Source organism: Aquarana catesbeiana, linkage group LG04, assembly GCF_042186555.1.
Source record: "Aquarana catesbeiana isolate 2022-GZ linkage group LG04, ASM4218655v1, whole genome shotgun sequence".
In the NCBI taxonomy this organism is placed as follows: domain Eukaryota; kingdom Metazoa; phylum Chordata; class Amphibia; order Anura; family Ranidae; genus Aquarana; species Aquarana catesbeiana.
In genome coordinates, this window is record NC_133327.1 from 195,364,396 (window position 1) to 195,430,850 (window position 66,455).

General features: G+C 46.7%; 1 protein-coding gene across 1 annotated transcript; it reads left to right on the forward strand.

Annotated features, from left to right (window-relative positions):
• The first annotated feature begins 16,472 nt into the window (after positions 1 to 16,472).
• On the forward strand, positions 16,473 to 44,153 carry LOC141141214 (Golgi reassembly-stacking protein 2-like). Its single transcript, XM_073628900.1, has 5 exons — positions 16,473 to 16,819; positions 27,324 to 27,398; positions 28,741 to 28,929; positions 43,940 to 44,063; positions 44,122 to 44,153. The coding sequence occupies exons 1-5, from the start codon at positions 16,754 to 16,756 to the stop codon at positions 44,151 to 44,153; spliced, it is 486 nt and encodes a 161-aa protein (XP_073485001.1). The 5' UTR covers positions 16,473 to 16,753.
• Positions 44,154 to 66,455: the final 22,302 nt, after the last annotated feature.

The following is a 66,455-nucleotide window of genomic DNA, read 5'->3' on the forward strand; positions in this document are numbered from 1 at the left end:
AGTTCAATCAGGGTGAAGCGACTCCTTTTCAGTGGTGAATGTCTGGAGTGTTCACCTGAGAGGTGGTAGTTCAATCAGGGTGAAGCAACTCCTTTTCATTGGTAAACGTCTAGAGTGTTCACCTGAGAGATGGTAGTTCACTCAGGGTGAAGCGACTCCTTTTCAGGGGTAAATGTCTGGAGTGTTCACCTGAGAGGTGATAATTCAATCAGCGTGAAGCGACTCCTTTTCAGTGGTGAATGTCTGGAGTGTTCACCTGAGAGGTGGTAGCTCAATCAGGGTGAAGCGACTCCTTTTCAGTGGAGAATGACTGGAGTGTTCATCTGAGAGGTGGTAGTTCAATCGAGATGAAGCAACTCCTTTTCAGTGTTAATAGCCTGAAGTATATTTTTTTTCTTGGCATTATCTACTATACATTACCCCATGTTTTTTTCAGGGGATCTGAAAGATAATACTATGCATTCTGGATATCCAGGATGGGGGCTCCATTTTCATCAAGCCCCAGGACAAGAATAATGCATGCATTACCTTCATACCATAAACAAAAACTATATGGAATAAATGTCCGGCACAAGGGACAAGTCGCATTTTGTTGTACCCATCTGTGGATACAATCAGAATGGTATGTGTGAGTACATTGTAATTCAGTAGAGTTCTCTGCACTATACTCACTGAGGCAAATGGAACAGGTAGGCTGCTCCATTGCCGGTGGTCTCGGAGGCACTGGGTGCTGATCCCTGTTGTGGTCTCCAGGAGGATGGCGCAAGTTGTTGGCTCCGTCCTCTTGTCTCCTCCGAAGCTGTCCTCGCGTCCGGTGGGCAATTGGAGACGCTCCTCCCTCCTGGCGGGATCGCCTTCCACGGGTCTGGTGCCGTGGCATCTTAATGCCGGTGTAACTGAAAAAAAAAACCTACAAATATTTAATATCAATAATAATATAGTAATATATACAATAATAATATGATAATAGCAAAAATTGTAAATAAAAACGCTAACAATCACAGGAAACACAATCTGACAATGTGAAAATTAAAAATTTAAAAATTAAATTAACCTTGCTCTATGATAAATTAAGAATTAGTGATTAATAAGAGCTTCTCCCCTCAAAGTGTAGACAATGCTAACTTGAGTAATATTTAACAGTGATAGGGGGGCATTATTAATAAATTGCTAATAACTGATTGTCACGGAACGTCCCTCACTTCGCTTGAGTGCTTCCGTCAGTATACCGCTTCCTAAGTTCTGGAACACAAGTCCAATGGATCTGGCTATAGGAACCCCCAAGAACTAGACAACACCAGTCTTGGAGTACATCAGGACTAACTCTTTATTTGAGATCTCACACAAATTTATACAGCAGGATGACTCAAAGCTAACCTAATTAACATGAGCTAATTTACTACAAAATTTACGCAGACCAGATGACTCAGAGACATGACCTGTAGGACAGACTTGTGGGCATCGAGCTTCACACAGTAGTATAAACACAATAGCAGGAGCTAATTACAATTAACAATACAAACAACAATCTCCCCCCTCCTCAGCCTAGACTGTTTGTCTCCTAGCCAGTGCTGGTGGCTAATGTGATCAGCTCATTTAATTAACACACATTACCATAAACATCAACACAGGGTTAATCAGAACAAACAACAATGAGTTGAATACCCTTAGAACCTAGACTAAACTCATTTACATTAAACACATTATAGCTGACATCAGACAGGTGAGTGGAGTTGATGACATTAGCATCTTCTCACAGTTTGAGTCCCAACAGTATGACTCAGTCACTATTGCTACTATGGCAAATACAGGGTCCCCAGAGTCTGTGTGTTTCGGGGGGACATGGAGCTGAATCCAAAGTAACACCAACCCCAGGGTCCCCAGGCATACAGCTCACAGAGAGCACCATTCCCCCAAATGCCAGGGCCCATAATCTGTTGGCAAGAGGCTAGCGTTCAGTCCCCTCCAATAGCCTCTGTCTCGGGTGAGTCTGTCACACTGATCATACCAACTGACACTTTTCAGGCCTGGAAACTTAGACTGGGAATACCTCGGTCATGTAACACTGTAGCCAAATAAATGTTATATCATTTTATAGATTTTATATATAATTAAACTGTACCCGGAAGATTTTACCCCCTTAATGACAGAGCATTTTTTGCGATTTGGCACTGTTGCTTTAACTGACAATTGCACGGTCATGCGACCTTGTACCCAAACAAAATTAACGTCCTTTTTTCCCACAATTATAGCTTTCTTTTGGTGGTATTTGATCACTTCTGCGTTTTTTATTTTTTGTGCTATAAACAAAAAAGACAGACAATTTTGAAAAAAAGTAATATTTTTTACTTTTTGCTATAATAAATATCCTCAAAAAATCATATTAAAAAACTAAAAGTTCTTTCTAAGTTTAGGCCGATATGTATCTACATATTTTTGGTAAAAAAAAAATTGCAATAAGTGTATATTGAGTGGTTTGCGCAAAAGTTATAGGGTCTACAAAATAGGGGATTTATGGCATTTTTATTATTACATTTTTTTTTTTTTTATTAGTAATGGCGGTGATCTGCGATTTTTATCAGGAGTGCAACAATGAGGCGGACAGATCAGCCAATTTTGGGAGCACTGACATTTATACAGAGCTAAAAATAGCCAAATGATTATTGTGCAAATGTCAGTGGCAGGGAAAGGGTTGACACTAGGGGGCGATCAAGGGGTTAAATGTGTTCCCTCACCGTGTTCTAACCGTAGGGAGGATGGGCTACCTAGGACATGAAATCACTGCTCCCGATGACAGGGAGCAGTGGATCCCTGTCATGTCACTAGGCAGAATAGGGAAATGTCTTGTTTACACAGGCATTTCCCCATTCTGCCTCTCCTTGTCACGATCGTGGGCCACCGGCGGACATCAAGTCTGCAGGACTCACAGGCACGCGCCGCCGGCCCTTGATTATGAAGGGATGTATGGTTACGACCTTTTGCGCACCTGTGCCATTCTGCCGACGTACATCGGCAGAATGGCAGAATATCTGTTCTTATTCTGTATGTATGGACCCTGCACAGTACCACTTTTCTTGTCCCGTATGCCGAGTGTAATTTTCGGTATCGGTTCTTATTTTGTATGTATGGAAGCTGCCAAGTGCCACTTCTCTTGTCCTGTATGCTGTGTATAATTCTCAGTATCTGTTATTATTTTGCATGTATGGACCCTGCACAGTACCACTTCTCTTGTCTCATATGCTGGGTGTAATTCTTAGTAAACTTATTATTGTATGTGACTTTATACTGCGTCACTGAATGATCCTGAGCAGGGCCGTCATCAGGGTTGTTCCACGGTTCTCCTATAGGGGGCCCAGACAGCAGACAGATTGGAGAACAATGCCCTGTGCTGCTCTCTGCAGCAACTTAAAGCCAGTTTCTTCCTCTCTCCCTCTCGCCAGTTTTCAGCTGCTGGATGGAGAGACACAGACAAGGCGGATCCAGGGGGGTGCTAATTTCCACCCATATTTCAGTTGTGCCCCCTCCCCAGCCCTTCCTTCGATGTGATGCCTGAGTGGCTGCTGATCTCCCCCCACTATCGCCCGCACTCAGAGCCAGGAAAGGGGAATGGCATCCTGGAGCAGTGAGAGAAGTGGCAGAGTGGGGAGATGGCATCGGACTGTACACACGCACACAGTTTGATTACCGCCCCCCCATCTCCTCCAAGGGCTGCTCATCTCCCAGCAGTAAGAAATGTGGATAGGGGCGGTAATCAAACTGTGTGTGTGTGCAGTCCAATGCCATCCAAGAGCGATCCTCTCTCATGTGCTGGAGGAGTGCTGTAGTGACAGGAGAGGGTGAAGAGGGGAAGGTTACAGGGAAATTGTACACATTGAGGGGGGGGAATAATAGTTTGTGCGTTTGTGGAGAAGGGGGGATGGGAAGCTATCTGTGCTGAGAAGTGTAATCAGAATTGGGGGGGGGATATTTGCTAGAAGGAGGAATGGGGGGATATATGCTAGGAGAAGAGTTTGGGGGAATTGGGGGGAAATGTGTGTGCTAGGAGGGGGTGGGAATTTCTGCTAAGAGGGGGGAATTTGTGCGGGGGGGGAGAATTTGTACTAGAAGAAGGGGAATTTGGGGGGGAGGGGATTTGTGCTATAAAGAGGGATGGGGGAGATGTGTGCTAGGAGGAGGGATGGGGTGGATTTGTGCTAGGAGGAGGGATGGGGGGTGGATTTGTGCTAGGAGGAGGGATGGGGGGTGGATTTGTGCTAGGAGGAGGGATGGGGGGGGGATTTGTGCTAGGAGGAGGGATGGGGGGGAGATTTGTGCTAGGAGGAGGGATGGGGGGGATTTGTGCTAGGAGGAGGGATGGGGTGGATTTGTGCTAGGAGGAGGGATGGGGTGGATTTGTGCTAGGAGGAGGGATGGGGTGGATTTGTGCTAGGAGGAGGGATGGGGGGTGGATTTGTGCTAGGAGGAGGGATGGGGGGGAGATTTGTGCTAGGAGGAGGGATGGGGGGGACTTGTGCTATGAAGAGGGATGGGGGGATTGGTGCTTGGAGGGATTGGTGGGGGTCTGTGCTAGAGGGAGGGATTGGTGGGGGGATTTGTGCTAGAGGGAGGGATTGGTGGGGGGATTTGTGCTAGGGGGAGGGATTGGGGGGGATTTGTGCTGGGGGGAGATTGGGGGGATTTGTGCTAAAGGGAGAGATTGGGGGGGGTTGTGCTAGAGGGAAAGATTGGGGGGGTTTGTGCTAGAGGGAGGGATTGGTGGGGGGATTTGTGCTAGGGGGAGGGATTGGGGGGGATTTGTGCTGGGGGGAGATTGGGGGGATTTGTGCTAAAGGGAGAGATTGGGGGGGGGGTTGTGCTAGAGGGAAAGATTGGGGGGATTTGTGCTAGAGGGAAAGATTGGGGGGATTTGTGCTAGAGGGAGGGATTAGGGGGGATTTGTGATAGAGGGAGAGATTTGTGCTAGAGGGAGGGATTGGGGGGGATTTGTGCTAGGAGCTAGGATGGGAGGGAGGAATTTGTGCTAGGAGGAGGGATAGGGGGAGGAAATTGTGCTTGGAGGAGGGATGGGGGGATTTGGGCTTAAAGAATTGATGGGGGATTTGGGCTAGGAGAAGGGATTGGGAGGATTTTTATTAGGAGGAGGGATTTGTGCTAGGAGGAGGGATTAGGGGGATTTGTGCTAGGAGGAGGGATTGGGGGGATTTGTGCTAAGAGGAGGGATTGGGGGTGGGGGGATTTGTGCTGTGAGGAGGGATTGAGGCAATTTGTGCTGGGAGGAGGGATTGGGAGGGGATCTGTGCTAGAAGAAGTGACTGGGGGGATTTGTGCTAAGAGGAGGGATTGGGGTAATTTGTGCTGGGAGGAGGGAATGGGGGGGGGGATTTGTGCTAGGGGGAGGGAGATGGGAGGGAGATTGGGGGGGATTTGTGCTGGGGGGGGATTGGGGAGATCTATGCTGGAAGTGATTGGGGGGGGGATTTGTGCTAGGGGGAGGGATGGGAGGGAGGAATTCGTGCTAGGATGAGGGATGGGGGGGATTTGTGCTGGGAGGAGGGAGTGAGGCAATTTGTGCTGGAAGGAGGGATTGGGGCAATTTGTGCTGGGAGGAGGGACTGGGGGGGAATCTGTGCTAGAAGAAGTGATTGTGGGGGATTTGTGCTGGGAGGAGGGATTGGGACAATTTGTGCTGGGAGGAGGGATTTGGGGGGACGTGTGCTAGGGGAGGGGGATTGGGGAGATCTATGTTAGAAGAAGTGATTGGAGGGATTTGTGCTAAGAGGGGGGATTGGGGGGGGGTTTGTGATGGGAGGAGGTTTTTTGGGGGGGGGGCTTGAGCTAAGAGGAGGGATTGGGGGTGGGGTTGTGCACACCATGTGTGATGTGCATCCCTGTTACCTGCCCCCCCCCATGTATCCATCTATAGACTATACACAGTGACAGACCTCAGATTATTGCTGTACAATGTCCCATCCCCCCTCCTCCTGTGTGCGTCTCAGTTTCAAACTAGAAAAATAAAAGTAAAATTAACAATAATAAAAAAAGTTTACAGCGCCCCTGTCCCCATGTGCTCGCATGCAGAAGCGAACGCATACGCAAGTCGCGCCCACATATGTAAACACGTATGAGGTATAGCCATGAATGATAGTGTGAGAGCAATAATTCTAGCCCTAGATCTAGTAAAAAAAAATTAAAGCGTCGCTCATAGGGATTTTTAAGTACCAAAGTTTGGCGCCATTCCATGAGCATGTGCAATTTTGAAGCATGACATTTTGGGTATCCATTTACTCGGCATAACATTATCTTTCACATTATGCAAAAAAATTGGGCTAACTTTACGTTTTTTTTTTAAACCTTGAAACAGTTTTTCTTTTCCAAAAAAGCCTTTTAAAAATTGCTGCGTAAATACCGTGCGAGATAAAAAGTTGCGACGACCGCCATTTTTTTCTCTAGGGTCTCTGCTAAAAAAAAAAAAAAAAAAAAAAAAAAAAAACATATATAATGTTTGGTGGTTCTGTGTAATTTTCTAGCAAAAAAATGATTTTTAGAGAGAAGTGTCAGAATTGGTCTGGTAGGCAAGTGGTTAAGCGGTTAAATTGGGGTACTGGGTGTGGGGGGGGGGAGAGAAGATAAACCCCCCCCCAGTGCTATGGCTGCATCAGGAAATGTGCAGACTTCGCTTATTCTATATAAAAACAAAATTAATTAGAATGCCCAGACAGAGTGCCTATGTACACGGCTACAAAATATTCTGCACTCAGGTCTGTAATTTGTACATTTTATATGGATCTAAATGCAGCTGTGTGTTATTCTATGGAGCACACAGCTGAGCTCGGCTTTCTCATCTGCATTTATAAAAAAAATAATAATCAGTACCCTCGGTCTTCCATATGATTTATATTTATTAATGATGTACACTTGTAAACATTTGTACTTACATTTACATACATACAGTACTGAATGTACTGAATCTCCTGTGGAGTCCCTCAGGGCTTCCCCTTATCGCCAGTGCTATTCAACATTTACATCCGCCCTCTCCTTAATATCATCAGAAAATCAGATCTCTGTTTCCACTCATACGCAGACGATACCCAAATCTACTTTCGGATCACCGGACAAAAAGACCACCATCAGCAACTAGAGAAATGCCTCACTTCAATAGATACCGTATTTATCGGCGTATAACACGCACTTTTTTCCCCTTAAAACCAGGGGAAAATCGCAGGTGCGTGTTATACGCCGATCCCCTGCGATCCCGACCTGTCACATTTTCAAAATCGCCGACCGCGATTTGAAAATGGCGCCGCCGGCGCCGAAATACACAGAGCCGGTCCTCGGCTCTTTCCGGCGGCTGTCGTTCATTTTCGGCTCCACTCGTAGTCCCGAGCGGAGCTATCCGAACCTACTCGGCTAGGTTCGGATAGCTCCGCTCGGGACTACGAGTGGAGCCGAAAGTGAACGACAGCCGCCGGAAAGAGCCGAGGACTGGCTCTGTGTATTTCGGCGCCGGCGGCGCCATTTTCAAATCGTGATCGGCGATTTTGAAGCCCAGAATGGCTGGGATCACTGGGGAAGGCTGCACTGGGGAAGGCTGCACTGGGGAAGGCTGCACTGGGGAAAGCTGCACTGGGGAAAGCTGCACTGACAAGGCTGCACTGGGGAAGTCTGCACTGGGGAAGTCTGCACTGACAAGGCTGCACTGGGGAAGTCTGCACTGGGGAAGTCTGCACTGACAAGGCTGCACTGGGGAAGTCTGCACTGACAAGGCTGCACTGGGGAAGGCTGCACTGGGGAAGGCTGCACTGACATGGCTGCACTGACAAGGCTGCACTGACAAGGCTGCACTGGGGAAGTCTGCACTGACAAGGCTGCACTGGGGAAGGCTGCACTGACATGGCTACACTGACAAGGCTGCACTGACAAGGCTGCACTGACATGGCTGCACTGAGAAGGCTGCAATGATGGGCGTTTAAATGTAAGTTTTTTTTCCCTTCAACTTCCCTCCTAAAAGTTTTTTTTTCCTTAAAATTCCCTCCTAAATTGGGGTGCGTGTTATACGCAGATAAATACGGTAACTGGATGACCACTAGTTCCCTCAAACTCAACGGGTCAAAAACAGAACTTCTCTACCTGCACGCTAACCAAAATACCAAAACCAAGACTCCATGGACACCCCCCGCCATCTTCGGACAGACCATTTCACCGAGCACCAAGGCTAAAAGTCTTGGAATTATCTTGGACCCAGAAATGACAATGGATGCGCAAATAGGATCAGTAGTTAGTTGATCGCACCATCTCCTCCGCAAGTTACGCAGACTCATCCCCTTCATCCCAGAAGATGACAAAGCAGCAGTAGTTGGAACATTCATTAATTCCCGACTCAATTACACAAACTCACTCTACCTAGGATTACCCCAATATCAGCTTACGCGCCTACAGGCCATTCAAAACGCGGCGGCAAGACTAATAACAGGAAAAAACCCTGGGAGTCCATCTCCCCATCCCTGAGGAGCCTACACTGGCTAACAGTGAAGAATCAGATCACTTTCAAGACGCTCTGCCTCACCCACAAATGCATACATGGAAACGCCCCTCAATACCTCCGAGAGAAAATAAAACATTACACACCAAATCGCAATCTGCGATCATCTAGCCAAAACCTCCTCCTCGTTCCCAAATACCACTACAAAGCAAGGGGAGAAGGAAGATTTGCAGTCCAGGGACCTCGGCTATGGAACTCTCTTCCGATTCACATCCGCATGGAAGAAAACCATCTGGCTTTCAGGAAAAAACTCAAGACCTACCTCTTCTAGCGAAGCTTGACAACACAACGCATCAGCGCCTTGAGGCGATTCAGTTCGCATTTGCAGCGCTTTATAAATCATTCATTCATTCAATGTAAATATACGCTATCAGCCCTGAATGGCCGCCTAGCATTTTCACTTGCGAGTGGCCTGAATGGAAGTTTGTGTCCTAGCTTGTATAAATGCTGTGCGGCGTGGGGCTACCTGCGTCCTAACAGGCTAGGTGGCTTCCTAGCAAATCGGGTACATTTGCACTTCATGCATGTAATATTATTATAGACGTTGCATGCTAACAGATGTTACATAGGGTATTACTGCCAGCAAGATTATTATATATACACACACACACAGATAGTATCTCACAAAAGTGAGTACACCCCTCACATTTTTGTAAATATATTATTATATGTTTTCATGTGACAACACTGAAGAAATGACACTTTGCTACAATGTAAAGTAGTGAGTGTACAGCTTGTATAACAGTGTAAATTTGCTGTCCCCTGAAAATAACTCAACACCCATCTATTAATGTCTAAACCACTGGCAAGAAAAGTGAGTACACCCCTAAGTGAAAATGTCCAAATTGGGCCCAAAGTGTCAATATTTTGTGTGGCCACCATTATTCTCCAGCACTGCTTTAACCCTCTTGGGCACAGGTGTCAAACACAAAGCCCGCGGGTCAAATCTGGCCCTCCAGGCCATTTCATGTGGCCCTCGCACCTCTCCTGCAGCTGAGCTCCTGACCCTCCTCCAGACCCCTACTTTCTGCTTTCAAGCAATGCATCCAGCTTCTTCCCAGCAGCAGCATAAGGAAAGGGGGGTGCACTGTGATGTAAGGGAGAGTGGGGGACTCTACTTCTGATGGTGGGGTGGCTCTTGACATCTAATGTAAGGGGAGGGGATGCGCTGGGCATCTAATCTTACAGATACAACTGGCCCTTTTGAGAACAATCATAGTACTGATGAGGTCCACGATGAAATTGAGTTTGACACCCCTGCTCTTGGGCATGGAGTTCACCAGAGCTTCACAGATTGCCACTGGAGTCCTCTTCCACTCCTCCATGATGACATCACAGAGCTGGTGGAAGTTAGAGACCTTGAGCTCCTCCACCTTCCGTTTGAGGATGCCCCACAGATGCTTAATAGGGTTTAGGTCTGGAGACATGCTTGGCCAGTCCATCACCTTTACCCTCAGCTTCTTTAGAAAGGCAGTGCCCGTCTTGGAGGTATGTTTGGGGTCGTTATGTTGGAATACTGCCCTGCGGCCCAGTCTCTGAAGGGAGGGGATCATGCTCTGCTTCAGTATGTCACAGTACATGTTGGCATTCATGGTTCCCTCAATGAACTGTAGCCCCCCCCCCCAGTGCCGGCGGCACTCATGCAGCCCCAGACCATGACACTTCCACCACCATGCTTGACTGTAGGCAAGACACACTTGTCTTTGTACTCCTCACCTGGTTGCTGCCACACACGCTTGACACCATCTGAACCAAATAAGTTTATCTTGGTCTCATCAGACCACAGAACATGGTTCCATTAATCCATGTCCTTAGCCTGCTTCTCTTCAGCAAATTGTTTGCGGGCTTACTTGTGCATCATCTTTAGAAGAGGCTTCCTTCTGAAATGACAGCCATGCAGACCAATTTGATGCGGTGTATGGTCTGAGCACTGACAGGCTGACCCCCCCCCCCCCCCCCCACTTCAACCTCTGCAGCAATGCTGGCAGCACTCATACGTCTATTTCCCAAAGACAACCTCTGGATATGACGCTGAGCAAGTGCACTCAACTTCTTTAGTCGACCATAGTGAGGCCTGTTCTGAGTGGAACCTGTCCTGTTAAACCGCTGTATGGTCTTGGCCACCGTGCTGCAGCTCAGTTTCAGGGTCTGGGCAATCTTCTTATAGCCTAGGCCATCTTTATGTAGAGCAACAATTCTTTTTTTTTTTTAGTTCCTCAGAAAGTTCTTTACCATGAGATACCATGTTAAACTTCCAATGACCAGTATGAGAGAGTGAGAGCGATAACACCAAATTTAACACACCTGCTCCCCATTCCCACCTGAGACCTTGTAATACTAATGAGTCAAATGACACCGGGGAGGGAAAAAGGCAAATTGGGCCCAATTTGGACATTTTCATTTAGGGGTGTACTCACTTTTGTTGCTAGCAGTTTAGACATTAATGGCTGTGTGTTGAGTTATTTTGAGGGGACAGCAAATTTACGCTGTTATACAAGCTGTACACTCACTACTTTAAATTGTAGCAAAGTGTCATTTCTTCACATGAAGTGTTGTCACATGAAAAGATATAATAAAATATTTACAAAAATGTGAGGGGTGTACTCACTTTTGTGAGATACTGTATGTGCATGAGCCCAGAGTTAGACTTGCTAAGCATTTCCTTGTTCCCATATGCTTGTTATGCCATTCTGGTTTGTGAGGTGTAATGAGGAGTCCTAGCAGTGCTGAGAACCTACACCCGGGGGGAATGTATTCCTTACCTCTTGCTGCTCATCTTATACACAAGATTTAGTATTTGTGGTGTGGAAGAGGAAGGGGCATCCATGAGATATCTGGGACACTCTTTCCCAAAGGAAACCGTGAACCTGAATCTGCCTGCAGCACCACCTTCAAGAGAATGGAGTGAAGTATATTCTTGTGCTGTGTACTTGTGTGTGGAACTGGTTGGCTCTATACACTGTTTCACCCCTGGTATTTGTTGGGTGACCGGGTCAGTGGGACTTCAGCTTTACCTCCTGAATGCATTCTTGAAGCAATAATTGTGCTCTACTGCTTTGTTTCACAATGCAAGTATGGGAGTATGTGGGGTATAATTTTATCTCAGAAGTTAAAGCAAAGTAATATCACAGAGCCACTGAGGGCTCCCCCTAGTGTCTAAACTGCAAAATGCTCCGCCCCCTCTCTCTCTTCAAGTAACGTTGTAGCCAAATAAATAGTATATCCTTTTATAGCTTTTACATATAATTAACCACTTATCTACCGGGCATTTTCACCCCCTTCCTGCCAGGCCATTTTTCAGCTTTCAGTGCGGTCTCACTTTGAATGACAATTGCATGGTCATGCTACACTGTAACCATGTGAAATTTTTATAATTTTCTTCACACAAATAGAGCTTTCTTTTGGTGTATTTATTCACTGCTGGGATTTTTATGTTCTTCCTAAAAAATGTAAATAAGACCGAAAATGTTGAAAAAAAAGTTTTTCTTTCTGTTAGTAAATGGGTGCTGATGAGGCAGCACTGATGAGGCGGCACTAATATTCTGCACTTATGGGCAATGATAGCTGGCACTGATGAGCACTGATAGGCAGCATTGATAGGTGGCACTGGTGGGCATTGATAGACGGCACTGGTGGGCACTGATAGCCGGCATGGGACGGCACAGTGGTGTAGTGGGTAGCACTCTCGCCTAGCAGTAAGAAGGGTCACTGGTTCGAATCCCAGCCACGACACTACCTGCCTGGAGTTTGCATGTTCTCCCTGTGCCTGCGTGGGCTTCCTCCGGGTACTCCGGTTTCCTCCCACACTCCAAAGACATGCTGGTAGGTTAATTGGATCTTGTCTAAATTGTCCCTAGTATGTATGAATGTGAGTTAGGGACCTTAGATTGTAAGCTCCTTGAGGGTAGGGACTGATGCAAATGTACAATGTATATGTAAAGCGCTGCGTAAATTGACGGCGCTATAAAAGTACCCAAAATAAATAATAAGCGGTACTAATGGTCATTAATGGGTGGCGTTGATGGGCATCACTGATAGGCAGCACTGAAGGCCAGCACTGACTGGCATCACTAATGGGCACTGATTTCTGGCTGCAGTGGGCATTGATTGTTGGCACTGGTGGGCATTGATTGCCAGCACTGGTTAGCATGGGTTGCTGGCATGGGTGGCACTGTAATGTAATCTCTCACTGTCCCCTGCGAGGAAATGCTGCTGATCGGCTCTCCTCGTAACACACTCTGTCAGTAAGAAGAGCAGATTACCGGCACTTCCTTGTTTACATGTGACCGGTTGTGATTGGACACAGCCGATCACATGATTAAAGATCAGCTTGGCGGCGCAGGAGCGGCCGTTCAGGTGTGCCATCATATGACGTCCACCCAGAATGAGAGCCGCACTGTCCTGCCATCATTTGACAGTGGGCAGGTAACTGCTTGCTTACTGGGCACTTAAACCCAGACCAATTTTCAGCTTTCAGCACTGATGCACTTTGAATGACAATTGCGCGGTCATACAACACTTTTCATTTTTTCACACAAATGGAGATTTCTTTTGGTGGTATTTAATCACAGCTGGGATTTTTTATCTTTTGCTAAACAAACAAAAAAAATGGAAAATTTTGAAAAAAAAAAAAAAACATGTTTCATAGTTTGTTATAACATTTTGCAAACAAGTAATTTTTCTCCTTCATTGATATGCGCTGATGAGGCAACACTGGTGGGCACTGATAGGCTGCACTGGTGGGCACCGATAGGCACAGATAAGGCGGCACTGGTAGGTGACACTGATGGGCACTGATAGGTGGCACTAATGTGCAGCACTGTTGAGGCACTGATAGGTGGCACTGTGGGCACTGATAGGTGGCACCGATGGGTGGCACTGGTAGGCGGCACTGTTGTCTAATGCTAGGTGGCACTGGCGAGCTGGCGGCAGCTCTCCGTGATTGTCCCTCTCACAGCCGCCGGTGATCAGCTTTTTTTTTTCTCCTCACGCTGTCAGCACGAGGGGAAAAAGTAGCCGATTACCGGCTCTGTTTACATCACATGATCAGCTGTCATTGGCTGACAGCTGATCACGTGGTAAGGGTCGGGATCGACCCCTTACTCCAATCTGTGATCCAGCGAGTCTCGTTGGCGCGCTGATCACAGAGCATGCCGCGCGCACCCTGCAGGAGGCGTGCAGGCTGCTCGGGCACAGGAGGACATCAATAGACACCCTCCTGGCAAATCAGGTCCGCGCTGTAGCCGTCATTCAGCTATAGCGCGGATATGAAGAAGTTAATCTATACTATTGTCATTTTAATGGCTGGGCATAATTCTCAGTATCTGTTATTATTGAACCCCCAAACATTAGATATTGTTTTTTTCTAACACCCTAGAGAATAAAATGGCGGTCATTACAATACTTTTTTTCACACCGTATTTGCACAGCGGTCTTACAAGCGAACTTTTTTTGGAAAAAAATCACTTTTTTTGAATAAAAAAATAAGACAACATTAAAGTTAGCCCAATTTTTTTTTATATTGTAAAATATAATGTTACGCCGAGTAAATTGATACCCAACATGTCACGCTTCAAAATTGCGCCCGCTCGTGGAATGGCGTCAAACTTTTACCCTCAAAAATCTCCATAGACAATGTTTAAAAAATTCTACAGGTTGCATGTTTTGCGTTACAGAGGAGGTCTAGGGCTAGAATTATTGCTCTCGCTCTAAGGATCGCGGTGATAACTCACATGTGTGGTTTGACCACTGTTTTCATATGCGGGCGCTACTCACGTATGCGTTAGCTTCTCGAGCTCGTCGGGACGGGGCGTTTTAAAAATAATTTTTTTTTTTAATTTATTTTATTTGATTTTATTTATTTTTACACTGTTTTTTTTTTTTTTAAATATTTGGGTCACTTTTATTCCTATTACAAGGAATGTATACATAAGATAAGATAACATAAGAAAAAAAACATGACAGGTCCTCTTAAATATGAGATCTGGGGTCAAAAAGTCCTCAGATCTCATATTTGGACTTAAATGCAATAAAAAAAAAAAAATAAAAAAAAATGTCATTTGAAAAAAATTACATTGAAAAAAAGTGGCTTTAAGAGGTATGGGTGGAAAGTTTGACGTTTTGACGTTGCTTCCGCCCCGCAAGGTCATCCAGGTGCGGCGCACACCCAGTGCTCTTCAGAACAGCTGATCAAAAATTGGGGTTAAAAGCCAATCACAGAAGCTCTTTACTATGTGATCAGCTGAGTTCAATCATCGCTGATCACAATGTAAACTTGCCAGTTATCGACATTCCTTTCCTCATGCTGTCACAGCCTGAAAAGAGGAGAGAGCCAGTAAACGGCTAGTGTAAAAGGGGACATCTACACTGATAACCAGGACACTGATCGTCCATGTCCTGATGATCAGTGCAGCCCCAACAGTGCTCATCAGTGCTGTGTATTAGTGCCAACCAGTGCCGCATATCAATGTAGCTTCATCACTGCCTCCTTATCAGTGCCAACCAGTGCCGCATATCAGTGTAGCTTCATCACTGCCTCCTTATCAGTGCCAACCAGTGCCGCATATCAGTGTAGCTTCATCACTGCCTCCTTATCAGTGCCAACCAGTGCCGCATATCAGTGTAGCTTCATCACTGCCTCCTTATCAGTGCCAACCAGTGCCGCATATCAGTGTAGCTTCATCACTGCCTCCTTATCAGTGCCAACCAGTGCCGCATATCAGTGTAGCTTCATCACTGCCTCCTTATCAGTGCCAACCAGTGCCAACCAGTGCCGCATATCAGTGTAGCTTCATCACTGCCTTCTTATCAGTGCCGCATATCAGTGTAGCTTCATCACTGCCTTCTTATCAGTGCCGCATATCAGTGTAGCTTCATCACTGCCTTCTTATCAGTGCCGCATATCAGTGTAGCTTCATCACTGCCTCCTTATCAGTGCCAACCAGTGCCGCATATCCGTGCCAACCAGTGCTGTCACATCCTCTGCCCTCATGTCTCGGGGTCTGATAAGGAAGCTGCAGCTGATCGCTGTGAATATCTGTGTCTTCCCCATCAGACCCGGAGACAATAACAATATACTGCGCCTGAGGGGGGGACACATTTAGAGGGGGGGGGCGCTCAATTTTATTTTGCCTAGGGGAGCACAAAAATGGCACGGACACTGCAGCATACAGGGGGTTAATGAACCTGACACTGGTCCCTAATGCATCAGTGGCAGTACATTAACCCCCTCAATGCTGCATATTACTAATAGCATTACAAATTAACGACCCCTCCCCCTGTTGCACGGGACCTCATTGGCTCCTCGCAGGTCTCACTCTCCTCGGCCTTCTCATCCCGCATCCCGTCCTCTACATGACATGACACGGGGCGGGACTAGAAAGCTCCTGTGGGGTGGAGATCACTCGGCCTCACACAAGTGACTGCTGTGACCTTTGTGTACATATAACATATCACTATGTGCTCCGCTCACATAGAACACACGGGGTTCAGCGGCCGGCGGGTGTCTCTCCTGTCCGTAGTAGTGCGGAGCGAGCAACGGACTTTTTCACGAGGCATCAGAGGCCGCCCCGCCCCCCAGTCCGCCCCTCCCCGCCCTCTCCTGACGGGTTCACCAATGGCCGGCAGCCCCGCCTCCACCCCTACAACTCACAGCAGGCAGCGATGTATACAAAAAGACACTTTACCAGTCCGGCCCGCTCACTCCGCCAGCTTGGGGACATTCTCACCCAAACATCCATCAGGCAAATTAGAGAGCCGCCTCTGGCTGCCCCCCTGATGCCGGCCTTACAGATAAGATTACATGAAAGTAATGACACTTACTATCTCTCGCCGATGAAAGATCTGTGGTGTAGTGTCAGATGATTCCGCTATAGGGCGCTGTTCTGTCACAGGAGCTCTGAGAAGACACGCCTCCTTCCTGGTCGCTAGCGAAGTGAAAATGGCGCTGGCTCAGCCTTCGGGCGGTTAATATGACGCATCTCTCAGCCCCCTCCGCCAATCAGAGGCGGCGCGCGCGTCAACACGCGCTGGCTTTAGTTTCCAATGTACGCTGACTGGAGTAGCGGCAGCCGAAGAGAGATTCGGATTTCTCCTCCCTCCAGCCTGCAGGTGGCAAAAGAGAGCGCCGCTGTGCAGTGAGGGCAGGCTGGCCTGTGTGTGTGCGTCATGTAAAAAGCTGCAGTGCTTTGTGTTATCGCCTGAGGGGGGCGCGACATGAGGGTGACACAGAGTGTGGTGGAGATCCCGGAGGAGGAACAGAGAAGGTACCGTGTCTTACAGGTAGGTGCAATGTGGAGGCCGGGGAGTGTCTGTCCGGGGAAGGGGCTGTGTGTGTACGGACAGTGTTCTGTATTTGAGAGATATTCCCCCCCCCCTTCCTGTATGTGTCATCTCTGACCCCCCCCCCCACTTCTGTGTGTGTCATCTCTGATCCCCCCCCCACTTCTGTGTGTGTCATCTCTGACCCCCCCCCCCCCCCCACTTCTGTGTATGTCATCTCTGCCCCCCCCACTTCTGTGTGTGTCATCTCTGATCCCCCCCCCACTTCTGTGTGTGTCATCTCTGATCCCCCCCACTTCTGTGTGTGTCATCTCTGACCCCCCCCCTCCTGTGCGTGTCATCTCTGATTCCCCCCCCCCACTTCTGTGTGTGTCATCTCTGACCCCCCCCCACTTCTGTGTGTGTCATCTCTGACCCCCCCCCCACTTCTGTGTGTGTCATCTCTGATCCCCCCCCCCACTTCTGTGTGTGTCATCTCTGATCCCCCCCCCCACTTCTGTGTGTGTCATCTCTGATCCCCCCCCCCCACTTCTGTGTGTGTCATCTCTGATCCCCCCCACTTCTGTGTGTGTCATCTCTGACCCCCCCCCCCCACTCCTGTGTGTGTCATCTCTGACCCCCCCCCCACTCCTGTGTGTGTCATCTCTGACCCCCCCACACTCCTGTGTGTGTCATCTCTGACCCCCCCCCCACACTCCTGTGTGTGTCATCTCTGACCCCCCCCCCACACTCCTGTGTGTGTCATCTCTGACCCCCCCCCACTCCTGTGTGTGTCATCTCTGACCCCCCCCCCACTCCTGTGTGTGTCATCTCTGACCCCCCCCCCACTCCTGTGTGTGTCATCTCTGACCCCCCCCCACTCCTGTGTGTGTCATCTCTGACCCCCCCCCACTCCTGTGTGTGTCATCTCTGACCCCCCCCCCTTCTGTGTGTGTCATCTCTGACACCCCCCCCTTCTGTGTGTGTCATCTCTGACACCCCCCCCTTCTGTGTGTGTCATCTCTGACCCCCCCCTTCTGTGTGTGTCATCTCTGACCCCCCCCCCTTCTGTGTGTGTCATCTCTGACCCCCCCCCCACTCCTGTGTGTGTCATCTCTGACCCCCCCCCCACTCCTGTGTGTGTCATCTCTGACCCCCCCCCCACTCCTGTGTGTGTCATCTCTGACCCCCCCCCACTCCTGTGTGTGTCATCTCTGACCCCCCCCCCCCCCACTTCTGTGTGTGTCATCTCTGACCCCCCCCCCCACTTCTGTGTGTGTCATCTCTGACCCCCCCCCCACTTCTGTGTGTGTCATCTCTGACCCCCCCCCCACTTCTGTGTGTGTCATCTCTGACCCCCCCCCACTTCTGTGTGTGTCATCTCTGACCCCCCCACTCCTGTGTGTGTCATCTCTGACCCCCCCACTCCTGTGTGTGTCATCTCTGATCCCCCCCCCCACTCCTGTGTGCCATCTCTGATCCCCCCCCCCACTCCTGTGTGTGTCATCTCTGATTCCTCCCCTCTCCTGTGTGTGTCATCTCTGATTCCCCCCCACTTCTGTGTGTGTCATCTCTGATTTCCCCCCCACTTCTGTGTGTGTCATCTCTGATTCCCCCCCACTTCTGTGTGTGTCATCTCTGACCCCCCCCCCCACTCCTGTGTGTGTCATCTCTGACCCCTCCACTCCTGTGTGTGTCATCTCTGACCCCTCCACTCCTGTGTGTGTCATCTCTGACCCCCCCACTCCTGTGTGTGTCATCTCTGACCCCCCCACTCCTGTGTGTGTCATCTCTGACCCCCCCACTCCTGTGTGTGTCATCTCTGATTCCCCCCCCCCACTTCTGTGTGTGTCATCTCTGATTCCCCCCCCCCCACTTCTGTGTGTGTCATCTCTGATTCCCCCCCCCCCACTTCTGTGTGTGTCATCTCTGATTCCCCCCCCCCACTTCTGTGTGTGTCATCTCTGATTCCCCCCCACTTCTGTGTGTGTCATCTCTGATTTTCCCCCCCCCACTCCTGTGTGTGTCATCTCTGACCCCCCCCCCCCACTTCTGTGTGTGTCATCTCTGACCCCCCCCCCACTTCTGTGTGTGTCATCTCTGACCCCCCCCCCCCACTTCTGTGTGTGTCATCTCTGACCCCCCCACTCCTGTGTGTGTCATCTCTGATTCCCCCCCCCCCACTCCTGTGTGTGCCATCTCTGATCCCCCCCCCCACTCCTGTGTGTGCCATCTCTGATCCCCCCCCCCCCACTCCTGTGTGTGTCATCTCTGATTCCCCCCCTCTCCTGTGTGTGTCATCTCTGATTCTCCCCCTCTCCTGTGTGTGTCATCTCTGATTCCCCCCCCCCACTTCTGTGTGTGTCATCTCTGATTCCCCCCCACTTCTGTGTGTGTCATCTCTGATTCCCCCCCACTTCTGTGTGTGTCATCTCTGATTCCCCCCACTTCTGTGTGTGTCATCTCTGATTCCCCCCCACTTCTGTGTGTGTCATCTCTGATCCCCCCCCACTTCTGTGTGTGTCATCTCTGACCCCCCCCCCCCCCACTCCTGTGTGTGTCATCTCTGACCCCTCCACTCCTGTGTGTGTCATCTCTGACCCCCCCACTCCTGTGTGTGTCATCTCTGATTCCCCCCCACTTCTGTGTGTGTCATCTCTGATTCCCCCCCCCCCCCCCACTTCTGTGTGTGTCATCTCTGATCCCCCCCCCCACTTCTGCGTGTGTCATCTCTGATCCCCCCCCCCCACTTCTGTGTGTGTCATCTCTGATTCCCCCCCCCCCCACTTCTGTGTGTGTCATCTCTGATTCCCCCCCCCCCACTTCTGTGTGTGTCATCTCTGATTTCCCCCCCCCCCCACTTCTGTGTGTGTCATCTCTGATTCCCCCCCCCCCCCCCACTTCTGTGTGTGTCATCTCTGATTTCCCCCCCCCCCACTCCTGTGTGTGTCATCTCTGACCCCCCCCCCCCTCTTCTGTGTGTGTCATCTCTGATCCCCCCCCCACTCCTGTGTGTGTCATCTCTGATCCCCCCCCCCACTCCTGTGTGTGTCATCTCTGATCCCCCCCCACTTCTGTGTGTGTCATCTCTGATTCCCCCCCCCCCCCACTTCTGTGTGTGTCATCTCTGATCCCCCCCCCCACTTCTGTGTGTGTCATCTCTGATTCCCCCCCCCCCCCACTTCTGTGTGTGTCATCTCTGATTCCCCCCCCCCCACTTCTGTGTGTGTCATCTCTGATTCCCCCCCCCCCCCACTTCTGTGTGTGTCATCTCTGATTCCCCCCCCCCCCACTTCTGTGTGTGTCATCTCTGATTCCCCCCCCCCCCCCCACTTCTGTGTGTGTCATCTCTGATCCCCCCCCCCCCCCCCACTTCTGTGTGTGTCATCTCTGATTCCCCCCCCCCCCCACTTCTGTGTGTGTCATCTCTGATTCCCCCCCCCCCCCCACTTCTGTGTGTGTCATCTCTGATTCCCCCCCCCCCCACTTCTGTGTGTGTCATCTCTGATTCCCCCCCCCCCACTTCTGTGTGTGTCATCTCTGATTCCCCCCCCCCCACTTCTGTGTGTGTCATCTCTGATTTCCCCCCCCCACTTCTGTGTGTGTCATCTCTGACCCCCCCCCACTTCTGTGTGTGTCATCTCTGACCCCCCCCCCACTTCTGTGTGTGTCATCTCTGACCCCCCCACTCCTGTGTGTGTCATCTCTGATTCCCCCCCCCCCCCCCCCACTCCTGTGTGTGCCATCTCTGATTCCCCCCCCCCACTCCTGTGTGTGTCATCTCTGATTCCCCCCCTCTCCTGTGTGTGTCATCTCTGATTCCCCCCCTCTCCTGTGTGTGTCATCTCTGATCCCCCCCCCCACTTCTGTGTGTGTCATCTCTGATCCCCCCCCCCACTTCTGTGTGTGTCATCTCTGATTCCCCCCCACTTCTGTGTGTGTCATCTCTGATTCCCCCCCACTTCTGTGTGTGTCATCTCTGACCCCCCCCCCCCACTCCTGTGTGTGTCATCTCTGACCCCTCCACTTCTGTGTGTGTCATCTCTGACCCCCCCACTCCTGTGCGTGTCATCTCTGATTCCCCCCCACTTCTGTGTGTGTCATCTCTGATTCCCCCCCACTTCTGTGTGTGTCATCTCTGATTCCCCCCCACTTCTGTGTGTGTCATCTCTGATTCCCCCCCCCCACTTCTGTGTGTGTCATCTCTGATCCCCCCCCCCCCACTTCTGCGTGTGTCATCTCTGATCCCCCCCCCACTTCTGTGTGTGTCATCTCTGATTCCCCCCCCCCCCACTTCTGTGTGTGTCATCTCTGATTCCCCCCCCCCCCACTTCTGTGTGTGTCATCTCTGATTCCCCCCCCCCCACTTCTGTGTGTGTCATCTCTGATTCCCCCCCCCCACTTCTGTGTGTGTCATCTCTGATTCCCCCCCCCCCCCCACTTCTGTGTGTGTCATCTCTGATTCCCCCCCACTTCTGTGTGTGTCATCTCTGATTTCCCCCCCCACTCCTGTGTGTGTCATCTCTGATCCCCCCCCCCCCACTCCTGTGTGTGTCATCTCTGATCCCCCCCCCCCTCTTCTGTGTGTGTCATCTCTGATTCCCCCCCACTTCTGTGTGTGTCATCTCTGATCCCCCCCCCACTCCTGTGTGTGTCATCTCTGATCCCCCCCCCCACTCCTGTGTGTGTCATCTCTGATTCCCCCCCACTTCTGTGTGTGTCATCTCTGATCCCCCCCCCCCACTTCTGTGTGTGTCATCTCTGATTCCCCCCCCCCCACTTCTGTGTGTGTCATCTCTGATTCCCCCCCCCCCACTTCTGTGTGTGTCATCTCTGATTCCCCCCCCCCCCCCACTTCTGTGTGTGTCATCTCTGATTCCCCCCCCCCCCCCCACTTCTGTGTGTGTCATCTCTGATTCCCCCCCCCCCCCACTTCTGTGTGTGTCATCTCTGATTTCCCCCCCCCCCCACTTCTGTGTGTGTCATCTCTGATTCCCCCCCCCCCCCCCCCACTTCTGTGTGTGTCATCTCTGATTTCCCCCCCCCCCCCCCACTTCTGTGTGTGTCATCTCTGATTCCCCCCCCCCCCCACTTCTGTGTGTGTCATCTCTGATTTCTCCCCCCCCCCCCCACTTCTGTGTGTGTCATCTCTGATTCCCCCCCCCCCCCCCACTTCTGTGTGTGTGTGTGTGTCTTCTCTGCCCCCCCTAACCCCCCCCCCCAGTGCTATGGCTTCATCAGGAAATGTGCAGACTTTGCTTATTCTATATAAAAACAAAATGAATTAGAATGCCCAGACAGAGTGCCTATGTACACGGCTACAAAATATTCTGCACTCAGGTCTGTAATGTGTACATTTTATATGGATCTGAATGCAGCTGTGTGTTATTCTATGGAGCACACAGCTGAGCTCGGCTCTCTCATCTGCATTTATAAAAAAAATAATCAGTACCCTCGGTCTTCCATATGATTTATATTTAACCTCTTGCCGACCAGCCGCCGACATTATACTGTGGCAGGTCGGCACAATCCCGTGGACCGTTGTAGCTGTACGTCGGCTCGCGGGATCGAAATAGCAGGCGCGCACGCACACCCTGCACAGCAGGGGTGCTGATGCTCATGGCCGATGGTGTCGATGACCGCCGGCCACGAGCGATCGCGAGCACGAGGGACAAAACACGGAAGTGTGTGTGTGTGTGTGTGTGTGTGTGTGTGTGTATGTACACACAAATCCGTATTTTGTTCTGAGAGGAATGACCGATCGTGTGTTCCTATTAGCTAGGAACCACGATCTGTCACTTATTCTAGTCAGTCCACTCCCTCTTCAGTTAGAATCACCTCCCAGGGAACACAGTTAACCCCTGGATCACCCCCTAGTGTTAACCTCTTCACTGTCAATGACATTTTTACAGTAATCAATGCATTTTTATAGTACTAATCGCTGTAATAATACCATTGGTCCCAAAAATGTGTCAAAATTGTCCGATGTGTCCGCCATAATGTCGCAGTCATGAAAAAAATCGCAGATCACTGACATCACTAGTAAAAAATTTTTAAAAAGCTATAGATCTATCCCCTATTTTGTAGACTCTACAAAATAGAGTTTTTGCGCGAACCAATCAGTATACGCTTATTGCGATTTCCCCCCCCCCCCCTCCTCCTCCCCAAAAATATGTAGAAGAATACATATCGGCCTAAACTGAGAAAAAATTAGCTTTTTTAAATAAAAATAGGGATATTTATTACAGCAAAAAGTACAAAATATTGTGGGTTTTTTTTTTTCTCAATTGTCGCTCTTTTTTTGTTTATAGCGCAAAAAATAAAAACTGCAGAGGCGATCAAATGCCACCAAAAGAAAGCTCTATTTGTGGGGGGAAAAAAGGACATCAATTTTGTTTGAATACAACATCGTACGACCGCGCAATTGTCAGTTAACGAGACGCAGTGCTGAATTGCAAAAAGTGCTCTGGTCAGAAGGGGGTATATTCTTCCGGGGCTGAAATGGTTAATGATGTACACTTGTAAACATTTGTACTTACATTTACATGCATACAGTAGTGAGTGTAAATATACGCTATCAGCCCTGAATGCGCTTGCAAGTGGCCTGAATGGAAGTCTAGCTTGTATAAATGCTGTGCGGCGGGGGCTACTTGCGTCCTAATGACCCGTACACACAGTCGGACATTGATCGGACATTCCGACAACAAAATCCTAGGATTTTTTCCGACGGATGTTGGCTCAAACTTGTCTTGCATACACACGGTCACACAAAGTTGTCGGAAAATCTGATCGTTCTAAACGCGGTGACGTAAAACACGTACGTCGGGACTATAAACGGGGCAGTGGCCAGTAGCTTTCATCTCTTTATTTAGTCTGAGCATGCGTGGCACTTTGTCCGTCGGATTTGTGTACACACGATCGGAATTTCCGACAACGGATTTTGTTGTCGGAAAATTTTATAGTCTGCTCTCAAACTTTGTGTGTCGGAAAATCCGATGGAAAATGTGTGATGGAGCCCACACACGGTCGAAATTTCCGACAACAAGATCCTATCACGCATTTTCCGTCGGAAAATCCGATCGTGTGTACAGGGCATAACAGTCAAGGAGGTTAGGTGGCTTCCTAGCAAATCGGGTACATTTGCACTTCATGTAACATTACAGATGTTGCATAGGGTATTACTGCCAGCAAGATCACACACACACACACCCTATAAGCATGAGCCCAGAGTTAGACTTGCTAAGCATTTCCTTGTTCCCATATGCTTGTTATGCCATTCTGGTTTGTGAGGTGTAATGAGGAGTCCTAGCAGTACTGAGAACCTACACCCGGGGGGAATGTATTCCTTACCTCTTGCTGCTCATCTTATACACAAGATTTAGTACTTGTGGTTTGGAAGAGGAAGGGGCATCCATGAGATATCTGGGACACTCTCTCCCAAAGGAAACCGTGAACCTGAATCTGCCTGCAGCACCACCTTCAAGAGAATGGAGTGAAGTATATTCTTGTGCTGTGTACTTGTGTGTGGAACTTTTTGGCTCTATACACTGTTTCACCCCTGGTATTTGTTGGGTGACCGGGTCAGTGGGACTTCAGCTTTACCTCCTGAATGCATTCTTGAAGCAATAATTGTGCTCTACTGCTTTGTTTCACAATGCAAGTATGGGAGTATGTGGGTAATAATTTATCTCAGAAGTTAAGGCAAAGTAATATCACAGAGCCACTGAGGGCTCCCCCTAGTGTCTAAACTGCAAAAGGCACTAAGATGTGTTGGGCCCCTTCCACATGGAGCGGCTCCATTGGAGTCTGTCTGCACAGCAGGGAATCTGTCAGCTAATCACCACTGATCAGGCAGGCTGAGATTTCCCCCTCAGAAGGATGAGAAATGCTGTTTCTGCTAATGGAGAGAGTCTCCATCTCTTCTCTACCCCTCTAATGCCCTCTCACTAAGACAGGAAGGGAAGTTCTAATCTTTTCTCACAATGTCAGAGGCTAAAAAAAAAAAAAAAAAAAAAGTCTGAACTTGGGCTTTAAAAGCTGTAGTTTAATCTGCTTGTATTTTACCTTCCCCGATTCCTCCTTTCCACCTTCCTCAACACGCTAAGGAAATGTATAAAGAAAACCTTTCTATTTTCATGACATACGTCATTTTAGACTGTGACATCATCACTAGGTCTCTGTGCTTCTCTATGGCAGATCACAGCTGGTGGGAGGGGCTGGCAGGAGGCTGTCCATAGAATCTTGAATACAATGACCACAAGTAATGCTGAACCTCTATTATTGAAAGAACTGTTATTGAAAGAACTGAAACCAGTGGATGAAAGGGGCGAGCCAGAGACAGACATGGGGGAGAAGAAGAATTACATAATGGATGTCCTCCAGCCAGGAAATCGGACTGCTCTGTGTGACTTGCTGCATCTTCTGATGTGAACTGTAAGAAGCTCACAGTGTGCAATGAAATCAGAATAAGCAATTTCAATAGGGGAGAGAAGCTTTTCTTTCACTATCCAGTCACAGGTATGACTGGGGTCAGGACAATTTGGTTGTACGATGCTGGAAATCATTTAATCGAGCAAAACTAACATCGCTCCGGATTACAGAAGCTGATATATATATATTTAATTTTTTTATGTATCTTTTAATAATGAAATTTTTTTTTTTGACTGGTGTTCTGCCTTAAAGTGATTGCAAAGTTATAATTTTTTTTTTTTTTTCAATTAGAAAAACAAACATGTTATACTTACCTGCTCTGTGCAAGTATTACACAGAGTGGTCCCGTACTACCTCTTCTGGAGTCCCTTGCACTTTTGGCTCCTCCTGATCTCTGAGGACACTCGTGCGGGGTTGATCCGGAGCCTGGCTGTGTGCATCCATTGACGTGCACGGCTCCGCCCCACCCCCCACTTCATTAAATTTGACTCTCAGCAGCGGGAACCAATAGCTTCCACTGCTCTCAGCCAAGCCCATGAATGCAGGAAGAGAGAGCAGAGTCAGGCTGCAGGTGGGGACAGCGCTGGATGGAGAGCGGTGTCAGGTAAGTGTTTAGGGTGGGATGGAAAGGCACACACAGTGAAAGGTTTTTTTACATTTAATGCAGAGAATATATTCCGGTAGAAAACCTGCCTTTAGAACCACTTCAAGTAGTCCACACTCCTCTGATCTAGTTTATTAATCTGTAGAAATGATATTTTATTCTTGTATAATGTCACTTGGTTTAATACAACACAACTCAGTACAGGGAGATTGTATACTGTACATTCCCAGGCAGAAGGCAGGCTCGGCAGCAGTCATTTGCATGTGATCTGGCCTTGGGAGTGAATCCATTAGGATGTGCTTGTCTTTGGTTGTACTCAGCATTTTCCTTGTTGCAGCACAGCAAACTAGACAATGCAAACCTTGCTGAGGGAGCCACAGAAGCTTTTAAGGGATGTACAGTAAAATGAATTCATAATTAACCTAAGATAAGGAAGAAGAGTAAAGACGTCAGACATCAGACTTGCATGGTGGAACATATGCTGGAGGAAGGAGTATGTTAGTCTCTGTGGCAGCCAGGCAGATTCTTGCATTTTTCAAACTTTACAGAGAACAGGCTGCTGTGGTTGTCAAATGTTTGTCATCGGTACATTTGGGTTTAGTGTGGTTTTAGGAAAGGAATTCTATTGACATTTATTATTATTATTATTATTATTATTATTATTATTATTATTACATTTATTGATTTATTGTGCATTTCTGCAGCCTACTCACTTCGAATGGGCCTCAGCATAAAAATATTCTCTTTATTCCTTGATCACACATCTTCATCACAGCCAAAGTGGAGGATGAGAGTTCAGATTGGCTTATCCTTCATTTTAGCAGATGCCGGTGATGGTCCTTTAGGCCCCTTTCACACTGGGGCGGTGGAGGCGTTGGCGGTAAAGCGGCGCTATATTTAGCGGCGCTATTCAGCTGCTGGCGGGGCGGATTTAACCCCCGTTAGCGGCTGAAAAGGGTTAAAACCGCCCACAAAGCACCACTGCAGCAGCGCTATGCTGGCGGTATAGCCGCGCTGCCCCATTAATTTTAATGGCCAGAAGCGGTGTATGCGCTATTTTTAGCGATGTAGCGCCTGCAAAGCGCCCCAGTGTGAAAGGGGTCTTAGAGAAACGTATAGTGAAATGTGAGGTCTCCCGTTGCCTACCTTTTTTCCTTTTTTAATACCTTCTTAGTCATGGACCTGGAAAAATCCTGCAGAAAGGCATCATCATAACCCTTAGTGTGCATATTTGTTTTGTGTCAGTAACTTTTGAAAGTTGTGATGCCAGAGGCTCAGCATTATAGCTGGGAAATGAGTGCACTGGGAACCCTGAAGGAACGATTGACAGTGGTGGCCGCTATATTCGCGCCATAAATCCTGAATTTGTTGGTTTCAAGTCAAAGCACCAGCAGCCCTCACATCTTACACAGTACAGTTCAGATTTACTGTGATGATAAATCGAAAATCTCTCCAAATCGATGACTAAACAGACTCCACTTCTCCTAACAGGTACAAGAGAACTCTCCTGGACACAGAGCTGGGCTTGAACCTTTCTTTGACTTCATTATTTCAATAAATAGACTGGTAAGTTGAACGTGTTCTAGTCTGTATTCTATGTATACATTATGTGTGTCTTACAACTTCACACACAAACATAAACATTTTAAAAAACCTCCTTCGCTGCTATGTCCTTCTTTAGTGCTTGTTTAAAGTGGTTGTAAACCCTGGGAAAAAAAACCCCTGCAAGATAAAGGTATAATGAGCTAGTATGCATAGTATACTAGCTCATTATGAATTACTTGCCCGAGAATGAAGCCCCCCCGCAGCCGTCCTCGTCTCTCTCTCCGGCCGGCGACATCTCTCCCGGGGGTTACTTCCAGGTATCGCGGCTCCAGCGATGTGATTGGCCGGAGCCGCGATGACGTCACTCCCGTGCATGCGCGCGGGAGCCACCGGTAATGGCTCACAGACTGAAGCAACGGCACATATGTGCCATTGCTTCAGTTTACACCAGTGTGCATGTGCCGATGTCATCGGCACATACAGGGGATATCTGCTAAACTGTGCAGGTTTAGGAGATATCCTGGGTAGCTACAGGTAAGCCTTATAATAGGCTTGCCTGTAGCATAAAGTTGTTGTAAAGGGTTTACAACCACTTTAAAACGGAGTAGCGGCTCATACGTTATTCCATTCAGCATAGTTCTGTTTAGACCAACACAAACTTCAGGAAAGACAAGGAAAATCCTTTCACTTATGGGCTTATACAAACTGGCTGGGTGGCATGACTGGAAAGACCTGTTGATCTTGTAGTGTCAGAGGCAGAACAAAATAGCGTTGTGTGGAGCCTCCGCTCTGTCTTAGAAATCCGTTACCTTTAGATTTTTCTGAGCCGAAGCCGTGCCTTGGAAAAAAACTCAGAAGTCTCTGACCTGGATGGGGGTCCAAACTGAGAGACCCACATGAGACCTCAAGTGGAGGGGTTTCCACTTATTTCTTGAATGTGAAGAATACAATTCATATTTTTGGAGGGGCCTTTGTTTTAGAATTTGTACTAAAGAGCTTTCCTGTTCTCATCTGAGCAGTCTCTGCCAGGTTAGAAAACAACAAAAATTCCCAGCACACTTACCAGCTAGCCTGAAAAAAACCCAACAGTGTATGTAAAGGACAAAGGGTTTAGTTGCACACATTTGCAAATCTGTGTGAAAGCCACAGTGCCTCGCCAAGGCTCCTCTGTATACTGTGTTCCTAACTATAGTTTTCAGTCTCCCAAGTTGAAGCACACATAGCAGGGGATAAATTAAGGGCAGGTTTGCTTTGAGGGGGCTCGCCCCTCCCTAAAGATTAATCATTGCTTTTATCTTTTAAAAGTCTGATAACTAGTTTGATTATATTCCTATGATATGAATTGGTGATTTCTCTCCCATAGAATAAAGACAATGACACGTTGAAAGATCTGCTAAAAGCAAGCGTCGAGAAGCCTGACAGCAACAAGACCCTGGAACTGAGGGAGACAACGGTGACACCCAGTAATATGTGGGGAGGACAAAACTTGCTGGGAGTCAGCATACGATTCTGCAGCTTCGAAGGGGCTAATGAGAACGTATGGCACGTGCTAGTGAGTTATTTTAAAGACAATTGCACTAAGAAAATAGGTGTTTGACTCTCTGTCATGCTGATCCAAAGACTTCAACACATTGTGGTTACCGTATTTATAGGTGTAGAACACGCACTTTATCCCCTGAAAACAGAGGACAAGCTGCCTGCGTGTTATACGCCGATATTCCTTTTTTTTTTTTTTCAGCTGGGATTGGGCAGCGGTGTCATGCTGGCGGCCCCGTCTCTCCTGGGCCGGCCTGCCGGTGTACTCGAAAAATGGAAGAGGGTCACTCCCAGTCCCTTTTACATGTGTCCTTTTGTAGGCTGTGTAAAAGTGTCATGGTGAACCGGAGTCCACAGATGCCTCATTCTCCCCGTTCTTTCTGGCCGCTCTCCTCCTCCCCCTCCGAGTGTAGCTTTAGATTGGAGGAGGAGAGCGGTCGCGTGAAACATCAGAGGAGAGCGATCATGTGACCAGCTGGAGGGAATGGGGCTAGTGAGGTGTTTTTAATGACGGCACAGTGTGGGAAGGGTCTGTGAGAAGAGACTGGCACTGATTTTATTTTTTTTTATTTTAACTTTGGAGTATGCTGGCAGTGCTGTCCCATGAGGAGTGCAAGGGGGCTGTGCAATGTAAAGGAGCTGTGTACTGTGCAGGGGTAGGAGGCTGTGCAATGTATAGGTGGGCTGCGTAATTGTGTGTGTGTGTGGTTGGGGGGGGGGGGTCTGCATAGTGTAATTGCAGGGGTCTATGTAATGTGCAGGGGGGGCTTTGGAATGTAAAAGGGACTGTGGAAAGTGTTTGTTTTTTGTTTTTTTGTTTTTTTTTTTCCCTAAAACTTCCCTCTCAACCACTTGCCATTCCTCCCATAGTCATATGACGTCCCTAAGGTGGCTCTCCTATCCCGGGCAGGCGTCATATGACATACTTGGCTTCCCGCCGGAATAGGGGGGCGCAAGCCCGCCGCGTCACCAAGGAGCTGATGCGCATGCCCGACTGCCACGATGTCCGCCGGACACCTGCGATCGCTTGTGACAGAGCATGAATGTGGATCTGTGTGTGTAAACAGTTAGAACACACCTAGGGAACACAGTTAACTCCTTGATTGCCCCCTAGTGTTAACCCCTTCCCTGCCAGTGACATTCACACAGTAATCCAGTGGATATTTATAGCACTGATCGCTGTATAAATGTCAATGGTTTCAAAAAGTGTCAAGTGTCTGATCTGTCTGCCGCAATGTCGCAGTCATGATAAAAATCACAGATCACCGCCATTACTAGTTAAAAAAAAAAAAATAATAATAAAAATGCCATAAATCAATGACCTATTTTGTAGGCGCTATAACTTTTTTGCGCAAACCAATCAATATACACTTATTGCGATATTTTTGGTTAAAAAAAAAAATGGAGAAGAATACAGATTGGCCTAAACTGGGGAAAAAAATTTTTTTTTTTTTTCTTAAAAAAAAAAATATTATTGCAAAAAGTACATTAAATATATGTGTTTGTTTATAGCGCAATCTGTCACCGGCTACATCCACCAGACACAGCCGATGATTGATCACTGTACTGGCTTACTGCCGGTACCATGTGACTGCTGTAACCAATTACAGCAGGTCACATGACAGTTGTACATAATGGAAGACTTCCTTTCAAGCCATCCATTGTATACAATTGTGCTGCTAGCTGTGATCACATGGTTCAGACTGGGCCAATCACAACTTATCTGTACCTTGTGATTAGCTCTGACCAATCACAGCTAATCAAAACAAAATAAACTGAATTGATTTAATTCAGTGACATGCTTGCATATAGCAATGAAATTCATATTTTATATGCAAGCTGGGGGGGACCTTCTTCTTCTTTTTTTTTTTCTTTTGTACTGTCGCCAGTCAGTGTCCCTAATCGCCAACAGACCCGTTATATGATGACGCTGTACTGCACTGGTGACCGTATGTAAAAATACTTATGACAACTTCAAAAAACTCGCCGTGCCTCTTACTAAATAACTTTGGACTGTCTACTTTCCAAAAAGTGGTAATTTGGGGGACATCTGTACTGTCCTGACATTTTTGGGCCTCAAGAAATGAGATACGTCGTCAGTACATCAGGATTCACCAATTTTCAAATATATATACCATAGTATGTGTACTCTTTAATGTTCCTACAGACTAATATACACTGATTTGGGTTATTTTCGCCAAAGAAATGTGGCAGAATACATTTTTGACCTAAATTCATGAAGAAAGATTGTTTATTTGCAAAATTTTATAAGAGAAAGAAAAAATATTATTATTATATTTTTCAAAATTTTCGGTCTTTTTTTTTTTTTTTTTTCTTTCTTTTTTTCATTTATTTAGCAAAAAAAAAAAAACCCCAGTCGTGATTAAATACAACCAAAAGAAAGCTCTATTTGTGTGAACAAAATTATGAAAACTTTGTTTGGGTACAGTGTTACATGAAAAATATAGGAAGAAAGGGATAGAAATGTCGCTGTTCTTACTTTAAGGGCCCTTTCACACTGGGGCGGGGGCGGCGTCGGCGGTAAAACGCCGCTATTATTAGCGGCGTTTTACCGTCGGTATTCGCCGCTAGCGGGGCGGTTTTACCCCCCCCCCGTTAGCGGCCGAGAAAGGGTTAAATACCACCGCAAAGCGCCTCTGCAGAGGCGCTTTGCTGGCAGTATAGCCGCGCCGTCCCATTGATTTCAATGGGCAGGAGCGGTATACACTCCGCTCCTTCACCTCTCCGAAGATGCTGCTAGCAGGACTTTTTTTCTCCTCCTGCTAGCGTACCGATCTGGTACGCTCTGGTACACTGGAATGAAAAGCAGCGGCACTTTCGGGTCGGTTTGCAGGCGCTATTATTAGCGCAATAGCGCCTGCAAACCGCCCCAGTGTGAAAGGGCTCTAAGATGTTCCAGACCCTCTAAATGCGTGAGTGATTCCTAGTGCAAGTAAGTGCATAAGAAGTGCAAATGTGCAAAAAGAGCTAGCAGTACTGATATCTGAGTAATTATATGACAAAAAAACGTGCAAAAACACAAAAATAATTCTCTCTCGAGACCCGGCCTTCTTATCCAAGGTCCCCTCAACATTCCATAGAACCCAAAATATCATCATACCTTTGCTTCCAAAAACTATGGATAGCGGAAAAAGAGACACTTACAACAAACTCGACGTGGAAAACATACTTCGAAAGAACGAAGGATTGGCGAAGAACGACCTCCCTTTTTTGTCCTTTATGCAGGAGTCAACAAAGGGAAACAGGCTTCCAAGAATACCATCAGCAGATGGATAAGAATGGCCATACAGATGACCTATGAGGCACAAAACCTCACTCCGCCAAGTGGGATCAGAGCACACACAACCAGAGCCTGTGCTACCTCGGTCGCAGAGGAAGCAGGGGCAACTCCAGAGCAGATCGGTCAAGCTTCAGTGCCTTTGCAAGGCATTACCGCATAGACCAGCTGTCTGACCAAGACCAGGCACTTGGTCGCAAGGCGCTCCAGTCTCTATCCCCACCCTAGTAAGTATTGCTTGATACATCCTCTCAGATGCTGTCCTGGAAGACGATTCGAGAAAATAGAGTTAGGTACCTGGTAACTCTTTTTCTAAGAAGTCTTCCAGGGCAGCACTAGTTCCCACCCTTGAAAAGACAAATACCAGGTACAACGGGGGAGCTTTTACGATCTACTGAGATTTCCTTCGGTGCTTTAATACAACTGAGGCACGCAGGTAAGACTGTGAAATTTATAATGGTGGACTAATGTGTTTCATGTTTCAGGGAGGAGGAGCCTATCTCTCAGATGCTGCCCTGGAAGACTTCTTAGAAAAAGAGTTACCAGGTACCTAACTCTGTTTTTTTGTTTTTTAGCACCCATCACTGTATAGGTGTCACTTAGGGTCAGATTTGTTGCAGTCCCACTAAAAATCACTGATCGCTGCCATTACCAGTAAAAACTATTTTAAAAAATTGTGTTCATAGACAGCTGCTGTATGGATGGGATCTTTTATGAAGAGATATCTGACTCTCAGTATTCAGTACTGCTGAGCACCTATGCTACCACTATATACCAAGGGGAATATAAACATTTTTGGGTTAAAGCGGTAGTAAACCCTCCTAAAGAAAAATTATTTTAACAATATTATAAAATAACTATTAATTTAGATTCAAATGGGCACTAGTAATAAGCATAAAAATAGTTCTTACTGTAGTTATTATTTATATTCGAAACGCTGCTGCTTCATAATAGCCGGCACCAACTCAACTGTGGTCCTCCCTGTCTGAATAACTATTTATTTCCGCCCGCAGTAGATTTTCATCTCCGTAATCTCTGCGTGCACAGTAAAAGCATTACCCAAGCCTCTTCTTCGTTTCCGGTTACTATGGGAACTAATTATAGCGAATCAGTGCTTGCTTACTCCAGAAATAAAGCAGAAGCATCGTGGGATGTCGGGGGTGACGTCGACAACAGGAAATGAAGCAGCCCGACAGCATTTTTCTTGCAGGGTCTCGGCTTGCCGGAAAGATAGATTATACGGCGCATTCGCAGGCATCGTCATCACTAACTAAAATATCAAAAACTTGCAAGCCAAGCAGGTAAATAATGGCATGACAAATTATTTTAACCGCTTCAGCCCTGGAAGAATTTACCCCCTTCCTGAGCACTTTTTGCGTTTCGGTACTGCGTCGCTTTAACTGACAATTGCGCGGTCGTGCGACGTGGCTCCCAAACAAAATTGACGTCCTTTTTTTCCCACAAATAGAGCTTTCTTTTGGTGGTATTTAATCACCTCTGCGATTTTTATTTTTTGCGCTATAAACAAAATAAGAGCGACAATTTTGAACAAAACGCATTATTTTTTTACATTTTGCTATAGTAAATATCCCCCAAAAATATATAAAAAAACATTTTTTTTCCTCAGTTTAGGCCGATACGTATTCTACATATTTTTGGTAAAAAAAAAAATCGCAATAAGCGTTTATTGATTGGATTGCACAAAAGTTAGTTAGTTTTATGGCATTTTTATTAATAATTTGTTTTTTTACCAGTAATGGCGGCGATCAGCGATTTTTATTGTCACTGCGACGTTATGGCGGACATGTCGGACATATTTGACATATTTTTGGGACCATTGTCATTTATACAGCGATCAGTGCGATTGAAAATGCACTGATTACTGTGTAAATGACACTGGCAGTGAAGGGGTTAACCACTAGGGGGCGGGGAGGGGTTAATCAGTACTAGGGGAGTGTTTTCTAACTGTAGGGGGTTGGACTGTGTGTGTCACTAGACTGATCACTGCTCCCAATGACAGGGAGCAGTAATCAGTGACACTTGTCACTAGGCAGAACAGGGAGATGCTGTTTACATCAGCATCTCCCCCCGTTCGTCCTCTCCGTGAGGCGATCGCGGGTATCCCTGCGGCGATCGGGTCCCTGCGACCCGACTCACGGAGCTCCCAGCCATGCCATTCTGCCGACGTACATCGTCGTGCGCCGGTCGGGAACCGGTTAAACACTGCAATTGCTAATATAATGGAAAGTCATGAGAATGGGTACACAACCACTTGAAAGTGGATGTAAACCCAAATTTTTTTCCTTAACCACTTAACGACTAGCCACTATAAATTTGCGTCATTTTTTTAAAGATGGATATCTCGGTAACGGCAGCAGCCAAGGTGAGTGTAGAGGTGGGTGGGGAGTCTACTGACATCTCAACGCCACCCACCGAGCTCTAGACAACAGACCTACTCACAGAATCTGCAGTTTTTTTGGGTCTCATAACAGAGGGGAGACATTTGACAGGTAAGGAGATACGTGCTGGAGGCATGTATATCCTTATAGATAACCACTATGGCAGTAGTTTAGAAAGGATGAGAGTGGGTTTACATCCACTTTAAAGTCATAACAGTAGCACCCCTCCCACTCTTTGCCCAGCATCCTGCATTTAACAGATCAAGTATAGTCCTGTACTTGTGATTTTTAAAGGGAGTTACACATATATTCTGTAGGGGTCCCACTCCTTTCCAGTGTTATACTCTCTTGTTCCTAAACCAGCAGGATATGTGCTGTGCAACTCATTAGCGTTGCAAAGCCACTTGTCAAAATCCTGCTGGTTGGGCCACATATATACTGTATGCTCTCCATTGAATCGTATGGAGAGTTTGTATTCTGCCAAAGCATGAAAAGTAACTCTCCATCGGAATCCATGTAGAACATACATGCGGGCCTGGCCAGCAGGATTTTGACAAAGTGCTGAAGAGCTACACAGCTGATCTTGCTGTTTTGGAGATGGGCAAGTATAAGAATATGTAATTCTCTTTTTCTCCAAGCGTCTTCCAGGACAGCCCATGAGACCTTGGGCTCCTCCTACCAGGACAGGAAACACGTCACCCCCACCAGATAAAAGGGCGGTCCTCCAGGCCCATGTCAGTTATTTGTGTTTCCTCCGGACAGGGGGTAACATGTTCATGGAACCTGCTCCCATAGGCCTTATAAGCAGGGGCTTTGTATGGCTTTTTTTCTGGGGCATATCACTTACCTCTTCCTCTGCCAGAAGCAGCACACCGCTGGGGAGGTTGGCTGGGTTGCTGTTCTCTGTCCTCAGTGCCTGGAGAGAGCCAGGACCGGTGTGAGGTCGTGCCCCCAGCGCAGTGCATTGCACTCTAGCTCAGCTGATCTTCGGTTGTCCTTCCTTGCCGACAGCCTGGCTGATCTGAGCAAGGAATGGAGGAAGCCGCAGCGTTCGAGGGGGCGGAGCTATTGCGCTCCAAGCTGGCCCACAGGAAGTGCCTGGAGAGGGTTACTTCCGGGGTATATGACATCATCATCGGGCGCCGGAGACGAGGTTCCAGTCTTCATAAACGGCGCGAACAGAGATCGCTGGCTGCTGGTGTTTCTTGGTGTTAAGCAGCCAGGCTGTGGATGACCAAGAGGGGCAGAATGGATCCTCCTGCAGTACCTGCACAGGCAGCGGATGCAGTTCCCAACACCAGCACCTCACAGGTAAGCCTGGGGTGTTCTGTCACCACCTTACTATCCCTGTGAGTGTTCCCTCCCCCTCCCCCCTCTGTAGTAGTGGGTGTAAGGGGACACATTTCCTCCCTCCTGCACGTGGTGTTACGGAGTGATTGTGTGGCTTTAATTACATTGTGGGTCAATTATTTTGTCTTGCAGACCAAGACTCAGGACAAGGCCCAAGCGCAGCCACTTAAAAGGAAATGTGCGGTTTGCGCAAACAAATTGAGCTCCTCATGGAGCAAAGCAGTTTGTCGCACCTGTATAGAAGGCCTAGTAAAGGATGACCCGGTTGCCTCTTGCCAGAAGATGCTTACTTCTGTTAGGGATGAGCTTGCGTCCACCTTCAGTTCCTTTAGAACGCTTATTGACAAGCTCCAGACTCCAGCAGAGAGTCCGTCTTCACTGAAGGCGTCAGTAAGCACTCCACAGGCAGAGAGTGAAGACTCTGAGGCTGAGGTCAGATCTACCCGTTCTTCTCTGGAAGAATCAGGGTCAGATACAGAGCCCAGAGATAGAGAATCCACTCGAGGCTCAAGATTTAAGTTATCTGTTGAGGATGTAGATGACTTATTAAAGGCTATCTATACTACCCTTGAATTAAAAGAGGAAGAGGTTCAGTTATCCAAACATGATCTTATGTATAAAGGATTACATAAGAGAAAATCAAGAGTGTTTCCAGTTCATAGTTCTTTGGTTGATACTATTAAACTGGAATGGGATAATCCTGAGAGAAAACCATTCTTCTCTAGTAACCTAAAAAGGAGGTTTCCTTTTGATGAGGACACTGCGCAGCCATGGAATAAGAATCCCAAGTTAGACGCACCTCTTTCAAAAGTTTTAAAAAACTCGGACCTGGCGTCTGATGATATGGGTACGCTTAAGGATCCGATGGACAAGAGGGGGGATATCCTTCTCCACAGAGCCTGGGACTCAGCAGTTGGAAACCTGAAACCAGCTTTGGCTTCCACTTGTGTGGCCAGAAATCTGGAGGTTTGGTTGACTCAGATTCAGTCGCATCTGTCAGCAGGTACCTCCAGAGAGCAAATTTTAAAGTCTTTTCCTCTCCTATTTCAGGCAGTGGGTTTTTTTGGCAGATTCTTCCGCTAAGAATGTCAGCCAGGACTTCGGCTCTAGTGAACTCGGCCAGGAGAAGCCTTTGGCTTAAGACCTGGTCAGGGGACTCGGCCTCCAAGTTGCGCCTTTGTGGCCTTCCTTTAACTGGCGATCATTTATTTGGCCCAGGTCTACAGGAGGCACTGGAACGCACGGCTGATAAGAAAAAGGCGTTTCCAGAGAAAAAGAGAGTTCAGACAGCCAGAAAATTTTTTCGTGGCCAAAACAGGCAACAGAGTCCTAGAGAAAAGGACAGCAGGCCGAAAAAGCATTGGACTGGGCACAAAGGCAGAGGCAAAGGGGGAGTGCTATTTAACCCTCCTCAACAGCCCGCCAAGCCGCAGTGACTTGTGTTCCCCGGTGGGAGGGAGATTGAGGGCCTTCATCCCACAGTGGGCAGCAGTCGCTCGGAGCCCCTTCGTCCTGGACCTAGTGACCAACGGGTACAGGCTGGAGTTTGTTCACCAACCACCAGAACGTTTGTTGGTCACATTTCCTCCACAAGATCGGGAGAAAGCGAGGGCTCTGGGTCTCCAGATCGGAGACTTATTAGATCAAAAAGTCCTGATTCCTGTTCCTCGATCGGAGCGGGGCAAGGGATTCTATTCCCATGTATTTGTGGTCAGAAAGCCGGCAGGAAAGTTTCGACTTATCCTGAATCTCCGGACCTTAAACAAGTCCATCAGATACAAGCATTTCCGTATGGAGACGGTTTTTACAATCAAAAACCTACTATACCCAAACTGCTTTATGGCCACGTTGGACTTAAGGAAAGCTTATCTTCACATCCCTATCCATCCAGCCTTCCAAAAGTTTTTGAGATTGGCAGTGAAGACGGGTATGGGGACCCGACATTTTCAATTTCAGGCCCTCCCCTTCGGTCTTTCCTCAGCCCCACGCATCTTTACGAAGGTGTTGGGAGAAGTGCTGGCTCCTCTAAGATTAAAGGCAATAACGGTCATCCCTTACTTAGACGACCTCCTGATAGTGGCAAAATCATACCAAAGGCTGTTGGAAGATCTCCAGGCTGTACAGGACTTCTTACAGTCCCTAGGCTGGCTAATAAACAAAGAAAAATCGTCCTTGATTCCGGCCCAGAAAGTAACTTATCTGGGTTACGATTTTTGCTCCGTGAACCAAAGAGTTTTTCTTCCTCAGGAGAAGATTACCAAAGTGTTCCAGACTATGTCAACATTGCAGACCAACCAGTCGGTCTCTCTGAGACAGGTGTCGAGGGCAGTGGGTCTTATGACCTCATGTTTTCCCGCAGTACCATGGGCGAGACTCCGTCAGCGTCCGTTACAAAGGTTTCTTTTAAGAAACTGGGACGGGGACGTAAGGTCCCTGGAGTCAAGGATCTGGCTTCCCGACAGGATAAAAAGAAGCCTGTGGTGGTGGAGAGCTGGTCAGCACCTAGCAGGAGGTCTCCCATGGTCCTTTCCCATCTCCCGAAGGATTACCACGGATGCGAGTTCCTGGGGATGGGGGGCCCACCTCAGCAATGCAAGGAGAGTGGTCCCCAGAGGAGGCAAGGGCCTCATCCAATCAAAGAGAGCTGCTTGCAGTCCAGAGAGCCCTCCAGTCTTTTCAGATGGAGATCAGGGGTCACAACCTCCAAATCCTGTCAGACAATATAGCGACAGTTGCGTATATCAACAAGCAGGGAGGCACGAGAAGCCGGAGGCTTCAGTCCATTGCCCAGGAGATCCTTTCATGGGCAGAGGGGAATCTAGCCTCCATTTCTGCTGTACACCTGAAGGGGAAAAACAATTGCCTGGCAGATTATCTCAGCCGTCACAGGATAGACCGAGACAACTGGTCCCTTCATCCCGAAGTCTTTGCAGACCTCACCAAGAGATGGGGTTATCCGGTAGCGGATTTGTTCGCAAACCGAAGCAACCGCAAGACGGAGATATTCTTTTCCATGAACCCGGCAGACCAAGCCTTGGGGATCGATGCTCTGGCAAACCCGTGGCCTCCAGGCCTATGTTATGCCTTTCCGCCAATCAGGCTGATTCCAGAAGTCCTCCGGAAGTTTCGGCTGGAAGAGACAGATCTGATTCTAATTGCCCCGTTTTGGCCCAAGAGGCCATGGTTTTCCCTGCTACAGTCTCTGGTTTCAGAGCCTCCGTGGAGTCTTCCGAAAAGGGAAGACCTATTATTGCAGGGTCCAGTATCACACCCTCAGGTGGTTTCCTTAAACTTGACGGCCTGGTATCTGAAGAAAAGATACTGAGCGCCCAAGGGTTCTCTGACAAAGTAGTCAGGACTCTCGTTAATTGCAGGAAGCCAGTTACTAGAGCCATATATTCCAAGGTTTGGAAAAGGTTTAACTCATGGTTATCTGAAAATGATAGATTAGCTCATGATATTCTGTCTATTTTGGAATTTTTCCAAGAGGGTGTCGACAAAGGTCTTTCTGTTAGTACCTTAAAGGTACAGGCGGCAGCTATTAGTGTGTTCCTCCAGTTTTCTCTCCTGGAAAATCCCACTATAGCCAGATTTTTCAAATCTATCTCTAGGGCCAGACCAGTAGTAGTGAGAAGTTGTCCAACGTGGGATCTGTCCCTAGTACTTCAAACTCTGGTAGAATTTCCCTTTGAACCTCTGGAAAGTATGTCAGTTAAGTTTCTTACATTAAAAACTGTGTTCCTTATAGCTGTTACCTCAGCTCGTAGGGTAAGTGAGTTGCAGGCCCTATCAGTTAGGGAGCCCTTCCTCACGATTTTTGAGGATCGAGTTGTGTTACGAACCGATCTAGGGTTTTTGCCCAAGGTGGCAAGTACATTCCACCGATCTCAGAACATCGTATTGCCAAGCTTTTGTAGTTCGCCACAGGGCGACTTAGAAAGAAAATTTAGTTTTCTAGATGTAAGAAGGATTCTCTTGGTCTATCTTGAGGTCACGAAGACCTTTAGGAAAACTGATGCCTTGTTTGTCCTCTTTTCTGGAGTTCACAAGGGGAATAGTGCATCTAAAGCCACATTGGCTAGATGGATAAAGCAAGCCATCTTGGAAGCTTACAAAATTAGGGAGGTCCCTACACCTTTTGTTACTGCGCACTCAACTAGAGCCTTGTCTACGTCTTGGGCGGAGAGGGCTGGTGCCTCACCGGAACAAATTTGCAGGGCTGCCACTTGGTCCAGTTACTCGACCTTCATTAAACATTATCGCCTGGATCTCCTATCAGCTCAGGAGCAGGCGTTTGGTCTTAAGGTCCTTCAGGCAGTTGTCCCTCCCTAGACTGGTAAGTTCTGGCTCATCGTCTCATGGGCTGTCCTGGAAGACGCTTGGAGAAAAGCTGAGTTAGACTTACCGGTAACTCCTTTTCTGAGAGTCTTCCAGGACAGCCGGATTCCCACCCGGTATTGTCTGAAGTTATGTGTATTATGCATATGTTTTGCAGGGTCCTACGGTTCTTGAGAATACTGACATGGGCCTGGAGGACCGCCCTTTTTTCTGGTGGGGGTGACGTGTTTCCTGTCCTGGTAGGAGGAGCCCAAGGTCTCATGGGCTGTCCTGGAAGACTCTCAGAAAAGGAGTTACCGGTAAGTCTAACTCAGCTTTTTTAAAATGCTGCAAGTACAGAAAGTGAGCTGGTCTTTCAGAAATCCTGTGTGCTCCTTCTTTTATTTTATTAAATTTATTTATTATTTGTACCCATTTGACTAGAAGACTCCACATACCTTCCACCCCTCTCTGTGTCACTACATGCGTTCCTTTTTTTCTTTTTTTTTTTTTCTTTTCCATTTTTTTTGAGTCCCAAGAACATGCTCACACACTGTGTTCAGGAAAAGGGCTCTTGAGAGATGTATTTCTGGGGGTATGCCTACTTTAGATGCCCCTGAAAGATTTTAAAAGCCCGGTAAAGCTGTCATGGGGAGTAATAAAGGTTTGTTTTTTGTTTTTCTCACTAGATGGATAAGATGTCATAAAAAAAAAAAAAATTGCTAGGAAATGATCTGGAAATAAGGAGGGGGAGGTATGGGGGTAAATGTGAGTAATGCCTGGATATACAATGTAAGGCTGATAGCTTTTGGCTTTCTGCTACCTAAAAGAGTCAATTATCTGGCTGTCTTTTACTTTTTGCTATAATAAATAAATATCCCCTAAAAATATATTAAAAAAACTATTTTTTTCCTCAGTATTCTTCTACATATTTTTGGTTAAAAAAAATCTCAATAAGCGTATATTGATTGGTTTGCGCAAAAGTTATAGCGTTTACAAAATAGGGGATAGTTTTATGGCATTTTTATTTATTTATTTTTTTTTTCTTTTTACTAGTAATGGCGGCGATCTGCGATTTTTATCAGGACTGGAACATTATGGCGGACACATCGGACAATTTTGACACATTTTTGGGACCATTGCCATGTTTACAGCGATCAGTGCTATAAAAATGCATTGATTACTGTAAAAATGTTGCTGGCAGTGAAGGGGTTAACTACTAGGGGGCGATCAGGGGGTTAATGCGTTCCCTATTGTGTGTTCTAACTGAAGGGGTGGGGGTGGACTGTGTAGGGGAGATGAGAGATCGCTGTTCATACTCTGTATGAACAGACGATCTGTCTGTTCTCCCCTCAGAGAACTGGGATCTCGCAGATCCCGGTTCTCCGTGTGCCCTGAGCAATCGCGGGAGCCCGACAGTGATCGCGACCGCCGGGCACTCGCATAGGCTCCATGGGCTAACAAACCTAGTGGCCAAAGCTAGAGGCGACGTAACATGATGGCGTTTCGCGCAGCTGAGCCATGTTGCCGCAGTACAACTGCGGCGGCTGGTCGGCAAGCGGTTAAAGTAGAACTTCAGCCAAAATCTTTCATCTTCACACAGCTCTGGCACTCAGCATTGCCAGACAGATGAAACAACTATTATTGGAGCTCTGTTGCTTCCTTTGTCACCTTTCTGCTCACAGGACTGTGAATCGGCATTTATTATTATTTTTATACAGGATTTGTATAGTGCCAATAGTTTATGCAACGCTTTACAACATGAGGGCAGACAGTACAATTACAACACAATGCAGTACAGTAGGAATCAGAGGGCCCTGCTCATTAGAGCTTACTGTCTAGGGGGAACACTACTGACTTATTGACCAGTAAGCAGAGAGGTGACACTGTACACTGCAAAGCTTAGTGGAAAATGAAGATTTTGCCCGCCTGGCTGTGCAGTGTGGCAAGCAAGACTGAGGAGAGAATTACAAATCCTTTTAGTGGGCTTAAATGTACACATATTTGTATTTCAGTTGTGTATCAAGTTGTTATAATGTAATACCGGGGAGCATAGTATGACTGTCCTAAGTTGTCCATACACTATATACAATCTGTACGATCCCTTTTACATCTACCATCAACTATGTAGTGCAAGTTCCTGCCTGATTTGCTACAAATCAAATCGATTATTTAGGTTTGTTTTTCATATTACAGTTTTGGTAAGTCTACAATCAGGTTCTATAGTGTATAGCCAGCTTTAGATAGTGGAGACCCATGTCTACTATTCATACTGATAGTTTTCTACTCCTTGCAGTGTTTTTTCTTGTCTGGAAGTTGAATCTCTGATATTTTCTGGTGTTGGAAGAAAGGTGGAACAAATCTCCTGTCCTTAGCCATTTCCTCTCAGTGTTTAAGGCATATTATGTATTTGTTATATAAATATTGCAAAGGAGAGTAGGGGAAGCCCAGAACAATTCCAAGGATTCCTAATTTCAAAATAATAATAAAGTGCCTCAAGTAGTGCTTCTACTTCAGATATTCTGTGAGAGCTATTTCTGTGCCGGGGTATCAAATATATTCTCCCCACTTTCCTCTGAAAATCCTCTCTTCCTACTCACTTCATTAACTTCATACAGGCATGTTATGAGATATTCACATATAGTTCCACAGTATTCCTTTTACTTATCTGGAGGAGGAGAGGGGACTCGTCCCTGTCCCACAGAATCTCTCCGGCGGGCTCTCTCCGATCAGCTGAGCCTCCCTCTGCTCTGCTTGGCTCTTCTTGGCAATCCACGGCCCGTTGTTCGCTCTTACTCAGCCACCCCCGACCTCCTCTGAGTGGCCGAACTCCAACTGCCGAGAGCCGATGGCCGAGCGTCTCCTCCTCCTTACCTGTCTCTGGATCCTGCCGGACGCTGCACGTTCTCCGGACCAACCGGGAGGTAAGAGGGGGGGTGGAGGTATCTACTCCTGTATTCTCTGTCCGTCTTCCGTCCTCCCGCAGCAACCACCCGTATCTTCTGATAGGAAGCGGGGGATGGAGAGACAAAGAGATGACCCCTTGACAGCGGCACAGCAGACGAAGCCACAAACTCTCCCGTCTTCCAGCACCGTAATCCCTAAAGCGGCACGCCGAGACAGTTTTCGGCAGGGGTGGGGGATTCTAGCCGGGTCTTATAAGGCAGGGGGACAAGGGGGTTAGGGGGCTAGGGGCACTAATAATCCAATAGAGGGAACTGGAGATAACAACACCAGGCCCTACGGAGTGCTCTTGGTCGGCATCATTGCTAGACTCCTCCCTCCTTTCGAGTGATAGTTTTCTACTCCTAATGTAGTTTAGATGACATGCCTTGTAACTGTATTATGAAATTGATTCATTAGCTTATTTTAACTGTCCAGAATATGTCTGAAAGTCACTATCCTAGATTGGCCACAAGCTTATTGAGTGTTAGGAGCTGTAGTCATCACTGTATAGTCGTGTGCTGTTAATTCTGGAGCGCACAGTACCCACCAGTGTCTAGGTGATGTTTCCTTAGTTCAGGATAGACCAATGAAAGGTAATCACTATGAGAAGTGGCACCACTTTTTTCCTTTGTTCCAGGTTTCCTCATTTGGCTTTCAGAATTTACAGTACAAGCACACCTCTCCTAGTAGTACCTTAATTGTTTGTTTTGTTCCAGGTCCAGTTGTCTTCTGTGAACTCTCCTGCTACACTACCTGTTGGGGTTCCGGGAATAGAAGCAAGTCTTTCTGGACTGTCCCTCTCCTCTAATTCACCTGCAGCCACTAGTGCTCTTACCTCAGGTATGCAATGTGCCAAATACAGATTTTTTCCTGATATTTTCCTGCTGTTACTATTTAGGGACAGCAGGCCATTTCATAGTTGTGGATTGATCAAGTTCATATCTAACTTTTATTAGACTTCATAAAATAATCTAAAGCGGAGTTCCACACAGTTTTTCCACTTTGGCCCCAGGCATTGCTTACCGCTATTCCATCATTGTTTGGGTATTTTTTTTTTTTTTTTGTTCCCCCAATGTTTAAATACCTTTTAGGCTTCCTGAAGAGCTGCACTTGAGTATTACCTGACGAGGTACGTCATATCCTCCCGCCCGTTGGTTCTGCGGATATATGTGTCATCAATTGTAGCAGTTAACTGGCATCCTCTGTGCCGAGTGCACCTCTCTTTCTTCACACTGAACAGGCGCAAGATCGGGAGGTGCATGCTGGGTAGCCAGCTGCACCGTATCCCGGAAGAAAGTCCAACCGAGCTTCAGATGCCCGTAACTATTGATGGATGCTTACAGATTCGACAGGAGACTGTGAGTCACATTGCATTTACAAGGAACACAAATGATAGCATATGTAGCTTATGCCAATTTGCTATCACGGGGTGCTTTAACCACTTCAGCCCTGGAAGGATTTACGCCTTTAATGACCAGGCCATTTGTATGCGATACTGCACTGCGTTACTTTAACCACTTCCCGTCCGACCTATAGCAGAATGACGGCCAGGCGGTGGTTCAGTTATCCTTACTGGGTGTCATATGACGTCCTACAGGATAACAGCCGCCGTGTGCCCATGGGGGCACGCATCACGGCGATCGGTGGTGCGGTGTGTCAGTCTGACACACCGATCTCGGAGGCTCTTTACCACGTGATCAGCCTTGTCCAATCACGGCTGATCGCGATGTAAACAGGAAGAGCCATTGATCTGCTTTTCCTCACTCGCGTCTGACAGACGCGAGTAGAGGAGAGCCGATCAGCGGCTGCCCACACTGGATCACCAGGGAAGCCGCCAGGACCACCAGGGAAGCTCCTAAGATGTGGATGGCCAGGTACATCCCCCATGGCCATCCACATGTGAAAATGAATGCCCAACATATGCCAATCAGTACCCACAAATGGGCACTGACTGACACCTCTATGGCACAATAAAAATCAGTGATGCCCAGCAATGCCACCTATCAGTGTCCATCTCTGCCCATTAGTGCCGCCTACAAGTGCCCATTAGTGCCGCATGCCAGTGCCACCTCATTGGTGTCCATTAGTGCCGCCTTATCAGTGCCCTTCATTGAAGAAGAAAACATACTTTTTTACAAAAAATTTTAACAGAAAGAAAGAAAACTTTTTTTTTTTTTTTTCAAAATTTTCGGTCTTATTTTATTTGTTGCGCAAAACATAAAAATCGCAGAGGTGATCAAATACCACCAAAAGAAAGCTCTATTTGTGGGAACAAAATAATAAAAAAAAAAATTGTTTGGGTACAGTGTAGCATGACCGCGCAATTGTCATTCAATTTGCTACAGCACTGAAAGCTGAAAATTGGCTTGGGCAGGAAGGTGTATAAGTGCCTGGTATTGAAGTGGCTAATTGACAATTGCCCAGTAATGCGACGCTGTACCCAAATAAAATTGATGTCCTTTTTTTTTTCTTTCCCCCACAAAAAGAGCTTTCTTTTGGTGGTATTTGATCACCTCTGCAGTTTTTATTTTTTGCGCTATAAACCAAAAAAGACTGACAATTTAAAAAAAACATTTTTTTTTTTTTTTTTACTTTCTGCTGTTATACATATCCCCCCAAAAAAATGTAAAAATAATTTCTTTAGGCCAATATTTATATTCTTCTACATATTTTCGGTAATAAAAATCCCAATAAGCGTATATTGATTGCGCGAAAGTTATAGCGTCTACAAACTTTGGGATAGATTTAGGGATTTTTTTTTTTTTTTTTATTGGTTTTTACTAGTAATGGCGGGGATCAACCATTTTTAGTGGTAGGACTGCAGCGGACAAATCTGACCCAAGTGACACTTTTTGGGGACCAGTGACACCAATACAGTGATCAGTGCTAGAAAATATACTTATTACTGTATAACTAACACTGGCAGGGAAGGGGTTACCATCAGGGGTGATCAAAGGGTTAACTGTGTTCCCTGCTAGTGTTTTTCTAACTGTGTGGAGGATGGACTGACAGGGAGAACACAGAGATAGCTGTTCCTGATTACTAGGAACAGAAGATGTCGGTGTACTTCCCTGTCAGAACGGGATCCGCCTTGTTTACATAGGCAGATCCCAGTTTTGCCTCTCTGGAGCGATCGTGGATGGCCAGCGGATATCGGGTCCGCCGGACCCACGTTTTTTCTTCCCCGCTGTGCAGCAGGTGCCCACAGTATCTAGTGCACAAAACAACGTACAAGTACATTGTTTCGCGCAGTAGAGCAGCTCTGCCACAGTATATATGCGTTGGGTGGTCTGTAAGTGGTTAAAAAAGAAAAAAAAAAAAAAGACTGGAGCTCTTAAGTATCACTAGATGTGAATTTAAAGTTGGTTAGGCAGGCCATAGATTTTATTTTTTAATTTTTTTTTCCCCTGCAACTACGGGTTGCAGGAAAGAAAAATTCAAAACATGCCATTCAGGATGGGACTTTAGAGGTACTGGAACCCCCTCCCCCTCTCAGAATGAAAGTCAATAGATGGGTACGCATGTGCATACGCGGCATAAATCTTATAAACCAAAGTTTGTTGGGCTTTTTTTGTTTTATTCAATTAATTAACCTAACAAAACCATTATGTCAAACATCTGAAATTGTCAACCCCAAATATTAGAGCCCTGTTCATTTTAAGTTTAAGAGTACTGTAATTGCTGATCAGTACCAATCAGAGCCTCAGATGTCACCTTAAGTCTGACAGTTGCTGGTCTGTCAACTGTGTTACCCAACACACTCTGGGGATTTCATAAAGAGAATCTACAACATTCGTTAGAATTTCACACACACGTTCTGTAATATCAAGTGTTTCAAAGCAGCCCGACATAAAATTACCTGGCAAAGAGACTGCTGGGTTTAGACAAACAAAGGCGAGGGAATTATTCATTTGTGGGGTTAATACAGGAACTGTGGGTAAACCTGAGGAGAAGAAAAACACACACAATGTTAGAGCTATACAATACATATTAGTATAGTGGATGGAGACTATTCTGAAATGCACAAGATCCTGTCACAAAAAAATTAATAAAAAAAAACATATATGGATTAGAAGCGATTACAAAATTTTTTTTTTTTTTTTTTTTTTGCTGTTCTGAAAACTTCAGATGGACTCAGTTAAAGGAGTAGGTCATGACTAGCCCACTATTTCACATATCAATTGTTGAAGTATCTTTAAACATTGCTAACTAACTTCTGTAGTTAGCAATGTTTAGGGGTCCTCAGAACCTGAATGAGATCCCCTAGAGTCTCTGGTTCTTGGGGTGTTTGAACCTCTTCTACCCATAGTGCAAAGCAACAAGGTGGAGGTATCACAAAATGAACACTGACTGCTGAGCGATGTAGTCTGGCTAAAAGCCTTGCTACCAAATGCCCAGTCTGGTGTTACCTTAGTAAATGCTGCCTAGGAGAATGCCTGTGTCCCACATTACATGCGACCGTCAGCTCTGTGTCCCTCCAAAAGGCTTAGTGCACCTGTAATAAGTGCCTTTAATAGCCTGCAGCCGGCTCTTGGGCGTCTGAGCACACTGTGCTGACGCCCCCCCCCCCCCCCCCTCGTTTTTCGAAAGCCGCACGCTTCCAGTGCGAGACGACCCTCTGGAATCAGCATGGGGGGAAGGCTGGGGGAGGGGGAGGAAGGAGAGAGGCCGGTAGAGATGGGGCCATGCACGTGGCAAAATGGCGGTGAAATTGAGGTGTTTAACTGCCTTGCAACCCACCTGCGGCCTCCCCCTAGTCTGGGGGGAGATATCCCTAAGGAGAGCCCCCATCCCATCCTACCTGAGCCGGCCGGAGGAGCTTGTGCAGCGTGAACACTTGAGACAGACATCAGCATGAGAAGGTATGTGCTCTTGGCAGCCCCCGGTGGCGACAATAGGCATAGCATGCATTTACCTTAACCAGTTGCCGACCGCCTAACGCAGATATACTGCGGCAGAATGGCACGGGCAGGCAAAATCACGTACCTGGTACATGATTGCCTTCCCGTGGGCGGGGGACCCCCCCCCCCCCCGGTGCCCAAGGCGGTTGGCTTTGGTCAGGGAGCGTTCAGAGATGAGGGGGAGGCCATCCATTCGTGCCCCCCCCCCGCGATCGCTCCCAGCCAATGAGATCATTCCCCTGCCTCTGTATAGTACACAGAGGCAGAGGAAATTATGTCATCTCTCCTCGGCTCGGCATTTTCCGTTCCGGCGACGAGGAGAGAAGACTGCAATGTGAGTGCACAAACACACACACACAGTAGAACATGCCAGGCATACTTTACACCCCCCTTTATCCCCCGATTTCCCCCCCCCCCCCCCCCCTCCGTCACACTGACACCAAGCAGTTTTTTTTTTTTTTTCTGATTACTGCATTGGTGTCAGTTTGTGACAGTTAGTGTGGTAGGGCAGTTAGTGTTCGCCCCCTTTAGGTCTAGGGTACCCCCCTAACCCCCCCTAATAAAGTTTTAACCCCTTGATCACCCCCTGTCGCCAGTGTCGCTAAGCAATCATTTTTCTGATCACTGTATTAGTGTCGCTGGTGACACTAGTTAGGGAGGTAAATATTTAGGTTCGCCGTCAGCGTTTTATAGCGTCAGGGACCCCCATATACTACCTAATGTTTTAACCCCTTGATTGCCCCCTAGTTAACCCTTTCACCAGTGATCACCGTATAACTGTTACGGGTGATGCTGGTTAGTTCGTTTATTGTTTATAGTGTCAGGGCACCCGCCGTTTATTACCGAATAAAGGTTTAGCCCCCTGATCGCCCGGCGGTGATATGCGTTGCCCCAGGCAGCGTCAGATTAGCGTCAGTACCGCTAACACCCACGCACGCACCATACACCTCCGTTAGTGGAATAGTATCTGAACGGATCAATATCTGATCAGATCTATACTAGCGTCTCCAGCAGTTTAGCGCTTCTTCAGTCAGGGCAGTTTGTCGGCTCTACGTGACTATCTTTGCCCTCGTAAACCATAAAACTACATGTATAGCCTGTGGCCCTGTCACAGAGCTTATACATCTTGACCACGTATCTGGCACGCTTGCTGGGAAGGTACTGTTTGAATGACAAGCGGCCAGAAAACTTAATCAGGGACTCATCAACGCAGACAACTTGATGGGGAGTAAACAAGTCTGCAAAACGTTGGTTGAAGTGGTTTACGAGGGGCCGAATTTTGTAGAGCCGATCGTATTCAGGGTCTCCACGAGGACGACAGAGTTCATTGTTGTTGAAGTGCATGAACCGCAAAATCTGCTCATATCGTGCCCTGGTCATGGAGGCAGATAACAAGGGCATATGGTGAATTGGGTCAGTGGACCAATATGACCGCAACTCACACTTTTTAGTTATGCCCATGTTGAGGGAAAGGCCCAGAAAGATCTTAAATTCGGAAACCGTAATTGGTTATCAATCGCTGGCAAGGGAGGACTGGGGAATAGTGGCAAATTGCTTTGGTCCTCAATAGATCTATAGAGATCTTCGGTGAAAAACAGCGAATAAAAATCAAGTGCCGTAGAATCAACTGTTTCCACCTGAATTCCGGGTTGGCCAGTGAATGGGGGAAGTACGGGTGCTGCAGAAGTGGTGGGTTCCCAATTAGGATTGGCGAATGCAGCAGGAAGGGCACTATGGGCACGACGGGCCTGTGTTTGTCTTCTTGGTGGCAGTGGGACACTACTTCTGCTTGCCACCTCACCAGCTATTTTTTTTTGCAAGAAAATTACTTTGAACCCCCAAACATTATATATTTTTTTTAACTAAATGCCCTACAGATTAAAATGGTGGGTGTTTCATTTTTTTTTTCACACAGTATTTGCGCAGCGATTATTCAAACGCATTTTTTGGGGGAAAAACACGCTTTTTTCAATTTTAATGCACTAAAACACACTATATTGCCCAAATGTTTGATGAAATAAAAAAGATGATCTTAGGCCGAGTACATGGATACCAAACATGACATGCTTTAAAATTGTGCACAAACGTGCAGTGGCGACAAACTAAATACATTTTTAAAAGCCCTTACAGGTTACCACTTTAGATTTACAGAGGAGGTCTACTGCTAAAATTGCTGCCCTCGATCTGACGTTCACGGTGACACCTCACATGCATGGTGCAATTGCTGTTTACGTTTGACGTCAGACCGACGCTTGTGTTCGCCTTTGCGCGAGAGCAGCGGGGGGGGACAGGGGTGCTTTTTTTTTTTTTCTTTATTATTTTTTTGCTTTTTTATCTTATTTTTAAACTGTTCCTTTCATTTTTATTTTTTTAATCATTTTTATTGTTATCTCAGGGAATGTAAATATCCCCTATGATAGCAATAGGTAGTGACAGGTACTCTTTTTTGAAAAAACTGGGGTCTATTAGACCCTAGATCTCTCCTCTGCCCTCAAAGCATCTGACCACACCAAGATCGGTGTGATAAAATGCTTTCCCAATTTCCCAATGGTGCTGTTTAGATCTGGCGAAATCTAAGTCATAAAATGCTCGTAGCTTCCGGTTTCTTAGGCCATAGAGATGTTTGGAGCCACTCTGATCACCTCTATGGTCAGCTGGCTGAATCACCGGCTGCATTCTCAGGTTCCCTGTTGGGACAGGAGAGCCAGAGAAAAACATGGAAGACGGTGGGGGGAATTCCCTCCCACTGCTTGTAAAAGCAGTCTAGAGGCTAATTAGCCACTAGGATTGCTTTTACATGAAAGCCGACCACTGGCTGAAAAGAATGATACCAAGATGATACCTAAACCTGCAGGCATCATTCTGGTATAACCACTCAAAGTCCAGCAACATATCAGTACGTTGCTGGTCCTTGTTGGGCATATATTGTAAACTTAATTTTCATGCAGCCTGTGGGCTGAACGAAAAAAAGATATTGATCGGTGGGTATGCCCACCATTAGAATACCTCCCTTCATCCATCCACTTCTAATGATGGGCATACATGCACCGTATATATATGCCGAAGCATGGGGGCATCCTCCCACAAAAGGCAGGAGCAAATCGCTCCTCCACCCACTGCTGCCCCCACGCTTCGGCATATATGCTGAAGTATGTAACTGTGGTGGTGAAATCACCTCCGACAGCGCTGGAGTCACGGCTTTATATATCGTGGGAGCAAACGCTGTTGCTGTCAAGATAAATAAATCCGCTCTGCAGCTTAATGGCATACCTGAAAACAAAAAAATGGTTACCAACAAAACACAGTAAACAGTAAAGTATAACAAAATTGCATATCTGAAAAGCAAACATGGTAAAACATAATAACAATAAAACATTGCTGAATAGAATACAGTAAAAAAGAGCAGAACAATAGAGAGAGAGAACACAATAAAACGACAACTATTTTTGTTTTTTTTATTCTATATTTTTTTTGTTTATTTATTTTTTTTTACACTTTTTTTAGTAACTTTAACTTTTGTAACTGGTACCAGGTTTGGGTCTCTCAAAATGCGATGGCATCTTGGGACACCCTGTGAAAGTGTGTCCTAGTCTGTGCAATGCTGTACCCTACGCTAAAACTCAACTAGTGTATGGTAGCGTTCAAAACATTCACCAATGCATAGACCAGGATTGTCAGGACAGGAGGGACAATAATACCGGGTGTCACGCCTAAATCCGCGCTTGCTACAGACACGACATCTTCTTTGGGGGGCTCGTTGGGTAGGGGTACTCGAGAGGACATAAGGAAATGCCTCTCATGCAGCCGGCTTACTGCATTTGGTTGGGGAAGGTGAGGTGGAGCACCGTCTGGAAACAGAAGGGCTCTGACGATCTCTTCCTGGAATTTAAGGAAGGATCCAGTCCGTCCTGAAGCTCTGTATAGCACATGAGCGTTCAGCAAAGCCAATTGAAATAAATAAACAGACACTTTTTTGTACCAGCGTCTGGCCTTACGGGCAACTAGGTACGGCGCCAACAACTGGTCGTTGAGGTCCACCCCTCCCATATTTTGGTTATATTCGAGGACACAGAGGGGTTTCTCCAGAACACCAGTCGCCGTAGTAATTTGGACCGGCGTGTCTGCACGAAGGGAAGTAAGAAGGAAAACATTCTTATTGTCCCTCCACTTCATAGCGAGCAAATTATTACACTGCAAGCAGGCTCTCTCCCCCAGCCTAAGACGGGAATCTACAAGCCGCTGGGGAAAGCGCCGGCGATTAGGTCGCAGGGTGCCACATGCTCCAATCTGATGATCAAAAAGGTGACTAAAAAGTGGCACGCTCGTGTAATAATTGTCCGCGTACAAGTGGTACCCCTTTCCGAATAAGGGTGACACCAAGTCCTACACTATCTTGCCAGCGCTTTCTATGTAGTCAGGGCAGTTTGTCGGCTCTACGTGACTATCTTTGCCCTCATAAACCATAAAACTACATGTATAAGCTCTGTGACAGGGCCTCAGGCTATACATCTTGACCCCGTATCTGGCACGCTTTCTGGGAAGGTACTGTTTGAATGACAAGCGGCCAGAAAATGTAATCAGGGACTCATCAACGCAGACAACTTGATGGGAAGTAAACAAGTCTGCAAAACGTTGAAGTGGTTTACGAGGGGCCGAATTTTGTAGAGCCGATCGTATCCAGGGTCTCCACGAGGACGACAGAGTTCATTGTCAATGAAGTGCATGAACCGCAAAATCTGCTCGTATCGCGCCTTGGGCATGGAACCAGAGAACACGGGCATATGGTAAATTGGGTCAGTGGACCAATATGACCGCAACTCACTCTTTTTATTTATGCCCATGTTGAGGGAAAGGCCCAGAAAGAGCTTAAATTCGGAGACCGTAATTGGTCTCCAATCTCTGGCAAGGGAGGACTGGGGATTAGCGGCGATGTGTTGACCAGCGTATAAATTGCTTTGGTCCACATTAGATCTATAGAGATCTTCGGTGAAAAACAGCGAACAAAAATCCAGTAGCGTAAAATCAACTGTTTCCTCCTGAAATCCGGGTTGGCCAGTGAATGGGGGAAGTACGGGTGCTGCAGAAGTGGTGGGTACCCAATTCGGATTGGCGAATGCAGCAGGAAGGGCACTATGGGCACGACGGGCCTGTGTTCGTCTTCTTGGTGGCAGCGGGACACTACTAGTGCTTGCCATCTTGCCAGCTTGAATTGCACTTATGGGACTCGTCACGTCACCACGTGATACTGCAGTGCTGGATATACGACCAGGATGTACTAGGCCGCTGGTGCTTGCCAGTTCACCAGAAGGAATAGCGGTGCTAGTATTTCTCTGCTCCATACGAGGGACCTGCGGTTCTTGCACTTCAAGGACAGAAGAAGAAGATTGGGGTCTGGTATGCCTGACCTTAGCAGGGACCACAACTCCGTCGTCAGAGCTATCTGTCATGGAGCCGCTGTCCTCTACAGGATCATATTTTGAGCCTAAATCTGACAGATGAGTGACTTCCTCTTCACTATCTGTCATGCCCAGAAACGTGTAGGCCTCTTCACTAGTGTACCTTTTGATTTGCCATTTTGGGCTCTAAATTTAGGGGTACACTAGTGAGACTCACAGGCAAAAAAGCTCCTGTCTGTTAGCGACTGATTCAAAACGCTACCAAAAAACTGTTAGCGATCGCAGGGATCAGGCCTGACTCTGCGAACGCTGCAGTTATGTGTGCTTAGTGTTTTGTAAGTGTCAGTGATCGATCGATACTGCACTTGGGTGGGCTGGGCAGGGCTGGGCCGAGGGGCAAAACGCAGGTGCTAGCAGGTATCTGGGCTGATCCCGCTAACACTGCGTTTTTGGGAACCCTAAACTGCTGGGGATGCTAGTATAGATTTGATCGGATCAGATATCGATCCATTCAGATACTATAGCACTAAGGGAGGTGTATGCTGCGTGCGTGGATGTTAGCGGTACTGGCGCTAAACTGACGCTGCCTGGGGCGACGCAGACCTTATCTGACCCTAAAAACGTAACTTATATCACCGTCGGGCAATTAGGGGGTTAAACCTTTATAAGGTAATAAACGGCGGATGTCCTAAAACTGTAATAAACTATAAAAAACAAACTAACCAGCGTCACCCGTAACACTTATACGGTGATCGCTGATGAAAGGGTTAACTAGGGGGCAATCAGGGGGTTAAAACCTTTAGTAGGTAGTATATGGGGATCCCTGTCGCTATAAAACACTGACAGCGAACCTATATACTTACCTCCCTAACTAGCGTCGCCTGTGTCACTAATACAGCGATCAGAAAAACGATTGCTTAGTGACACTGGTGATGGGGGGGTGATCAAGGGGTTAACCTTTATTGGGGGGGGTTAGGGGGGTACCCTGGACCTAAAGGGGGGTACCCCAGACCTAAAGGGGGCTAGCCCTAACTGCCCTAACACTTATAACTGTCACAAACTGACACCAATGCAAAAAAAAAAACCTGCTATTGGTGTCAGTGTGACAGGGGGTACAGAGGGGGTGATGGGGGGTGAAAAGTGTGCCTAGTGTGTAATACTGTTAGTGTAGTGTTGGTGTAACTTACATTGATGTCTTCTCTCCTCGGCGCCGGAACGAAAAGACCGGCTCGAGGAGGGATGACATCACTTCCTCTCCCTCTGTTTACATTACAGAGGCAGAGGAAGGATTTTCATTCGCCGGGAGCGATCGGGAGGGGGTAGCCACAAATGGATGGCCTCCCCCCTCACCTCTAATCGCCCGCGAAGAAATATCGGCCGCCTCCTACAGGTACGTGATTCTGCCTGCCCGTGCCATTCTGCCGACGTATATCGTGAGGCGGTCGGCAAGTGGTTAATGGGACGTCCCATAGCAATGCTACTTGACGGGAGGGAGAAACAACCCGCAGGGTACCCACAGACTTGAGGACTTATACTGCTGCCTGCAGTACACTGCGTCCAAAGGCGATATCCTCACACCTCCTTACATCCACCTGATAAAAAATCTTTTGTGAATGTATGCACTGAATACCAAATTTCGGTCTTACAGATCTGAGCCATGGAGGCCTGGTGACGCACTGCCCAAGAAGCACTAACCGCTCTGATAAAATGCGCCTTAACTTGAAAAGGGGGAATCTTACCCCTTAAATCATAAGTTAGAATCATAACTTGCCGAATCCACTTAGGAACAGTGGATTTCAACGCTGCCTGTCCACTTAGGGCCCTCTGGCAGAATACATAAGACATCAGTCTTAAGAATTTGAGCAGTTGCCTTTAAATAGATTGTCACTGCTCTTACCACATCAAGACAATGTAGTGACTTTTCTTTCCTGGAACATGGTTTTGGAAAAAACAATGGGAGGAAAATATCTTGGTTCAGGTGAAAACCTGAAACCACCTTTGGCAAAAAGCCTGGACGAGGGCGTAACACCACTCTGTCCTGATGAATAATCAAATATGGCCCTTTATAAGAAAGAGCAGCCAATTCTGAAAACCCTCCTTGCTGAGGATATAGCAACCACAAATACCAGCTTCCTTGACAGAAGGACTAAGGGAATATGCTGTATCGGTTCAAATGGCTGTTTTTGTAACTGACAAAACTAGACTAGACTGACTAAAGTCAAGTCCCAAGGGCTTAAAGGTGATTTAACTAGCGGATCAATCCGCATCACCCCTTGCATAAAACCCTGGTTTAGGAATGCGGTTTTTGAAGTAAAATCGATAAAGCTGAGACTTGGACTTTAATAGTACTCAAGGCCAACTTCATCTCTACGCCTAATTGTAGAAAAGCAAGAATTCTGCCTATGATATATCTCCAAGGGTGTCATCCTTGGATTCGCACAAGGAAACATAAGCCTTCCAGACTCTATAATGTATAGTTCTGGAAGCTGGTTTCCTTGCATTAATCAAAGTAGAGATAACTGACCCGGTAGGCACACGTTTCTTCAGAATGTGGGTTTCAATAGCCAGGCCTTTACATTTGGCATTCGTAGAGTAGGATGGAATATCGGCCCCTGCGAGAACAAGTCTGGCCTTAGTGGAAGGGACCATGGATCCTCCACTGCCATCTTTACGATTACTGCATACAATGACCTTCTAGGCCACGCTGGGGCTGCCAGAATTACCGGTTTTCTTTCCCGCTTGATCCTGCAAAGAAATCGAGGCAGCAATTGAATAGAGGGAAATGCATAGATCAGTAAAAACTGATCCCACTGTATCAACAACGCATCTGTTCTGCATGCGAATGGATCCTTTGTTGTGGACACAAAGTTGACTAACTTTATGCTGAACTGGACGCTAGAAGATCTACGTCTGGAGTTCCCCATCTCTGACAAACAGCCCGAAACTACAGGTATGTCAGGTAAAGAAATCATTCCCCTGGGAATAACTGCTGGTGATTTAAGTAATTCACCTGCCAATTCTCTATTCCTGGAATGAAGACTGCCGATAGGTATGGGACATTCCTTTCTGCCCAAGTTAAAATATGGTTCACCTCTCTCTGAGTTGAGAGATTCTTGGTGCCCCCTTGGTGATTGATATAGGCCACAGCTGTGGCAATGTCAGATTGGATCCTGACAGGACAATCCCTTAACCTAGAAGTCCAGGTCTTTAGAGCCAGACGCACTGCCCAAATCTCTAGGCTGATGATGGGCGAGGCTCTTTCGGTTCTTGACCACTGTCCTTGGACAGTTGTCTACTTTAGTACTGCTCCCCAGCCTGAAAGGCTGGCATCTGTTGTTACCACTTTCCAGATAACAGGTCTGAAGGATCTTCCTTTCAGCAGATTCTGGTTAGTAACACCAATTGAGAATTTGGAACACCCTTGGGGACAGCCGTATTGGCAAGTCCAAAGCTTGGATCGTCTTGTTAGCAGATAGAATACTGTTTTGCAACAGTCTCAAATGGAACTGGGTATAGGGAACTGCTTCAAATGAAGCCACCATCCTTTCTAACAACCTCATGCAAAGGTGAATGGAGGGATCTCCTTTTGACCTGACCATCTCTTATGGAGTTGTCTTTTGCCTGGGCAAGAACACCCCCTTTTTCTGGGCTATGAGCAGACCCAAATACTCCCCCTTTTTTAGCGGTTTTAAGGGAGACCTCACTAGGTTGAGAACGCAACCAGGTAACTGGTTGTAATGCGTAAACCTTACTCCAAACACCGATTGGTCTATTAGCAATAGATTGTCTAGGTATGCCAAGACTGTTTAAGCCCTGTGCCCTTGACCTGGCTAGAGGTGGGGCTAGCACTCTTGTGAACACTCGGGGTGCTGTAGCTGGCCCAAAGGGCAAGGCTATAAACTGAAATTCTGCTGTTCTACTTCGAAGCCGCAGAAACCTTTGTTGAGCGGGAAATATATAGACATGCAGATATGCATCCCTGATGCCGATAGGCACCAGAAGTTTTCCTCCTTGTAGGATAGAAACTACTGATCTGATCGACTTCATAGAAAGCAGCGGATCTTCAGGAACTGATTTAGATTCTTTTATATCCGGAATGGATCTGTTGAATTTCTGTGTGGATCTGCACATGTACAGGAAATGCATGAAAAAAAGCAGTGAAGGTTCTAAGGAACCTAAAACGAAACTGAACGATCAGCTGACTACTAGAGGTAGTTTGAAAAAGCACGAACCATCTCTATAAGAGAGTTGTACCAGCAATATCTCAGATTGCAAGGCTGAAAAAGGTTCAGCTGCAGTTGTAAGGAGTAATCAGTTTGCCTTTCTTCTTGATCACCTGAAGGTAACCCATCATCCTCTACTCACTGTTCCATTGATAAGGGGTCTAAGGTGGGGGAGGGGGATCTAACACGCTTCCAATCCTTTTAGATAGCAGATGCGATTAAAGTCGCTAATTTTCCTTCTAGACCCTGCAGGGCAGAGGAAAAGTATTTTCAATTATGTATATAGTGGCTGAAATGTTTTCTGTGACTGGACCTGACCCTGAGGCCTTCCTCTTGAGTCTGATGGTGGAAGCCGTCGCCACTGCCTAGAGGGGGATGCCCCTGGCGCGGGAGAAAAAAAGTCAGTTTAATGAAGGACGTTTATACTTCATTTTGACTGGTAAAAGAGTACTCTTTCCACTAGAAATCGTCTGGATATATTTATCCAAATCATCGCCAAATAGTCGTTCCCCATGAAAAGGAAAACTAGTCAGAAGCTTCTTGCAAGGTGCTTCGGCAGACCAATCTTTTACCAAAGGGTTCTACGCATGTGTATTAGCACAAGCGCAAGGTGGAAAGCCTGGTGAATAGAATCTTATATAGCATCTATATAATGCTTCTGGGAACTCGGCCAATTGACGGGCCTGTTGTGCAGGGAGCTCTTTAAGAGCATTTGTGAATTGGTCCTTTAATGACTGACAGATACCTATTGCTGCAACTGCAGGCTGAGTAATGGTCCCTGCTAAAGAAAAAGAGGATCTTAACAGGAATTCCAACTTTTTATCTGTTGGATCTTTAAGCATTTGTACATTGTCTACTGGACAAGTTAGACTGCTGGAACTTTCCACCTTTTTGTGAATCTTTTCCTCCATGGGATAGAGAACTAAGAATCTCTTTGGAGGGAAACAATGCTTATCTGGATGATCCAATTCAGCGTAATAAAATTTTCTAGTAATGCATGAACTGAAAACGCATGCAAAGGTTTGTAAAGGTTTCAAAGAACCCAAGAGAAAACCGGACCTTCAGCTAACTCTGTTAAGGGTAGTATGAAGGTGGAACAAACCATTTCTGTAAGGGTTTGTACCTCAGATTGTGAAGCTGATTCATCAGCTGTTTCCTCAGCAGAGGAATAATCGGCTTGCTTTTCCTCTCGATCGTTTGAGGGTAACACCTCATCTTGTCCCCATTGTTCCCTTAATAAAGAGTTTGGAGTGGGAGAGAGGGATCTAGCATGCTTCCTATCGCCTTGGATGGAGGATGCGATTAAAGCCACTAATCTTCCTTCTAAGCCCTGCAGGGCAGGGGAAAATGCATCTTCAGTCACGTATACTGGGGCTGAAGTGTGAGAAGCAGTTGCGCCAATCGGTTCCCAAGACCCACCCTGGCTTGCCATATCTGGGAGGCATGGCTGGAGTTCCCAGCGCCTGGGGGTGGAACCTTGGGTGCCTTAGTAGTAGCCTTTAGAAGCCATAGTGCTAAGCACAAAGCAGAGGTACTCTAAGAACTGTTCTATTTTCTGACAATAGCAGGAAAAACACTAACAGCATAGATTAAAAACAATGATGTCTTTTCCTGTACTGAAAATGCCTGTGTAAACCCCCTCACATGCTCCAGCGTTCCTGTGTCCTCTGGCAGCCCTGCTTCAGCTGCTCTGGTAGACAATTTTGTGTTCTCAGAGCATTAGCTTTTAAGCCCCTCAGGTGTGAACCTGATTGTAGTGCGCTGTGTGCTTTAGAGTCCGCACACGGTGTTGTCGCTAAGCCACGCCCCTTGAGCGACCCTCCCTCCTCAGTGAATTCTTTTGGCCTTGTGCGTGCACGCGAAACGGCTTTGTGACACAGCCAGGAGGAGAGGAGGCTGCAGCCGCCATGCGGCGTGTCTCCCCTCTTAAGAGAGCGCTTTACAGTTTATGTACAAGTAAATGTTTTCCTTACTAAAAAACGCCACCCTACATTCCACAAGGGGGGGGGGGGGGTTGGGAGTGTGGGTGGATGGGCGGACGGAGGGGTTACTTAGCAGTTTAACAGCTTTTTGCATTTATCACAGTATATCAATGCACTGTATCTAGTACCTGTACCCCCTTCACTCAGTTTCCCCATTAGGGGGAGAGGAGAGCCCCATTCCGGCTGCTAGGGCACACGCTTGTTGAACACAGAATCAACAGGCTATATACATTTTTTACTCCCTTTTAGAGGAGTTTTTAAGGCATTACAACATTATATGTTAAAGGAAAAGTCATAGGTGGACTTTGCAGTTTCTATGCTTTCCTCCTACCTTTTCTTAGCTGCAGGATACTGCTGTAAACAGACAGATCCAAATTTCACCCATCACGGCGGGCAGCGTAGTTAAACCTTCAAAGACTGGGTCCCTTTTAATAGGGGTTCCACTCCTTTGGGCCTTGTATAGCTCCCCTCAGGACAACTTTAGGTAATGTAGCAAGACCAAAAAGAGTCCTGGTTCCTGGGGTCCAGCTCTCAAAGAGAAGCATTACAGGCAAAACCTTGTTCTTCAGTGCGAGGCCCGGGTACCATCCTGTGGCTGCAGTAGCGTGGATGGATCCGGTTGTGGAGGCTTTTTAAATCCAGCATGGATCCCTCCTGGAGTTCCTCAGAGCACATCTTCACTCGTGACCAACACCTTAAACACTGGCGAGAAAACTGATGTGCTCCTGGAAGGAGGAGGGGTTATATAGGCAGTGAACTTCCTTGGTTGGGTTTACTAGTGTCAACACCTGAAGGTGGCCCATAACCCATTAAGTAATTACTTAAGGCTCTGTGTCCTATGATGTACGATAAAGAAGAAAAGTAGCTTTGGGCTATGGGCTTTTGGGCTTTGCGCTTCCTTCTTTCCTAGCCGCCCAATCACACTTCCTTTGTGTAAGTTGGTAAAGAAGTGACACTAAACTCCGTTCCATTTATTATTTTTTATGATCCAACTTCCCAAAAAGGGCTTTGGGCTTTGAACTTTAGACTATGAACTATGTGCTTTGGGCTTTAGACTTTATGCTATGAGCTTTGGGCTCTAGGCTATAAGCTTTGGGCTCTGGGCTTTATGCTATGGGCTATGGGCTCTGGGCTTTATGCTATGGGCTATGAGCTCTGGGCTTTGCAGTATACATGACTGCAACTAACGTGCACTGCTCGTTCCAAACAGACGTGAGGGGAAGGCGCAGTATAGGAGTACCATTAACTAATGGATGTTTATGAATTTTTACAGAATGTTTACTAAAAAATAAAGATATTGTTTAGTGTAAAAATAAATCTGGCCTCCTCCACCCCCTATAGCCGGCCAATTCCTCTCCTTTTTTCTAAGATGTTAATAAAGTGACACTAAACTCTGAAGTGACTCCTTTTCAGTGGTGAATGTCTGGAGTGTTCATCTGAGAGGTGATAGTTCAATCAAGATGAAGCGACTCCTTTTCAGTGTTAATAGCCTGAAGTATATTTTTTTTCTTGGCATCATCTACTATACATTACCCCATGTTTTTTTCAGGGGATCTGAAAGAGAATACTATGCATTCTGGATATCCAGGATGGGGGCTCCATTTTCATCAAGCCCCAGGACGAGAATAATGCATGCATTACCTTCATACCATAAACAAAATCTATATGGAATAAATGTCCGGCACAAGGGACAAGTCGCATTTTGTTGTACCCATCTGTGGATACAATCAGAATGGTATGTGTGAGTACATTGTAATTCAGTAGAGTTCTCTGCACTATACTCACTGAGGCAAATGGAACAGATAGGCTGCTCCATTGCCGGTGGTCTCGGAGGCGCTGGGTGCTGATCCCTGTTGTGGTCTCCAGGAGGATGGCGCAAGTTGTTGGCGCTGTCCTCGCGTCCGGTGGGCAATTGGAGACGCTCCTCCCTCCTGGCGGGATCGCCTTCCACGGGTCTGGTGTCGTGGCATCTTAATGCCCAGGCTCTGGGCTTTATGCTATGGGCTATGAGCTCTGGGCTTTGCAGTATACATGACTGCAACTAACGTGCACTGCTCGTTCCAAACAGACGTGAGGGGAAAAAGGAGCAATATAGGAGTACCATTAACTAATGGATGTTTATGAATTTTTACAGGATGTTTACTGAAAAATAAAGATATTGTTTAGTGTAAAAATAAATCTGGCCTCCTCCACCCCCTATAGCCGGCCAATTCCTCTCCTTTTTTCTAAGATGTTAATAAAGTGACACTAAACTCTGAAACAACTCCTTTTCAGTGGTGAATGTCTGGAGTGTTCACCTGAGAGGTGGTAGTTCAATCAGGGCGAAGCGACTCCTTTTCAGTGGTAAATGTCTGGAGTGTTCACCTGAGAGGCGGTAATTCAATCAGGGTGAAGCGACTCCTTTTCAGTAAATAAAGATATTGTTTAGTGTAAAAATAAATCCGGCCCTTTCTCCACCCCTTATAGCCAGCCAATTCCTCTCCTTTTTTCCTTTTCAGTGGTGAATGTCTGGAGTGTTCACCTGAGAGGTGGTAGTTCAATCAAGATGAAGCGACTCCTTTTCAGTGTTAATAGCCTGAAGTATTTTTTTTTTCTTGGCATCATCTATACATTACCCTATGTTTTTTTCAGGGGATCTGAAAGAGAATACTATACATTCTGGATATCCAGGATGGGGGCTCCATTTTCATCAAGCCCCAGGACGAGAATAATGCATGCATTACCTTCATACCATAAACAAAAACTATATGGAATAAATGTCCGGCACAAGGGACAAGTCGCATTTTGTTGTACCCATCTGTGGATACAATCAGAATGGTATGTGTGAGTACATTGTAATTCAGTAGAGTTCTCTGCACTATACTCACTGAGGCAAATGGAACAGGTAGGCTGCTCCATTGCCGGTGGTCTCGGAGGCGCTGGGTGCTGATCCCTGTTGTGGTCTCCAGGAGGATGGCGCAAGTTGTTGGCTCGGTCCTCTTGTCTCCTCCGAAGCTGTCCTCGCGTCCGGTGGGCAATTGGAGACGCTCCTCCCTCCTGGCGGGATCGCCTTCCACGGGTCTGGTGTCGTGGCATCTTAATGCCGGTGTAACTGAAAAAAAAAAAAAACCTAAAAATATTTAATATTAATAATAATATAGTAATATATACAATAATAATATAATAGCAAAAAATTTAAATAAAAACGCTAATAATCACAGGAAACACAATCTGACAATGTGAAAATTAAGTGTTAACCTTGCTCTATGATTAAGAATTAGTGATTAATGAGAGCTTCTCCCCTCAAAGTTTAGACAATGCTAACTTGAGTAATATGTAACAGTGATAGGGGGGCGCTATTAATAAATTGCTAATAACTGATCATACCAACTGACACTTTTCAGGCCTGGAAACTTTGACTGGGAATACCTCGGTCATGTAACACTGTAGCCAAATAAATGTTATATTATTTTATAGATTTTATATAAAACTGTACCCGGAAGATTTTACCCCCTTAATGACAGAGCATTTTTTGCGATTTGGCACTGTTGTTTTAACTGACAATTGCACGGTCATGCGACCTTGTACCCAAACAAAATTAACGTCCTTTTTTTCCCATAATTATAGCTTTCTTTTGGTGGTATTTGATCACTTCTGCGGTTTTTATTTTTTGCGCTATAAACAAAAAAGACATACAATTTTGAAAAAAAGTAATATTTTTTTACTTTTTGCTATAATAAATATCCCCAAAAAATCATATTAAAAAACTAAAATTTCTTTCTCAGTTTAGGTTGATATGTATCTACATATTTTTGGTAAAAAAAAAATTGCAATAAGTGTATATTGATTGGTTTGCGCAAAAGTTATAGGGTCTACAAAATAGGGGATTTATGGCATTTTTATTATTAATTTTTTTTTTTTATTAGTAATGGCGGTGATCTGCGATTTTTATCAGGAGTGCAACAATGCGGTGGACAGATTAGACAATTTTGGGAGCACTGACATTTATACAGAGCTAAAAATAGCCAAATGATTATTGTGTAAATGTCACTGGCAGGGAAGGGGTTAACACTAGGGGGCGATCAAGGGGTTAAATATGTTCCCTCACCGTGTTCTAACCGTAGGGAGGATGGGCTACCTAGGACATGAAATCACTGCTCCCGATGACAGGGAGCAGTGGATCCCTGTCATGTCACTAGGCAGAATAGGGAAATGCCTTGTTTACATAGGCATTTCCCTATTCTGCCTCTCCTTGTCACGATCGTGGGCCACCGGCGGACATCAAGTCTGCAGGACTCACAGGCACGCGCTGCTGGCCCGGGATTATGAAGGGATGTATGGTTACGACCTTTTGCGCACCTGTGCCATTCTGCCGACGTACATCGGCATGCGGCGCTCGGGAAGCGGTTAATGTCTGTGTATGCTGGGCATAATTCTCAGTATCTGTTCATATTCTGTATGTATGGACCCTGCACAGTACCACTTTTCTTGTCCCGTATGCCGAGTGTAATTTTCGGTATCAGTTCTTATTTTGTATGTATGGAAGCTGCTAAGTGCCACTTCTCTTGTCCTGTATGCTGTGTATAATTCTCAGTATCTGTTATTATTTTGCATGTATGGACCCTGCACAGTACCACTTCTCTTGTCTCATATGCTGGGTGTAATTCTTTGTAAACTTATTATTGTATGTGACTTTATACTGCATCAGTGAATGATCCTGAGCAGGGCCGTCATCAGGGTTGTTCCACAGTTCTCCTATAGGGGAGACAGACAGCAGGCAGATTGGATGGTGGGGTGGGTAAGAGCAATTGCAGAACAATGCTCTGTGCTGCTCTCTACAGCAACTTAAAGCCAGTTTCTTCCTCTCGCCAGTTTTCAGCTGCTGGATGAAGAGACACAGACAAGGCGGATCCAGGGGGGTGCTAATTTCCACCCATATTTCAGTTGTGCCCCCTCCCCAGCCCTTCCTTCGATGTGATGCCTAAGTGGCTGCTGATCTCCCCCCACTGTCGCACGCACTCAGAGCCAGGAAAGGGGAATGGCATCCTGGAGCAGTGAGAGAAGTGGCAGAGTGGGGAGATGGCATCGGACTGTACACACACACACAGTTTGATTACCACCCCCCCCATCTCCTCCAAGGGCTGCTCATCTCCCAGCAGTAAGAAATGTGGATAGGGGCGGTAATCAAGTTCAGTGCTGTAGTGACAGAAGAGGGGAAGGTTACAGGGAAATTGTACACAATGAGGGGGGAATAATAGTTTGTGCGTTTGTGGAGAAGGGGGGATGGGAAGCTATCTGTGCTGAGAAGTGTAATCAGGATGGGGGGTATATTTGCTAGAAGGAGGAATGGGGGGATATATGCTAGGAGAAGAGTTTGGGGGAATTGGGGGGAAATGTGTGTGCTAGGAGGGGGTGGGAATTTCTGCTAAGAGGGGGGAATTTGTGCGGGGGGGGGGGGTTGTACTAGAGGAAGGGGAATTTGGGGGGGGGGGGGATTTGTGCTATAAAGAGGGACGGGGGGAGATGTGTGCTAGGAGGAGGGATGGGGTGGATTTGTGCTAGGAGGAGGAATGGGGGTGGATTTGTGCTAGGAGGAGGGATGGGGGGGATTTGTGCTATGAAGAGGGATGGGGGGATTTGTGCTTGGAGGAGGAATTGGTGGGGGGTTTGTGCTAGGGAGAGGGATTGGTTGGGGGGGCTTGATTGGGGGGGGATTGGTGGGGTGATTTGTGCTAGGGGGGGGGGATTTGTGCTAGGGGGAGGGATTGGGGGGGGATTTGTGCTAGGGGGAGGGATTGAGGGGGGATTTGTGCTAGGGGGAGGGATTAAACCTCTCCATTTCCCCTCACTTCTGCTTTTTCCGTTTTTTTTTTTTTGTAAATATAGGTAAGATAGCGATATAATAAGATAGTATGTATGTATTTTGTTCTTGTATAGATTTTATAGATAAGATAGATATTATAGTCAACATACTTGCAAATTATTTGTCATGAAATTGTTTCTTGCTGTGTGTTTCTTATTTCTTATCACACGCTCCTTTTAACCCCTGAACCTCTCCCTTTCTTCTCGCTTCTGTTTGTTTGAAAACAATATTTTGTAAGCATAGATAAGATAGTGATATGATAAGATAATATATATGTTTTTAGTCTTGTTTATAAAAAAGGTAGGTAGGTAGATATATTTTATAGATAAGATAGACATTCTAGTTAATGTCCTTGTAAAGTATGTTTTATGAAATTGTCTCTGTATGTTCCTGCCTTCTTCTTTCATTCTCCATTAACTCCCATACCTCTCCTTTAGCCTTCAGCCCAAACCTTGTAGCCCAAAACCCATTTCAAGCAGTTAGATCAGAAAAACATAAATGGAGATTTGGGGGAGTCTGAGATCAGTAAAAATCACTTTTTTTGGGTTAAGAACACATCTTTAAATTGAATATATTTTTTTAAACCAGAGTTTAGTGTCACTTCTTTAACATTGTACAAAGGAGGAGTGTGATTGGCTGGCTATAGGGGAGGAGGAGGTTGGATTTTTTTTTTTTTCCAGTAAAAATACATCCACTAGTTAATGCGCCCCCCCCCCCCCCCCCCACACCCACACCCACACCCACACCCACACCACACACCACACACCACACCACACACCACACCACACCACACACCACACCACACCACACACCACACACACACACACACACACACCCTTTCTCCCCCCATGTCTGTTTGGAACAAGCAGTGCGCGTTAGTTGAAGTCA

What these genes read in the sequence shown, in the direction of transcription:
- LOC141141214 (XM_073628900.1), top strand. Translation starts at nt 16,754, where the DNA reads ATGAGGGTGACACAGAGTGTGGTGGAGATCCCGGAGGAGGAACAGAGA. An exon ending in TTATTTCAATAAATAGACTG is followed by an intron (nt 27,399 to 28,740) that starts GTAAGTTGAACG and finishes TCTCTCCCATAG; the next exon opens with AATAAAGACAATGACACGTT. An exon ending in CACTAGTGCTCTTACCTCAG is followed by an intron (nt 44,064 to 44,121) that starts GTATGCAATGTG and finishes GTTACTATTTAG; the next exon opens with GGACAGCAGGCCATTTCATA.